The sequence below is a fragment of the Neltuma alba genome, unplaced genomic scaffold (genome assembly GCF_004799145.2).
Source record: "Neltuma alba isolate B1F8T4 unplaced genomic scaffold, ASM479914v2 tig00010134_pilon, whole genome shotgun sequence".
In the NCBI taxonomy this organism is placed as follows: Eukaryota; Viridiplantae; Streptophyta; class Magnoliopsida; order Fabales; family Fabaceae; genus Neltuma; species Neltuma alba.
Genome location: NW_021635082.1, coordinates 688,300 through 760,388, shown reverse-complemented (window position 1 = coordinate 760,388; position 72,089 = coordinate 688,300). Strand labels below are relative to the sequence as shown.

At 33.6% G+C, this 72,089-nt stretch overlaps 4 protein-coding genes, 1 long non-coding RNA gene and 1 pseudogene across 5 annotated transcripts; 1 reads left to right on the top strand and 5 right to left on the bottom strand.

Moving 5' to 3' along the window:
* Positions 1–11,662: 11,662 nt before the first annotated feature.
* On the bottom strand, positions 11,663–12,145 carry LOC114754392 (toll/interleukin-1 receptor-like protein). The gene has a single exon (XM_028943160.1). The coding sequence runs from the start codon at positions 12,143–12,145 to the stop codon at positions 11,663–11,665; it is 483 nt and encodes a 160-aa protein (XP_028798993.1).
* An 18,986-nt stretch (positions 12,146–31,131) lies between these two features.
* LOC114754423 (NADPH:quinone oxidoreductase-like) lies at positions 31,132–37,549 on the bottom strand. Its single transcript, XM_028943190.1, has 2 exons — positions 37,427–37,549; positions 31,132–31,447 (listed from the first exon to the last, which is right to left on the bottom strand). The coding sequence occupies exons 1-2, from the start codon at positions 37,545–37,547 to the stop codon at positions 31,149–31,151; spliced, it is 420 nt and encodes a 139-aa protein (XP_028799023.1). The 5' UTR covers positions 37,548–37,549; the 3' UTR covers positions 31,132–31,148.
* Positions 31,387–37,443, top strand: LOC114754424 (uncharacterized). The gene is made up of 3 exons (XR_003741173.1): positions 31,387–31,444; positions 32,402–32,407; positions 37,366–37,443. It is a non-coding gene; the product is annotated as an uncharacterized LOC114754424 (long non-coding RNA).
* A 4,512-nt stretch (positions 37,550–42,061) lies between the features above and the next one.
* On the bottom strand, positions 42,062–42,942 carry LOC114754391 (NADPH:quinone oxidoreductase-like). The gene is made up of 2 exons (XM_028943159.1): positions 42,853–42,942; positions 42,062–42,379 (listed from the first exon to the last, which is right to left on the bottom strand). Exons 1-2 carry the CDS (start codon positions 42,940–42,942, stop codon positions 42,062–42,064), a joined length of 408 nt encoding a protein of 135 aa, XP_028798992.1.
* A 1,667-nt stretch (positions 42,943–44,609) lies between these two features.
* Positions 44,610–47,764, bottom strand: LOC114754421 (NAD(P)H:quinone oxidoreductase-like; annotated as a pseudogene).
* Positions 47,765–53,855: 6,091 nt separating this feature from the next.
* On the bottom strand, positions 53,856–54,380 carry LOC114754390 (TMV resistance protein N-like). Its single transcript, XM_028943158.1, has one exon. The coding sequence runs from the start codon at positions 54,378–54,380 to the stop codon at positions 53,856–53,858; it is 525 nt and encodes a 174-aa protein (XP_028798991.1).
* Positions 54,381–72,089: the final 17,709 nt, after the last annotated feature.

Genomic DNA, 72,089 nt, shown 5'->3' with positions numbered 1-72,089 from the left:
GGTGAGATTATGAAGAATCCCCGTAGTAGTAATTTTCATCAAACAAATATGCAGATCACATAAAGCATGCAAAACAAGCCATATGAAACATAACCTTGCAAGCTATGCATAAAAAACATTTAACTGCAATGACACATAGTCAGATTGATTAGCTGAATGCGCAATCAACGGCACATAAGGCCGCATACATAATGGCTCATAAGGCTGCGCTTGTAATGGCACATAAGGCCGCGCAAATAGTGGCTCATAATGCCCCATATCTTTCAGCTGCACGTGATCACAGCTATTAACTTATGCAAGGAATTAAGGATTACATGTTCTCATGCTTTTTGAATAGCAATATGGCACAAACAGACATACAGCAATCATACATAAATGTAAGGTAGGAAAGAACTACTACTTGGTCTGCTTCCCTCCAAACCAAACCTTACCGTTCTCCTTTCTTTCTGCTTCTTGGTGGGTTTGAGCAGATATCAAACCTATCATATTCATAAGGATAGATTAACGCTTGATCCAACTGTAATTCATAAATTAAATAACTCTTTAAATCCTAAGTCTTCTTTAATCTCTACCCTTACGTAGCAGTTGATCATCCTGGGCAATTTTTCTTATTCAAACTATTCTCTTTGGAATGCTTCCTTCCTTATCTCAACCGACACAATTATTTTACTTAGTAACTGGTCATCTTAGTCAAATATATTATCTTTAATTATTGTATTTAAGGGTAACGCCATGTCTCCCTATTCCAATTTCAACTCCACTATTAAGTGGTTGGTATCATGGAAAAAGTAAAGATATATATACACACACATATCTATATGTATTACTTTAATCCTCATTTAACTTCATTTTTTCCAAAATAATTCCATAAGCTCTCTTAGCTTTTATTCACAATTAACTTAATACTTATCATTTGATCCCAAGCTAAGAGATTTCAATTTCTAACCATCTATTGATCTTCTTAAATCTTTGGTCTAACATTCCTCCAAATCTTCATTTTCGTTCTCTAACTTGGTCCAAATAACTTGAACAATCACTTGATCTGAGAGAGCATCACTCAACAATTTTAATAAAGTTTTAGATTTCCTAATCTTACACACACATATAAAGAAATATATAGTTTCCCTTACTTCAAATTCAACGCCAAGCATTTACCCATCTATACATACATATATATATATGTATAGTTTCAGTTTCAGATTTTAAAAAAATCTGTCACTAGATTCATATCCCCCAATTCGATCAGCAATTATAGCTATATATGTACTTCCTCTACCATACATAACATTTACTCCAAACCTGGAAATTTTCCAGATTTGTAGCTATATGTTTAAACTCAAGTTTAGCATTCAAATTATGACACTCATTAATCCCTCTAACAATATAACCTCCACACACTTCTAGCTACAACATTTTTTTTTCCAGTTTTTTTTTTATTCCAACCGTAGTTTCAATCCATTTATTTCGGCACTCATTTCCCAGCCACATACACCAATTGGTTCCCACATATATACACTCTCATATCAGGTTTTTGAATAACTCCTCTGGACAGCATAGTGCAGAAACGAAAATCATCATTTAAGCAGCAAAAACTGATAAGCAATCACATCTCCCACTCACACATAAAACATATATACCAGTGCTATACTTTCTATTAATCTCAGCTTCTTCATGAAATCTGGACTTTTAAATTCAATTACACATTTATCTAAAACATGTTTTGCTCTTTCTAATCCTATAAACCGAAACCCCTCATCACCTACTCATTCGTTATTCTTTCTACCCATTAAAATATGTTCTTAAGCCCTTCTATATGTTCATATGTCATTCACGAATCACAACTTCCGCACATGCATGAATCTGACTTCAACTTCTTCAAGTTATATACCTCTGTTCGGAAGTCACTAACAAGTATATATATGTTTATATAAGTATAGCTTTCTAACTCATTTTCCTATCTCCCTTCATGGCAATAACAACACGCACCTACTCCCAATGTCCACGGTCAACATTCACAACAATTGAATTAATATATATTTATTTACACACCCATACCTCTCTTCTAAAGCCTCATTCCAAACAGCGTGGCATCCGTGTGTGCATATATATATATATATATATATATATGTACAGCTCGGTTACTCTGGTATTTAAGAGTTACATTTCTCTCAATTATCCCAAAACTAAACCAGCGGCTTCAAGAAGATAACAGCCCCTGTTTCGGTACCTACAAACCAGAGCAAACAGCACATGCATATATCTACACACACACACACACAACATACGTCCTTCTCCATTTAATTTCAGCAAACACACACACGTATACTGTCATTCATATGACCTCCAAAATCTCAAACCAGCGACCATAACCCACCCCTGTTCAGGAATTCATGAAACAGAGGCACCCAAATATCATCATCAAGATTCTAATCTGCCGAAAACATCAGAAGCCAACACTCACAGCTCCAAAAATTGAGCCCCTGCTTCGGATTCAGAAAACAGAGACGAGGAGAAGCACATTTAGACTGAACAACACACATGCAAGACATATATATGTATACACTTACTTATATTTATCATTTTCGGCCTTCACTTCTTAATTCTGTAAATTCGAAATCCATGAAGCACAACATAGAGATTTCACATCCTTACACCAGATCGCTCACACGCTTCGGAAACCTATACAAGAGCAACAAAAACTCACATGCACACTGTCTGTCAACATGCAGACCCAAAACTACCATCACACGCTTAACCTGATCATAAAACATAAACTGACCGAACCATTCCTTTACTTTCTCTTATTAGCTAGACTTTCTCACTCAATCATTGCAGCCGAATTTAAACGCAGATCGAAAGAAATAAATATGGAAGAGTAATTAGAAGGTTTACCCAAGCTCAGAACAGTGATTGCATGCAGGGTTCTTGATCTCTTGTGGTCTCTCGCCGGTGACACACCACTGCTCCCTCTCACTCGTGCTCTCTGCTACTCACAGGTCGCAAATGAAGAGGGTGAAGAGTAACCGAGGGTCAAATGCTTGGGGCAGACGTGTGGTGCGTGTGTGTGGCTGATTGTCTTGACAATTTTGCCCTTCACAATAAATCTTGTCTTCACTTTGATCCTTTCTATATATATATATATTTTTTTTCTTGAACCTAGAGAATAAATACAAAAATTATTCTACCATGTTTTATATGGATTTTCCTTATCCATTAGCTTTTGTGACCCTTAAAATAATTTCTCTAAAAATTTGAGTCAAAAATTAACTCATAACTATTTTCCTTGAATTTTTCAAGAAAATAATTCTTAATTCCAGAAATTAATCCTTAACTCATTTTAAGGACCTTATGCCTCAGATAACTTCTTTACCTTCACAACTGGTTATCCTAAAATTTTCAAATTAAATATAAATCTCTAAGCATTTTTCCATAATTTTCTGAGAAAATAAGCCATTTTCCTCTCAAAATTATCTATTAAAATTATTTAAGCCATTTTTGGGGAAATACCTTTTCCAAAATGTCTGTAAGCCCTAAAAATCAATATTCCATAATTTTCCCCAATTTATTTGACAAATAAATAATTTTAATGAATTTTCTCTTTTCTGCTTATCCTAAGTCATAAAATTCGGGGTGTTACATGTAGCCTATAATTTTTGTTGTCCATTATCATCCCTACTCTCGCTTTTTTTTTTAAAAAAAAAAAGAGAGAAACAAAAAGAGAATTCACAACCACGTGGGGCCATCAAATGATATTCATGGATAAAGTAACGTTCTTTGACTCTAAATACACTCATAGAGAGTGAGAGAACTAAAGAGTTTGATTGTAAACATCTCCGGTCACAAATTAATGATCCAAAAGGGCCAGTTAAATAATTTAATTGTTTTATAGGTCAACAATTAAAACAATTAAAATATTTCCTAAAGAGAAGTATTTTTTTTTTCTAGTGAATGTAGAAGTCTGTGAAGAGAAGAAAACAAAGAAGTAAACCAAATTTAAGTGAGAAGCACATGGCAATTGCGTACCTGATCCATGCACTGCTTGCATCCTTACTATGATGAAGTTCCCGTTGTTCAAACCACGGTGGGATTTCTTTTTCCTTCCCTTTCAAGTCAAAAACAAGGTGAATGGTATCCTCTGCAACACTATGATACTTTAACAAACGAAATATCAAATTACGTAAGGTGTAAATGGAGGATATTTATGATCTAACTATTCATCATTGTTCTCTTAATTTCATCTTAATTAATACAAAAATGGAAATATTTTAGTAGTTGAAAGGATAGATGACAATGACATAAAAGAAGATAGAGATGACGACCTTAGAGACCGGCGATTCAATGAGATGTTGCAGATCTAATGTGGATGCCAAGGAAAGATCCTTGTTTGCATGAATAATTGAGTTTGGAGGAAGCTCGGGTATTGACTTAAGTTCGCTGCAATCACTCAAGTCCAAATATTTCAGATTTTCTAAATTAATTATGGATAAAGCAGTCTCAGTGATCTCAGTGTTCCTCACATCCAAGAAGCATAGCCTACTCATATTTTCACTAAACTCAGGGAGCTTCTCCAGCTTTGAACATTCACCAAGAATAAACACCTTCAGATTCCTCATATCCAAGCAAGTTGGAAGAGTCTCAAGATTTCTACGATATCTCAAACTTAACTCAACTAGGTTCTTCAGTTTTCCAACAGATTCATGAACCTGAATAAGGTTTTCACAATAATCGAAAAACAACTTTTTAAGGTTTGGAGTTCCACTGAAATCTGGAGTTTCCCTTAGACAATTAGAATTGCTTAGATCAATGACTCTCAGCTTAGGTAATTCCTGACCAACATACAAGATACAAGAACAAAGACGAGTTATTAGTATCTTCAAAGTCTACTGTGTTCAAAGTCTACTGATAAGAGACACACACACACGCAGAGTCTAGTATCCTCATGAAAGGAAAGCATACCGGTGCTCCATCGGTCCATCCCAAAGTCTTGTGATTTTGCTACACGCAATTGAAGGCCTTCAAGGTCACATAGTAGATCAATTGATGGTAGATATTCCAAAGCATAACAATCCCATCTTAGAAATTTCAATGCACCTGGAAGATGATTGAGATTATGGGCAAGCTCAACTCTGCTTAAGTCAAGTAACCTGAGATTCTGCATCTTTGAGAAGCGCTCAGGCTGCCAATTTGCTCTAAAAGAATGATGTTGATCCAAAACTATACTCTGAACATCCTTTGTTCCCTAATAAACATGAATGAAGATGCACTAAACAAGATAGGAGATAATAAGATACCAAGCATATCATGGATATCTTGCAGAAAAAATAAATTAACTTCGGCACGCATATTCAAAGACTTGCCTCATTTTTCCTCCACACATCATTGATGTCCTTTATATTCCACAATCTGCTGCGTCTGCCAGCATCACTTGGAGATTCATGATAAACAATGCTCTTTCCCATCTCTTGAAGAAAATTATGCATATGCAAGAATTCTTGTGAAGCCTCATGAAAGAATTCATGATGCATAAATGTTGGTGAGAAAATATCGCTTCTCATCTTTTGCAGCATATCATGCATATCCTGACCTTCTGCATTATCTCTTGAATTTGGATTTGATTGCATGGATCCTATCAGCAATTATTTTTTAATAAGAAGGTCGATTCCATATGATGGTCCGGCATAGCATGTTTCCAATATATTTGTCACTTCAAATTTTGTCCTCCGATTGAAAAAACATGCAATATCTGAAAATATCGTCTTGCACCATTCTTCTAAGCCATCGTAACTAATGCGAAATGTCCTAAAAATCTTCTTCCTTAAATGTTCCTTGCATTCATCTAAAGTGTCTCTCCATTCAGATGGCGATTCGTTACGAAGATATGACTCCAAGATTTCAAGTGCCAAAGGAACTCCACCGGCGTATTTAATTATTTCTTTTGATAAATCTAAACAACATTGTTCAGGCTTATTCTTTTTAAATGCTATCTGACAGAAGAGCTCAAGAGATTCATCTGGATGTAATGTTACGATTTCATATGTTTCACACTGTCCATCCACTGCAGTCGACAAGCCTTCATCTCTAGTAGTTATTATTATTTTGCTTCCCGGACGAAGCCACTTTTCACTCCCAGTTAAATTTTCTAGTTGGCTTTTATGACTTACATCATCGAGAATAATAAGAACCTTTTTATGGCGTAAAAAGCGTTTTATGACCAATGCTCCTTCAACAGAATCATGTACATTTTGTACTAGTCCAAGATTACAAAGAAGCATCCTTTGCAGGTAAACTAAGCCGTGCGTTTGTTGCTTAGGAAACAACTAGCATCAAATTCGCTATGGACCGCCTGATAAACAGCTTGAGAAAGAGTTGTCTTGCCCAGGCCAGCCATGCCATATATCCCAACGAAACATATATCATTCGAGCCTATTTTTGAAAGGGATATAATCTCATCTACGTTTGATTGAATGTCTGCGACTAGATGATCAAAATCAGATAGCAAATTATAATCTAATGTGTCGAATACAAATTTGACAATGTCTTCAATAATTTTTGCTTCATCCCTGCGTTGATCAAAGGATTAATCTTCTGTTAATTTCTATAGAAATTACTGGGGGAGAAGCAAAATTTTCTCATTCAGAAACTTTAGCCTATCACGATATATGGTCTATATATGAAGCTGACATTTCCAACTCAAACTGCATATATAAAACAGTACACTTGCAATCAATAAGAGACAAATTAAAACAGTACACATGCAATCAATGAGACACATTTATTTATCAGAGAAGGTAAAATCACAAAAGGAGGCTCGATCTAAAACATAATACAATTACAGTATCATTATAGGTGACATTTATCCCACTCTCGTAAGCAAATCGGCCAAACAACTAAAAAGCTAGAATCAGTGAACATTCAAACTGATTTTCATAGTAACTGGAAAGGGAAAAAAAAACCTAGAAGGGGTCATCTTCATAAATTCTTGTTTTAGTTCTACTCAGTTTAATAATTTTTTTTCTAAACCATCAATCAATCAAGTACCTATAATTAAATCACCAAGTCAAATACTAAATCGAAGTTAGAGGAGATCAACTGAAAGCATAAGAGGAAGTCTGAGAAAATCAACCCAAATCTCAATTAGCACAGATCAACACATTTCTGCTGCAAATTACGGCTCGCATGAATATTAAACATGATTCCAGCTGGTCCTTCGCCTTAATCTCCATCTAGTCATGATTGAGATGAAAATATTAATGATAGAGAGGGGGATGAGGAGGTGGACGGCCATTTGTGTATACAATGCCATAATTAATGTGTTGTTGATGATTAGCTGTATATGCAAAATGCCATTTTGCTTATCTGTTTATTTCAAATCAGTTCTATTTTGCAAATATTTGCATATGTTACTAGTTGACTAGCTGTAATTTTGGGTTTGCACGTATTTTGTGTGGACTAGGACTACTAGAAAAACAAATAGCATATGTTCCAGACTTCTCACCCCATAAATATCACCAGTTAAGGTCCCCCGGTTGGGGCGCACATAAGAAATGAATTCTCTCAAACAGACCGAGAGAAATCCAAAAACAAATGCATCTCTCTTATTTCTGCAAGAAAACTTTTCTTGTGGAGAATATCCAAGAGAAATTTCTTTCACAAATATTCAGCAAAAAACTTCGCACAGGAATTTTTTATGGGAAATTCTTGTTCACCTCTTGATATTCATGTCTACTAAGCAATTTTCTGTGATTTTGCTGCATTTTTTTTCTTGATATTCACTTTTGCTGTAGACCTTGCGGTCATGACCCAAACTGGTTCTAAAAAATGCAAGTCTTCACTCTTACTTAGCCTTTGTTCAACTGCTATTTCTCACTATTTCATTGTGTGCCTTATAAATTTTATCCCTTTGTATCTTGCACAATTCTAAATAGGAACTAAAGTGTTTTTCCTCCATTTATCAAACATTTTCTTGAATTGTAAAATCTTATTAAATAAGTTTTATTCCTTAACCTCATCAATTTTGATCCTACAATAGCATGCCAAATTTTGTTTGCTTTCTCAAATTATCAAATCCTCCAAGTCATAAGTCAAATCCCTTCCCCCGTCATTGACTGGCTTGTAACAGTAGGCTTCCCATCTATGTTTCATATATCCATCAGTAACCAAAACTTTCTACATCCTTCATACATCTTACGTAATTAGATCATAGGTGGCGAAATACGAAGCTATGATGGAATGAAAGATGAGTTTTGCTATTAGATCATAAAGGAGGCATTAAAATAATAATATAGGCTAACAATGGCATTAACCCAAAATAAGGGTTAATATCATTGTTGATCGTTATAATTCGATACAATTTTGGTTTTAGTTTTTGGTCAAAAATATTTTGGTGTTAGTCCATGCAGTTTCAAATCTCTATAGTTTCATGAAGACTTAGTCTGAGTTTAAATATAGGGACTAAAACCAAAATTATTAAAAATATTTGGAACTATTTGTTAAATTTAGATAAAAATTTTGAAATTATAAAGATCAAAATCAACTATTTGAATCTATACATAGACCAAAATCAAAGTTGATCAAACTATAAGGACTAACAATGATACTAATCCAAATTATTATATTTTATTTGTGAGAGAGTAAAACCATCTAAAAATCATATCACTTCCTCAAAACCACCATAAGAATCGGCCAAGACCAAAAAAGAAAGAGAAAGCTGTGAGTAGGGAGAGGAAGAGCAAAAGGAAAGAAGTTAGAAAATCAAGCTTTTCAAGATAAAATTTTGTTGTAAATCCATCATCTCATTTAGTTTTTCCATTCAAGATCATCTTTGAATTATAAAACCTCTCTTGATACATATGGTGTGTTTTAGCAAGTGGAGAAGTTGATGCGCAGAGTTTGCTAAAAAGGAGGTTACAAAGAATCAAGTGACGTTGTAAATGATATTGTTGATGGATTGCTTTCTTCTTATTTTGTAATCCTTGGAAGTAAGAAAATTAAGGGGTGGTCCTGCCAAAATTTTCAAGAAATATGGAAAGCTTGATTTTAGATTAAACGATGGTTAAGGAACTGATTAGGACTTGAATTATGATGGTTAATGGATTGAAATGTTGAAAATTCATTTTCTCTTCCCTTTTAGACACCCACTGCCTGAACAGGGCATTAATTTATAACGGGGATTTGATAATTTTGATACTTTCATTGAGTTTAAAATGAAAATAGTGTAAGGTGCAAGTGAGAAAGCAAATTTGAAAATGTTAAAAATCAAAGTGAAAATTTTGTACTTAAACCCCCTATGTTTCGGTTTTGCTAAGATGAAGGGAAGAAAATTTTTATTTTCTTATTTTGAGCTTAAAAATGGAATCTACATGAGAAAATATGAAGAAGAAGCATGTTAGGGTAATGTTTAAGCATAAGGAATGCAAAGTGCAACGTTAGGGATTTAAGTTGGACGGGAAGTTTAGTTTTCTAATGACATAATGCATGTAATATGGCTAGTTCTTGATGTGCATTGAATTACATTGGTATGTTGGCTTTGATATCCAAAAGAGGCCAACAAGAACTCAAGGATCAAGAGAGCAAAAGCTTAAGGAAAACAAAGAACAAGGTAGCAAAGTCACTAATAACTCTAACATTGATGTTGTGATTGTTTGCCATGATTGTTTGAGGTTGTGCATGCATTCTTATTTGAGTTAGTTAGATGTAAGGTATGTTCCCATTCCATGGCATTAATGATTGCAGATTGATTACCAAGCATGTTAATGTGATTGTTTGTGACTATTGATGTTGAGATTTCCATGAAATCTCAATCTTCCCTTACAATGCAACATCGTAGGACCAAGTTCCTCCAAGGGCAAAGACAAAGAAGTTCAAGGATCAAGTTTAAAAGTGCTTACTATTTCATGTTATTGGGTTGGCAATGTTTGTAATTAGCGGTATATGACTTGAAGTATGTTGGGTGTTATCTAAATCACTGTCTAAGCATGCTAATTATGCATGGTCAGGTATATATGCAAGAACGTTAAAGTGTATGCATGCACTAAGTAATTAAACAACGCAAGTTATGGAGTGATAAAAGAATAGAACACCCCCTAATGGCAATAATCTTGAAACGAAGTAAAAGCAGGGAAAATAAACTTGGATGTCCATGAATTCTGGCCCAATAGTACGCATTCCAAGATGTAAAACGAGTTCAAATTTGCTAAATTTGGATGTGTATATTAGAAAATATGAATTTGTCAAGGTACAAAAATCTGAAAAGTACAAAATGACTTAATGAACAATGCTCCTTTTATGGTTTTTTCCGGAATGAATAGTTGAGCAACCACACCAGTTTGTGAGCTACAAATAAAGACTTGAACCACTCTTTTGTTTTTCCAATTAGTCATGATTTTTCAAACTTTGCCTAAAGTTAGGAGGTTACCAAATGAATAGAAATCTTAGATACTAAATTAAACTTTAGAATTGTTTGCTAATTTTAAAATTAAACATGAAAGAGATGAAGTGGTTTGGAAATTGCCGCCGCTGATATTTTAAACAAGGAAAGTGAGGTGTGAGAATTTTGTTATCAGTCAGGCCATGTGTGCGCTCATACTTATATCTGCAAAATATTTTAGTTTTATTTACGGACGACTAGCACCGGTAGTGTATGTTTTTCCACTCTCTATTGCCACTCAATGATATTTATATTTATTCACTTTTGCTCTTCATGCTTCATCATTGTTTGGCACTAATTCGGAATGATTTAAGTATTCTAAAGGAGTCTAAAGATTTTTTTAAAAAAATTAGGATAGACCACAAAATGGGTTGTCTGAAAACCTAGCACTTGCAAGGATGAGATGATGGTTTTGCCAAAGTGGTAGAGATACAATCTTTGGCCTTAGTATTGTTATTCAACTAATCTTGCAAGAGATTTTTTATGACTAGATTGATAGAAAGCTTCTTTGACATAAAGAGATGCTTTGGGGTTCTTTCTGGCGTATCATTAATAAGAATTGGGAGTGGGAAATTTACACGCTTTTAAATAAATTTAGCAACAATAATTCTAGTTTGGCTTTCTAATCTAGAATCATCGCTAATATTTAACTTTAGTGAAAGCTTGTTTTTGTTTTTGTTTTTGTTTTCCTCTCACTCTTGAAATCTGTGCCATGAGCGGAACTTAGATGAAATTTTGAAAATTGATACTTAATCGGGCTGTGGGAACAATTTTTCATGAAAATTACACTTATCATGAGCCATGATCTTGCAATGACATCAGGTAGTGAACATTGACCTCACACATAAGAAATTAATAAACCATAACTTTTTGGAGAATTCAGAAAGCACTTTTAGATAGAAGAGGGGTTTAATATATTTCTTGCAGATTTTTTATGACAAATTATTTTCCTTTGTATGGTCCTCCCTCCTTCCCTTTTTTTCACAGAAGAACCGCAAGACTTGCTTCTCTTAGATATTTCATGCGTTTTATAGTAAGAGTAGTTCATTTTTACCGGTAATATAATAGACATCTTCATTGTCAGCCAAGTTATGATGATCGTTAGTATTTGAAAGTCAGAATAGAAAATCACACACATACAAAATTCTATAATTAAAAGTGTCAAAATAGTTGGAATAGAAAAATACAAAATAGAGGAATGAAAACTTACCTACTATCTCCTGTACGCCAACCGGCCTAATCAGCAATCTTAGCTGAGGCTTCTCGCCATCTTCGAACTGTATCAACTGAACATCTAGCTTCATGTTCCTCAAAAGCTGCCGCTAAGCTTCCTCTTTGACGTCGTATGTGTGATGGATCTATGCCATAAAAAACTGGAACAACTATTATTTGACCCTGGTTGCTTCTGCTTGAATTTATGATAGTCACCAATTCCTCCAAACACCGCCAGGAAGAAAAATAACTTTTAGAGAGCAAAACAATGGCAATCTGAGATTGCACAATAGCTTGGCGGACTTTATCTGGAATAAGTTGTCCCCTCCCAAGATCTTCGTTATCCTTGAAAGTGTGAATTCCTTGTCTGTACAACGCCTCGTACAAGTGAGAGGCAAAATGATTTCCAACGCCTTTCCCTCTGAAACTCAAGAAAACTTCATACTTTGTAATGGCTGAAGTTGAAGGAGAAGAGGGACCAGGAGCAGCGGTGTCTTTCCCAGCCATAGCCATACAAGGACTGGTCGACAAGCTGGTAAAGGGAACAAATTAATCAACGCTTGAACTTTGTGACTGTAACTTGGGATTTCAGTCTATTATATAGGGACGATACTTAAGATGATGATCCAGCTACTCAAATTAATAATTTCTACATGCTATATAACGAAGAAAAATACAAATTTAGCAGAAGCGAAAATTGTTTATTAAATAAATAGAAAAAAATATTTGGATGACAAAACTCTCTATAATGTAATCCTCTCGATCGGCAGTGTTTGATTTAAGATTTATAGGACAGGTACTACACCTTACCTTGGGTTGTCATTTCACTCGTTTGGTCATTTTTAAATTTGGCTAAAATATATTTTTAGTTCTTTAACTCTATATAATATTTCAGTTTGATCCCTTAACTTTAAAAATATATTTTTAGTTTTTAATTCTAAAACCGTTAACAAAAAATTGATAAATGAAGATGATAAAATAATCTTAAATGTTAACGAATTAAGTTTAATTTTTAAAATAATAATAATTGTCATAAAAATACCATCATTTAAGACTAATAATTTCAGAATTAAAAGATTAAAAATATGCTATTTAAAGTTAGAAAATAAATTAGAATTTTATGTAAAATTAAAAAAGGGGAAAATCGCAAATAAAGACCATGAAATTAGAAAAATTACACAAAGGGATTTATGCACAAAAATTATTGTCAAAACCCATACTATTATTATCAAAACCTATACTAATACTATCATGGGTCCCAATTTATAATTTTTCTAATTTTACCATTTTTATTTGCAATTTTTCCTTAAAAAAGCTAAATGTATGTTTTATATTTTAAATTTTTAGTGCACCATGGAATAAACAAAAGAAAGCATTCTCGCATTTTTAAATGTATGGCCGCCAGACTTGTCCCAAGTCAGTCAACAATCCCCAACTAAACCCAAGCCCACTTGATCAGGGCCCGCCCCGTTGTCCCTCCCATCATACTTTTAATGAGAATTAGCTTCTTGATTGTTAATATAAGAATTATATATTTAATTTATAAATATTAAAAAATTAATTAAATAATTTATTTATAATAAATAACTATTGTAAAACTTCTTAACATGTGCAATCACTTTAAAAATTACTTGAGGGAGAAAATTATAAATTTACTAGATAAAATAGATTGAGATCTTATATTTACGATCAAAATGAATTTTTTATACTGTGTGGTATTTTGATTAATTTTATATCCAAGCTAGAAATACCACTTTACATTAAAAACCATCACCGTTTTTTTGTCTATTATTTAAAATTTAAATACATTATTAATTAGTGCTAGTATTTTTTTTAAGTTTCCCTTCATCTCTTTGTCTACTTATTATATTCTCTCCCTATTTTACTATTTTTTATATAAATTACGAGCACTTTAGTAAAATATCATTATATTTATTATACTTTCGTCTATCTAATCATTTCTTTAATGTTTAATCCATATGAGCGCGTGACTATTTCAAATGAACCAACACTGTGAAATGATGGCCTAGTTCATTTTACGAATAAAAACATATAAAAAATATTAAAAGCTGACAAGACATAAAAGTAAGGGGAAATCAGTATTAAATACTAAGAAAAGAATGTAATTATTATAGAAAAATCTCGTAACAAGTGAGCAACATGCAGTAATAGCTTCCAATACAAAAATAGCACATCCATGTTGTTCATTTGTTATAATACTTTTCAATGATTGCATGTTTTCTTAAAAATCTCACAATAATATTTCCTAGAGATATAATTAACCTTTATATCATATATAATGAAGTCTGTGATGACCGTAAATAACTAAATACAGGCTATTGGAACGTAGTGCTAAGACGAGCATAGCTTTTCTTTTGTCATTTCTTTATTGCAAGAAAAGCTGAACGTCCAGTCATCGGCTTTTTCATTTTCTAATGGATCATCATCAAACCCACTATGTATTGGTTTGCTTTAGTGTGGTTTGTTCAAAGAATCAGAGCAAATTTATTATAACTTAATAACAGGTAATATAATACTAACTTAGATCTTTAATATAAGAGTTAATTTGGCTTTTAATTTAGTTTAAAATATAAGATTCCAATCAATTTTATTTATCGGTTTTTTCTATTTTTCTAAAGTAATCCTTGTAATAGTTGAACATGTTGAATATTCTATCAAATAATAGTTATAGTTAATACATATGATTAGCAATATTATTTTAGAAAAATAACACTTATTTATTACAAATAACTAATTTACCAAACTTTCTTAATTTATTCAAATTAGTTAATTAACTCTTAAACACCGCAGGTAGTATAATGAAATGATGACCATGCAGTGTTTGGTATGCCATTAAAAAAACTTTAATTAGAACATATATTTTATCTGAAAACTAAAAATAAATGTAAAATAATCTTTTTATTAAATAAAGAGATAAAGGAATTAGGGTGATGCTCTTAATAATGGAATCCTCCAGAGTCCAGATCGGCCCTGTTTAATTAAGATTTATTGAATACCAGTCCGGTTTTTATTATGAATCACTTATAATTCGTTCTCACATATTAAGAAATAACAATTAAGTCATTAAATAGGCAAAAAAATTTAAATTTGACCTCATTAAAACAAGATTCTTTCTCTACATTTACAAACCATTCTCTCCTCTATCTCCTCTTTCTTTCCAGTAAAAATTAAACAGGCCAGAGTAAAATTAGAAGACCATCCTTCATAACACTCCAAATAACTTATATATCGTTAATAACTCTCCAAATAACTTATACAAGTGACTAATAGAAATTGGAATGGCGGGTACTATAAATTCCCTTTTTTAGAGGGCCATAGAATAAAAGAAAGAAAGCATTTTAAAAATGAAAAGCATTCTCACATCTTTAAAGGTATAATTGAAATCATGGGGCCGAGAACATCAATAATTACGACTCTGTTGGGTTGTTGTGGAATTTCACTTCTCATTTATTTTTCCAACTTTTCCTCCCCTTTCACCAAGGCAATGGGAAAGCCACATGGGGGTTATGATTATCATTCTCAAATTTGCCAGCATTATAAAATTTTTATATAGAGTCTTGTGTACGTACCTAAATCCTAATATGCATGAGAATGCTAAAAAAGTCAAGGCTTGGATCCCTCAGTTAAACTTGAAAAAAGCCTATCAATTAATCTGAAATTTCAAAAAGCATTATAGATTACTATTAACTTTTTACTATTAAATTTCAAAAAGCATTATAGATTAACCTAAATCCTATTATAAATTTCGTTGTGATAATTTTGTTATTTATGTATAAGATCTTTTAATATATAAATGTAAAACATATTAATATTATCACTTTCGAGTTTCGATCCAACCACTGTCATCACTTTCGAACGGCTGCTTCAATTGATTTAGAAGTCCTTCGGTTCAACTTATGTTATTTTTTTGAGAAATAACTTATTTGAAAGGGTACTTTCCGAGAAATCAACTTATCAGGAAGTTCATAAATAATTTGTTTGTTTCTTTTCTCCTAGGAAATCAATTTTTTAAAATAAATAATTAAAAATATCTTAAAATATTTGAAAATAAAACTTAATTAAATTTTACGCACCATGTTACTTCTTTACTTATCCATGAAGTTGTACTTCCGACTAATGACAAATTTTATTTTTTAGTGAATTCTAAGGTCAATTGTTTTTCCTTCAACTTGTTAAGAAGTGCAAATTTTCTTCTCCATTAGTGTACTCCCAAGCAAGTGGCCTTTAGTATGTCAACTTAATCCTTAAAAAGAATACAAAGTTTAAGGAGTATTTCAACTTGAGATAATAGATATAAGTAACTTAAACTAAGTATTTTCCTTTCTATTTAATCCCAAAAAAGGGGCTTGGTTGGTTGGTTATCAATCTACCTATCTACCTTCTACCTATATACTCTATAAATTGTGTGGCTGATCTGTGATTAGTCCACATGGCTTTCATCTATTGCCTCATGTCTTTTAATCATTTGTTGTGGCTGTTCTGTGATTGGTCCATGTGGCCTTTCCTGTGACTTTTTATTGTTCGTTTTACTGGATTTTCACCAAAAGTTGAGGGGTCAGGAATTTAAGATTTCTTTACGGCAATTAATGCTTAGGATTATTAATTTTTTGGGAGTGGAGGAATGAGTTTGTGAGGGATGTTAATCGGTGCAGGAATTTATGTTTTGTTTGAGGTAATTAATTCTTAGGATTATTAATTTTTTGGGAGAGGAAGCATGAGTTTATGGGAGATGTTAAACGGTAAATAAATGTAGGATCTAATGCACGATGCCGATATGACATCCCTTGGATTGTGATGCTATTCATATAAATCAATAAATCCTAAGGGCTATGAAATAGGGGAAAATAATTATTGAGCAAAGTATTACACATAAAGAGACATCATCGTAATCATTGATGGAGGTTCTTCTCATGTATTTGGCCCGTAATATTTAAATGTTAAGGGCCTTGATATTAAAATATTAAGGGGAAAATGTTAAAAGAATTAAAATAATTATTATGTAGATCCAATCTCGCCTTTTTAAAGTGGTTGATTTCGAAGGACTCCTGTTTAAGTGTTGTGACTTTCCCTCTCCAACTTGCTGGACTGAAAGGTGCACGGTTGATCAATGTTGGAGTTCGTAATGGTCGCCTCTAGAGTCGTGTTGTTCCTTATTCTGTAGGTTCAATGAATGATGGGTGAGGTTTCAAATTAATTTGGTGGTTATAAATTCCTGTGTCTTGGCTTGCTGTTCACACCTTCATTGCTTTTTGGTTGATGTTGTTGTTTGGTGATGGAGAATTTAGAAGTCTTCCCTCTTGCTCACGTGAACTCTGATAGCGCTGACTGGAATGTCTATATTTATGTCTTGCATAAGTTATGGCTGTTTGATGAGGATTTTGATTGGCATGTTAAATCTTTGAATGCCATTGTTGCCGACTATGAGGTATCTATCGATTCATGACTTGTCTTTTGCTTCTTTTCATGTTCGTCCTTTATGTATCCTCACGTGTTATTCTTTTTTCTAGTGTAGGGCACTATTACGATTTTTACTTGTGGCACAGAAAATATGTCCTTGATGAATCGCCTCTAGCATTGTTATCTGAGGGTTATTCTTACATCCTCCAGTCTGTCGGTGCAAGGGTTAATGCGGGTCTCTTCCCACTGCATCGTGGAATTTGGTCCTGTTTACACAGACAAGAATTTACTTTCTTGGGTTTGGTATAGATTCATTCCCGATAAATTTTACAGCAGAATTGTAACTATCATTATCTGTGGTAAGTTTTCATTTATGTCCTTCAGATATTGCTGGGTTTATAGAAGATGTACGTAGGCTCACGCTGATTATTGACGGTGATAACAAAAGATGGGAGGTTAGGTTTGGCTTGAGGAATTCTAGGTTGTTAATTTTTTTCATTTCTCATGCATTTTACTTCCAAATTTTAGAGAATATTGCTCTAATAATTTTTTTTGTCATTTTTTTTGGTGATCATTACATTCAGTATTTCATGCAGGATTCACCAAAATGGTATGCATATAATCACTATTTGATGATTGGTGATCATACTCCTATAGTTGTGTTTATTGAGTTTGTTCGGATGGTTGAAATTGAAGGTGATATTTTCGTTCATACTTTGTGCAAAATTTTTGTATCAGCCTTGTGAGTGTTAATTTGATCAGATATGCTTTGTGTATCTAATACTAATTGGCATGGTTCTAGTAGGTATCAAATTCCTGGTAAATTATGAAAATGCAACTCGTGCTCTTCAACCTAGAACATCCAGATTTTAAATCCTTGAGGAATGTATCCTAGCGATGTCGATTGGAGATTATTGCTTCTAAAGCTAGCACACCCCTGTTGCTTAGGAAATTTAGGTCTCATTTTAGGGCATACCAGCTTTTACATTAAAAGTTGATTCTGTATTCCCTTTTGTCGACATTCCTTCATCAGTGTGAATGTTTTTTTGTCATTTTGGCATCTTTCTTCCCATAGACATACACTATAACTAATATGATCTCATTTACTTTTGGATTTAAAATGTTGTCTCTCGTATTGTTATTAATTATAACGTTAGCTTAACTGTGCCATGTATTCTTAAAAAAAAATATATATATATATAATCACCTCCCAACAAATTAAACATTAACAATAATCTTTCTATATTTGAATTTTTAATTTTAAATGAATGGGCTAGGAGTTTGAAATGTACTGCATCATAAATCTTATAGGTTCATTTACATAGTCTTCCTAAATTTGAGTTCTTAATTTTAAATGCATAGACTATTGAGATTGACATGGAAAGATTGTTGATATATAAGTATTAGACTTCCATGGAAATCTTGAACAGGATTGGTCGGTGTCAGTGGCGGGATTTAAAATTTAATAGTGGCATTTAAAATTTTAAATACATTGAAGGCATGGTTAAGATTTAATAGTGGGATTTAAAATTCAAATTTCTGAATTTATCTGCTCTCATTCTCACTGTGGATTTAGTTTACATTGGAATGTCAACAATATCTTTTAATTTTAATAATAAAGAGATAATTCTCTTAATTTATATACTCTATAGACATTGTGGCTGCTATTTTTGAATTTTATTCTAGCACCACGGATTTTCTAGTTATCACTGTCTAATAATTTTTAGGATTTAATAGTGGGGTTGAAGGCATGATTAATATTTAATAGAGGGATTGAAAATTCAAATTTCTAAATCTGCACTCATTCTCACTGCGGACTTAGTTTACATTGGAATGTCAACAATATCTTTTAATTTTAATAATAAAGAGATAATTCTCTTAATTTATCATTGTGGCTGCTATTTTTGGATTTTATTCTAGCACCATGGATCTTCTAGATATCATTATCTAATTATTTAACGAATAAATCAACAAAAATCATCAACAAAAATAAAAAAGAATCAATCAATAAAAAAACATAAAATAGCGGAAGAGATATTTTATCAAGCCTCATTTCATATTAATTAAAAAAGAAAATTTTCCCTTAGGGTACACTCAGTTATTATTTATTTATTTGTTAATTTTCTGATAATGGGAATTAATCTTGCGATACACCAAGAGCCAGTGAAAACCCAAATCTTATCTCCATTCATTTTCAAGAATTCTTTAACTAGCGACAACTCTGATCGTTTGTCATTGCTGTGGCCTATTTCGGATAACAACTCTTATAGTTAACTATGTTTTTGTAGTTTCAATTGTTCAATTTTCTGAATATCGAATATCATAAGCAGACAGGTATATAGATTTCCCAGTTATAAAATCTAACAGTACACTCTTATAGTGATTTAATCAATAATCAATAAATAAAAAGAAAAGGATCTAAATAGATACAAGTAGATATATACATGTGTGTTCATCTACACTTCTTTTCGGTGATAGACTACACATACAGATCATGGTCGTGATGGTGCCGCCAGCAAGAAAAAGAGAGAATGCAATATAAGTACTTTTTCAGGATCAACAATTTACAACTGTAAGTCAATTGGCTTTGGCCTTAACAGACCCCATGATATGGAGTGGTTTCTTCGTGAATTTTCCATCATGCAAACGAACTATTTGATCAGCCTACACCTAACCAACGGACAGATAAGTAAATTGTAGAGTCCAATCGAGCATTAATAGTCATTGAAAACATGGGAACTGAGAAATTTAAAGCCAGGTATTAAAGAGGGACACAAACATCAAAACAAGTTCATGCATAAGTAATTAAATGAGGTTGAAACGGAAAACAAAGCTATGCAAAATGGGAAGAAAAACAATAACATATCTTCGGTACTAATGTGGCATTTAATTGCATAGCCTACACTATTTATATGCTAATAAAACAGTCGGGCCATTTTGTGCAGGCCAAGAGTCGCTGTACATAAACTTGGTGATTGATGATTCTCCAAACTTTTGGTTTCATGCTGATAGCTGATTTTAAAGAATTCCCCTTTAAATGTTGTGATTTTCTCTCCTCAACCTGCTATCAACAGAAGCATCTTTTGATTCATGGTCTTTGAGGATGAGTCATGTTGCGGAACAACGCCTCACGCGTATTTATTTACAGCATGTTTTAGCCGTCTATGTTCTTTACCGTTTGCCTAACCTAAGTTATACTGATTTTTTAGATCTCATCGAATTTATGGAAGACGTTCAACAAATCTGTTTGACTTGTCGTGGAGTGCACCAAAAATGGAAATTGAGATTTACTCTTACAAATCAAAGGTTTCGCCTTGATTTTTACCGTCTTTGTTCCTACTCACTGATCCTGTCAGTTATTTAGATTGATTTATTTGTTTCCCAGTGACTTTGAAGTTCAGTGCTGCATCAAAGATGCTCTAGCGTGGTTTGCATACCACGGATATAATCGGCTCCTAACAAAACCAATGTTCCGGTGTTCCTTAAGTTTGTCCGGGTAATGAGTTGTTATCATTTTAGATTTTTCATTAGATGCTACAGAAAGCATGTGCGTGGAATATTGACGGATTAATTTTTACTGTTTAAACTTGCCCTTTAAAAAATAGGAATTAAGTTCGTCACGGGCTACTAGAATGCGACTAGGGTCGTTTTTGAGTCTGATCATTCGGAATTTCAAGCTCCCCTTGATGGCTTGCATAATGGACAAACTAGCACGGCACTGCATGATTAAAATGCCTTAGCTTACCAATAATTAAGTCCCTGAGCTCTTCTCTACGAGAATATATCCTGAAAAATTTACTCCAGTTATATATATAAAGCGTCTGTATTGCTCCTGTCATTGTTATAGTTATGTTCATCTGTCTTAAATTAAATGTTTTTCTTGCTCAAGAACATTGCCCTAGTTTGTGAATGTATATAGCTGCATATATTCTGATGTGCTAAGGTGTGCATGACAGATAAAATGTAGAATGCGTGACAGTAATATTACAAAAGTATCCAATAAGATATATAAAAAAAAAATCATTAAACAAGAAATGATTACATATAACAAGTCAATGAGTTACGAGAAGTACAGGTGTTGGTGCGTGGTATTTTTTACATTCAAATAGATAATATATTTTCCCCGCCATGGAAATAGTTAATAAATTGATGTCAATTATTACTCAGTGTCCTTATCATATTAATTAAATCTTCTAACTAATGACTTTTATTCATGTTCATTTTAATATTTTATTAGAAATAACTAATCATTAATTTTTAACTAGCTTTATTAATTTATGTGACGTTATTATTGGGTGGTTATCATAAGTTATGGCGGAGATTATCTTTAAAGAACAGAAATATTATTGATGAATCCTTGACAGCCTCTTTTAACATTATTGTATTCAAATTACATTGCAAAAATGTACTAAAAAAATATATTGTTTGCATTTATTGGTCAGACTGGACTGCACAAACTCAGAGTGTGTTGAGATATATTTTACCATGCCGATGAAAGAGAATGCATGACTTTAGAAAGCATCTTGTAACATAAAAAACAATTTATTAATATGAAATATCATGTATTTCATTTGGTTTTTTTCCCACACAAACCAAAGTTACGCTCATGAGCTCATATGTGTAATGCAATCTAAACCATTTAAAATCTAATATAGATAGATGAGATATAGAATGAAATATAAAATTTTTAATGTGCGAATTTTTTTAGTAATACATCTATTTGTTAGAGAACTATTATTTATAAGATTTTTTTGTATTTAATTTGAGTCTTGTGTCTATTAAAATAAAAAATTAATTTGATAGGTTGATTTCATTCATCCGGTTTGCAAAACTACATATAGTTTAATTCCAGCTGTACCTTATAACTGACATTTAAAAAAAAAACGTTTTAGGAAAATATTTTTGATCCGATCAAAGCAATTGTGGATGCTACATATCCAAATTTAATGGAAAATATTTTTGACTCAGAGTATCTTTCAAATAGAGCAATTCTAGAGCCTACAGTGGAAATTGTCGAAAAGTCTAAATGACTATGTTTTGTCCCAGGTATAGGGAGAAGTGGTTGAGTATTACAGCTGAGATTCCATAAATAAAACACAGAAAGAGGATGCTACACAATATGACATATACACAATAGAATTTTTAAACATCGTGAATTGCTCAAGCATTCCAGCACACGTGTTAAGATTATAGCTTGGTGTACCAATAATGCTTCTAAGAAACATTGACCAATCTGCAAGATTGTGTAATGGAACGAGACTGTAAATTACTTTACTTGGAAGGCACTTCATAAAAGCAGTGGCATTAAATAGGACAATCAAGGACGAAGAAGTGCTCATTCACAAAATGAACCTTAACTCATCACAATCCAGGCTTTCGTTCTCAATGAATAGGAGACATTTTTTAGTAATGGTATCATTTGCAATGACAATTAACAAGAGCTAGGGACAATCAATAGAAAGGGTGGACATTATCTACCAATACCAGTATTCTTACATAACTATCAAGGGTGAAAAGTATTCAGGGCTTGAAAGTACTAGTGCTAGACACAGAAAAGAAACCCACCAATTGAAAATAAATGTTGTCTACAATTGAGGTTTCCCAAATAACTGTTAAAACTACTCATGTATAGCATCTTCATAATTAGTTCATCCAATTGAAAAAGACCACGGATCAAATAACCCGTGCAACACACAAGGTACGGCGTCTCGTTCTCATTTGAAATTACCAAAACCCAAAAAAAAAAAACAGTTAGTCGGGATGGTCTCTCTTTTTGGGGAGAATTACCATGAGGTTCCAAAAAGATATTTAATTACCAAAAAATCCCAATGATAAATGAGTGATATAAACTGGTTGTCATTTTATACACTGAAAGTTGCCATTGCATGTTTCTCAGTTATTAATAGACTTTAAGATAATTAAATTTCTTTCTTGAGACTTGATTGCAATTATCCTTTACTTGAGTATGAAAAAGAAAGGCTCGTTTGTAAAAAAGATGGTGAATGATTAATAGATCAACCGGTCTGTCAAAAAGTCTTATTTCAGGTCGCCATAATCAAATTCCCCTCTTTCTCATTCTATCTTTGGGGCCGCGAGTTTAGACATACAAAGTAGCGTAAAAGAGGGAAAAGCAAACAGATGTAAGCCAAGTCAATATTGACGTGAAAGACTAAACCCCCAAAAAAAAAACAAGAAGAAGCAAGTCATGTATGTTTAAAATATCTGAAACACGCGCATATGTTAATGGTCTTTTAATCTAGTAGTGTAATCTAGTAGTATGGAAGTTTTCCTGTGAATGACATTACAAAAAAACAGTTTATTACTTCCGTTGCTAATTTCTAACAAATTACTGATAAAAATTCCGCCACTCAATTTAGTGACTGATTAGGAACGGATCTGTTAGTAAATTTTTAGTGACAAAATTTTTCGTCAAAAGTTTCTATCACTAATCCTTCAGTAATTTCAATTATAAAATTTTTAGCAATGGAATTTAATAGGCTAAAGATGTGACACATTGTTAGCTCTCAGATTAATCTTAATTGCTATAATTTAAAGGCCAAGCAACATAGAGAAAGGGGGCATCGAGAGTATCCTCTTCCTCAAGGACAAACTTAGCAACCACAGTTTGGCCAGATCTCCACTCTTGCTTGGTTTATCTACATAAAAGTCTCTGGCAGCGTCTAGCACAATGCGGGACCTCTTTTTTTTTTTTTTTTATGACAAAAGAGAGAAAGACTCAGCTTATAACAGAACCCTGCTGAGTAGGTTTATTTAAATCCTTTCTCAGAATAGCAGCAAGGTCATCCAGTGGGTTACCAATAGTATAGTATCGAGGAGCAACTGATAATGCACGTTTCTCAAGGAAATCCGCAACATTGTTGGCTTGACGTGGTATGCAAGTGATTTCAACATTCCAAAAGAGATCCAGCAGTTGCTTCGTCTCCAAGATGGTATCCCTGTAATCATGCATCTGAAAATTGTCTTCGCAAGGGCACTCCGCTACTTTAGAGGAATCCGTCTCAAGTACAACTCTTCTAAGGCCTAAACCCCTGGTTGCCTTCAAACCTAATAAGCAAGCCCTCAACTCAGCGGCCAGGTGCTCTCCCATTGACATTCAGTTCATGAAACCATAAATGAATCTGCCTTTAGCATCCCTTACAATCCCTTCACATCCAGTTCTGCCTTGAGATCTCGCAAATGCACTATCGACATTAAGTTTAAACCATCCCTCAGGTGGTGGGTCCCGATAGCTAGTACGATCTAAGGCAATACAGCCTTCCCAGTTAATGCCAGAGATTCGACTTGATGAACGTTGCATGTTACCAAGAGTAGCCCGGTATCGAGCCAAGAGAGTAGGGTTATTAGAATCCTTCCCTTCAAAATCTCTAGCTTTTCGTCTTCCCCAAAGCAGCCAATAGATGGCACTAAAGCCAGATTTCCAATCATCAAAAGTATTGCCAACCTGGGTTCAGAAATTCCATGTTAACCACTCCCACAAATCAAGAGAAAAAAACATGTGGACATGCTTCGGATCTATCAAATCTTGCCACAATTGGGCCGTTGAAGGGCAGTCTCAAAGAACATGGAGGACATCCTCTACCCCTGTGTGGCACCAAGAGCATACATCAGTATCACACATCTTTCGTCACCTCCTTTCTTCATTAGTCATTAGTTGATCGTTACCTGCCAGCCACATGAGAGTTTTAACTCGTTGAGGACTATTAAGGTTCCACGCTTTATTCCAGAAAGTAGTGTTCATCTGAGGGTCATCTCCTCTAACAGCTTCATAGGTTGACTTGACTGAAAACTCCCCACTACTATTCCACTTCCATTTGTAGCTGTGAGTTCCATCTTCCTATTGAATCCCATTAACAACTTCCTTCCATGTTTTCTTAATACCCCGCCACAGATTTGAACCCGGTCTCTTCAGGTTGATCTTTGGTAGAATGTCACAACCACACTTATATTTATCTCTTATAACTTTTGACTAAAGCTCATCCTTTTTCTTAATCAAGTTCCATCTGACCGTTATTAAAAAGCATGGTTTTGCTCTCTTGAATGCCATAGTCCAAGCCCACCCACCCTTTAGGTTTGTGCACCTCATTCCAGGCTAGTAAGTAGACCTTTCTTCTTTATGTATTAGAACCCCAAAGAAAGTTTCTATTACATCTATCCAGCTTATCAATTGTACTTGCCGGGAGAGACATTGTTTGCATTGTATAAGTGGGAATTGCCGAGGTAACAGACGAGACAAGAGCAGTTCGTCCTGCCAAAGATAAAAAGAGTTTGTTTTCCAACTCGTAAGTCTTCCCTTAACTTTATCCACCACTACCTGAAAAGTATCCTTCGTTACTCTTTCATGGTGGAGTGGTACACCAAGATACTTTCCCAGATCGGCTGCCATAGTAAAATTCAAAAAGTCGCTTAATTCACTTCTTCTATTATGGTTAACGTTCTTGGAAAAAAAGACTCTTGTTTTCTGAACATTGACCTTGAGGCTAGAACTCTCGCAAAAAGTATTAAGGCATTCATGTATAACTTCCACCTGATTCAAAGAAGCCTTAGAAAAAATAATTATATCATCTGCAAAGAATAAGTGTGAAATAGGTGGTCCAGTTTTGGTCAGCTTGATAGGATTCCATACTCCTATAGTAATTCTGGCTTGTATAAGATGAGCAAGTTTCTCCATACAAATCACAAAAAAATGAGGAGAGAGAGGATCCCCTTGTCTAACACCCCAGGTGGATTTGAACTTCTCTGCCTTCCTACCATTCCAAAGCAGGTAGAAAGTTGCTATAGACACAGAAATATTAATAATATCCATTAAACTTTGAGGAAGATTTAGTTCCCCAAGACATTTATCCAGAAAATCCCAATTGACTCGATCATAGGCCTTTTCTAAGTCAATCTTAATAGCCATATAACCTTTCTTTCCTCTCATATTCTGCATGGAATGGATCATCTCTTATGCCACAATAATATTATCGGTGCTAAGGCGGCCGGGAGCAAAACTGCACTAGTTAGGAGAAATCACACTTGGCAAAATAACTTTAACACGATTAGAACCAATCTTGATGAGGACTTTAAAAGCCACATTACGAAGACTAATAGGTCATAAGTCTTTGAGAGTTTTAGTTGGATTCTTCTTAGGGATGAGCACAATTAAAGTACTATTCACATGTGCAATCTCAGAAGGATTTAACCACAAGAACTTGATAAATCTTACCACAAACTTTTGAACCTGCTTCCATTGGCTTTGATAAAACAAAGCATTTAAACCATCTGGTCCCGATGCTTTCAATGCTCCCATGCTAAACAAAGTAGAGTGCACCTCCTCTTCAATCCCCATGCGCCCCATTTGTCGCAAGACAGATTCATTAATAATGGGAAAAGTGATTTCGCAGGCCAGCTCACTTCTGTGATCAACTTCTTCAGAGAATAAAGTAGCAAAAAACTCACTTGCCATTTTATGAATTTTGTCGTTATCATAAACCCATTCTCCCCTTTCGTCTTTAATGGCACCTATCCTATTAATTCTTCTTCTACTGCACACATGAAAGTAGCGAGTGTTCTTGTCCCCATACAAGGACCAATTCTGGATTACTTTTTGCGCCCAGGCTAACTTTTCTGTTACCAAAACCTCTTCAAGTTCATTCCAAAGGTCCTGTTGCACCTGTTCAAGCTGTTGTGAATTACAATTGGCGGCCATAGCTCATGATATACCATCCAATCTTCGAATGAGCTTTCCTTTTCGCGTTCCAATATGACCAAAACTTCTTTATTCCACTTTGTACAAGCTGTAGTGAAGGATATAACAGTGGTGTTCCACTCTACTTCTTCCCGCCAATTGTCTTTCACGAAAGTTTCAAACTGATCATGTAAAACCCATGCGGCCAGAAAGCAAAACAGGCAATCTCCTTTATCCGATGTAAAGCCCCGATTAGTCTTCAAAAGAATTAGGACGATGGTCTGACTTGAGCCAAGGAAGGTTTAAGACCGTGGCCAAAGAAAAGGCAGTGAGCCAATCATCATTCTATAGGACACGATCAATATGACTTTCTATATCCGTCCTTTTCCAAGTGAAAGCAGGCCCTTCATAACCAAGATTGTTAACACCAACGCTTTCGACCCAGTTGTAAAAGTCACAATCTATGGGTGTCACATTGATTGCATTGGACCTGCACTCATTTTTATACAAAGTAGCATTAAAGTCCCCTGTTATGCACCACGACCATTGCATTTGATTACCCAAATGCGTCAGGTAATCCCACAAACTGCGACGTCTCACAAGATTCGGACTAGCATAAACCATCATCATATACCAATGCTCATGATTGACACTTTCAACCTTTAAATGGCAAAATTGTGGATTTTTCTCAAGCACCTGAATTCTCAAAAAATCATCATCCCACAGGACCCATATACCACCCCTAAATCCAGCAGCATCAATGATATCAAAGTTCTTGAAACCCAAACTTTTTTGCAATACGACAAGCCCACTCTCCACTCGACCGAGTTTCAAGCAAAGCAATAACATCCACCTTGTAGTGTTTTTTGATTTCGCGTATAAGGTTAGGAAAGGTTTTATTTCCTGTGCCACGCGAGTTCCATATCAGACTATTCGTTGGGAGATGGTTGGGGTTTAACGGGATTCAGTAATCCCGACATGTTGAACCAGGTCAGAATCAACAATACTATCCTCGCGCATGGAAATATCCTTGTCATTATGAACTTCAACGGTCTTGGTACACGAAGTCTCTACTGTACAAGCCTCGGCAGAGACTTGGGCTTCAGTTTCTTGATGAATGATGATGGCCGACGAGCTTTGGGCTCATGCTCCTCAAGCCCATTCGCTAGAATCGCAAAAAATTTAGGGCTTCCATAAAATTGGAGGCCGTTAGCATCTGAGGCCTATATGTGATGCCCACAACGACTTTTCTTGTCCCATCTACTAAATTCCCTTGTGAGACTAACTTCCCTTTTATTTTCCTCTTATTCCCAATTACTGGGACCCACTTGCCAACCTGGATACTCTTGATATCTCTTCCAAATTTCCAAGGAGTCTCTTTTGTGATTTCAGTGTTTACCATGTCCTCATTTACAGCCTTTTTGCTTTCCTCAAGACCAGATCACTCAGTAACTCCTACGTTATCCTTAGCTCCAACCTTTCTATTACATCCTATCGGCCTATTATCCTCTCTATCTCTTGCCTTAATCCTCGCCTCCCTCGCAGCCTTCCTGTTAAATCTGCCCGTGAAATTCTCAAGGCGCTGAAATTGTCGCTGCATGAGCATTAAAGGCCCATACACTGCCACTGTCTTACTCGTCCCACCGTCCGTTTTGATTTTCGACATACTTTTCGGTGAAGCACCATCCGGGTTGATATCCTGCGACTTCGAGCCTTCCGAGCTTTTCCCATTATTCTAATCGGTTATTGCTCGTGATTCACGATTGATTATCTTTGAAGGGTACTGGTCCATTTGATGGCCGTACTTCCCATAATGAAAGCACACCATACGTAGGCCTTCGTATTCGATCCTGTGATCCTCTCCCAATGCGTCAAAAACTGGAAGTAGAGGTTTAGTAAGTTCAAGTTCTATGCATATCCAAGCAAAACCACCTTTATCCGTAATAGATGTTGTTCTGTCAATTTTCAGTGTCTTCCCCACCATATCCCCTTTCATCATCAGAGATTCTACGTCATAAAATTTCACCTGTAGATCCGGTGTTCTTTTCCAAGCTACAATCTTCCTGTGATTATCAGCCTTCCAAGGGTTGAAATTCGGACGCCACCATTGCACCAAGAGATAGTGATCCTCTATCATCCATGGACCCTCTTGGTACACATAATCGAACTCCTCCTTTGTTGAGCAAGAAACAATATAATAACCATTGTTGAGGTACAGAATTTTGATGGGATTCTGCGACCTCCACATCCTGTAAATGCGTCCCTTCATGAAACTAATAGGAAAACTCTTCAGGGACAACACCATCGTTCGTAAGCCTCAGCTGTCACCGGAAGAGTTGGCTTCTTAAACGGCTTCCCTTCCACCCCCTCATCCTCCCCTTCCTTCGACATGGTCTCCTTTATTGCATCCTTATTTACAGTATTACGCCTAGCAAAATAATCTTTCCATCTAGTTATCATGTCGTCAGCATCCTTCTTGTACTCCAAAAAACCATTTTCTGATAGCCCTAGCAATTTCTCCTTATAGGAAAAATTACGAGATCTCACAGCTTCCTCTCCGTCACCCTTTATCTTACCATTCTCCCCATCATGTCAGACCTTCTTTTTGCTTCTTCGCAGTAGATCCACTTCCTCTAAGCTCCTCCCACCTCCAGACTCACTGTTGTTCGTAGGACCCTCTGTGCCCTCGCTCATTCGCCCTTTCTTATGATGCTTGCTTTTAGACCTGTATCCTTTTTGCGATTTTACCTCTTCATTTTTTTTACATCCATTTCCTTCCACTTCTCTAATCTTTACACTTTATTTAATCTGTGGCCGGTATTTAACACCTTCACAATATAAGGCTGTTTGGATATCTCCAGAAATACTTTTTAAAAGCACTTTTTTGTAAATCGAGATAAATTCTTTCACTCATTTACTTCGTATATTATAAAATCATTTCTAAAACAATGATTTGGTTTCTATCCAAATACCCCCCCATACACAATAAAAACTCTCTTCCGGTTTTTTTTCCACGCACTCCCTCTCTACTCTTTTCTCCTTTTTTCCTCCTCTTATTCTCTCTCTACTTTTTCACTCCAGATCTAGAAACAAGGAGGACAATATATAACCCTTTTTTTTAAAAAAAAAAAGAGAGTAGAGGTACTAAATTGCTATCTCCAATCCTTAATATAAGAGCTAGTTTGATTTTTATTTTGGTCTAAATATAAGATCTCAATTTACTATGTCTCTTATATTTATCTATTTTTTTAAGGTAATTCTTATAGTAATGGTAGTTCTAACTAATATACACTTGATTAGTAAAAATATTTTAGGAAAGAGAATACATGTTTATTACAAATAACTAATTTAACTAATCTTTTAATCTACTAAAATTAGTCAACTAGATCTTATATCAAAGATCGGAGGTAGTAAAAATTAAGAGAAATTATAGATACTTGCAAAATGGTTTTCCCAATTTATAAAAGAAAATTCTTGCTAAAGGAGACCGAAAAATGCAAAGAATGTTTAAAAATCAGAATAACAACAATATTACTCAAAAGCGATAAAACTATTAAAAAAAATTGCACGCCATTCAATTAAGATAGTAGAAAAAATGCAGTTAAAAGATGACGTTATAAAATTGTTGTTTTGTTTCTTAAGTTTAGAATAATGACAATTTTTCCAAAATACTCATAATTCTTACTGTTTTTTAATAACATTTTACGGGAGGAATAACAATTGGCCATAATTTTTTATGGCGTTGGCGTTTTGGTCAGGAAAAAAAAAACAGAGTGGATTAATGCAATATTTTCAGAAAGAGATCAATTAATAAGTTCTCCCACACTTTAGACAATTATAGTGTTCAACGGACAAAACCCTGATATAAATATTACTCTTTTTAGTTCGTATTATAAGCCCGTTTTGAGATTTTTTTTTTTTGGGCTCATTTTTATAATTCTTATGATGATTTTAACGAGTATTAAATATTTTTTTGATGTATTAAATATTAAAAAAGCAAAGAAAGAAAGAGCAGAGAGAGTGTGTGAGGGAAGAGAGAGTTTTGTAATGTGTGATGTGAAGACATTAAATGTTCCGTGCCCTTGCTTCTTTTCAGCCATAGAATGAATTAAGGGTCAAGAGTAGGCAAGTGGAGGGAAATCGATGTTAAAAAAAAAAAAAAAATTAGAGACCCCGTGCCGGAATCGGGAGATAGGCAGATAAACCCACTCTGTTGAAAAGGAAAAACAGAAATTTCAAATCCAATAAAGCAAACGATGTGGGAAAGAGCATCTTCATTTCTATATAATTGAAAAATGGTGGATTGCATCCACCATTATTATTCCACCGTTTCTTTAACTTGGTGCTTGAGAAAGTTACTGAGGAACTACCTCCTCTCATGGCAACCTAAAATAATAAAAATTTTCAGCACTTGCCATGAAATCTCAATGTGAAGGTGTGGAGGGAAAGAAGCATTTCCTTGAGCTTGTCCTTGGTCTCGGAATGAACCAAGTCGCCGTCATCGTTGAACTTTCCGGGAGGACGGTGGGCGTTAAGGTAGAACTCAGGCTTATTGATGAAGTGAAGATCAAGAAACACTCCAATTTGCCGGAGATGATACTGTGCTCTTCTCCCACCTCCTACAGCACTTAATGCTGCTGCAGTTTTTCCAGCCCATACATTTGGAGGCCTTGATCCCCAATCCAATGCATTCTTCAATGGTGCTAACAATCCGTTTATATTGTAATTATTAGTGTGTGTATGTTAAAATCATGCTCTCTATTTCTCATGAAATATATGTTTATATAATTTGAATTTTTAAAGCATAGTTTTCTTAATACATTTATTAGAAGGAGTCCCTGATATGATATCTCCATCCACAAAAACAGAGACCAGAAGCAACAATGTTAATAATGAAAATAAGGACAAATTAATTATTTATTTTATATAGTTTTATCTCAATGGTAACTCAATTCCTAAACTCTAATACGAACAGCTTAATCTCTGAATTTTTTACTCAGTGTGACTGAATACTTACAGTTTAACAATCTAAAACATTAGCCCCTGTGTTTTAAAAAAATAACTTTGGTCCATATAATTTTATTTTTTAAAAAAACATTTGAGACCAATATTTTAAATAATTAAAACTATAGGGATCAAGTTCTTTTGATCGCTTCCTCCTTATCATGGATGGTATAAGTTGAATACAGGATAGTGCTAGCAAAGGGAACCAGGGTTGAGTAAGATTTGCCAAGAAAGTGGGTCTCACTGCAGAATTGTGGGAGATCTTAGAGGGATTGCAGATTTGATGGGAGATTGGCTTGAGATGGCTTGTAGTGGAAACAGACCCCAGTACTGCGATGACTCGAGTAGGAGATGGAGGGAAGGAAGAAGAAGAGTGGAGAGTCGTTTGCTCCTGAAGATATGGGACTGACTGGTGAAGGAGAGAAGGGCAATCACTGTGCTGATGCCCCCCTAACTTAGGCCTTACATTGGATGATGGGCTTCAAGTTTGCTTCGAAGTCCACGAGCATGTGAAGTGCCTACTGACTCTAGTATTTAATACAAAAACTAGTTTTCATTATTAAGTGCCTACTGACTCTTGTATTAAATGCAACCTTTGGCTGTGATTGGAGATTTTAATGATATTATTGCTGTGACCGACCGGATTGGTGGAGGCAGAGGTAACGTCCAACGTATGAATTGGTTTCAGCAACAACTTGATCAGTGTGGCCTTTGTGGTCTGGGTTTCAATGGTCCGAAGTATACTTGGAAGGGACCTAAAGTAAATGGGTGCGTTAGGCTGTACGAGAGACTTGACAGAGCTCTAGGCAATTCTCTTTTCTTTACTGCTATGTCTAACTGTGTAGTTAAAGTTTTGCCCCATACACATTTCTCTGATCACAATCCGATTACGATGCAATTTGTTCCTGGGCATTTAAGAAATCCTAAACTGTTTCGTTTTGAGGCCACGTGGCTTGCTCACGAAAACTTTAAAGAGTTCCTAAACTCAAATTGGATTGAAGATGAAGATATAAACTAAGCTTTGCTGTCCCTGCATCAGTCTTTATAATGCTGGAATAAAAATGTGTTTGGTTTTATTGAAAATAAGAAGAAACACATTCTTGCTCGTTTGGGTGGAATTCAAAATTTGACTGCTTATCCCCATTCTCTTTTTCTCTGTAATCTGGAAGTAAACCTTCAAAACGAGCTTGAGAATATCCTTAGATTAGAGGAGATTAAATGGTTTCAAAAATCTAGAACTGATTCGATTGCACAGGGGGATAGGAACACCCGGTATTACCATTTGAAGACAAATTTTAGAAGGAGGAGGAATAGAGTGTTAGCTCTGAAAAATGAGTCTGGGGAATGGATTGATGAGGAGGAATAACTTAGAGCTTTGGTTGGGAATTATTTTAAAGATTTATTTACAGATGAAGGTGGTAGTTCAAAATCTCCGCAAACCACTACTTCATTTCTAATGAATCAGAACTTTAGCCTTGCTTAATTGGATAAACCTCCTACTAATGGGGAAATTAAAGATGCTATCTTCTCTATGGGTCCTTACAAAGCTCCAGGTTATGATGGTTTCTGACCAATTTTTATCAATCAAACCGGAGTAAGGTGAGCTCTTCCATTTGCAGATTTGTTAAAGATGCTTTTGAAGGGAACATTTCTCTCATTGAGGCCAATAAGACTCTTATTTTCCTGATCCCAAAGAAGGATAATCCCAATATGATTAATCACTTTAGACCTATCTCCTTATGCACTATTCACTACAAGTGTATTACTAAAGTGATTTCTAGTACACTGAAGCATTTCTTGGATGATGTAATCTCTCCCAATCAAGCTAGTTTCATCAAAGGGAGACGTATTCAAGACAATATTATTGTGGGGCAAGAAGTAATACATATTATGAAAAGAACTAGAGGAAAAAGAGGTCTCATGGCTTGGAAAATTGATTTAGAAAAAGCTTATGATCGTATTATATGGGACCTTTTAAAGAAGACCTTAATTGAAACTGGGATGGATACTAATTTTATCAATTTGATTAAGTCTTATGTCATCTCTACCTCATAATGTTTTGTGGGATGACTCTCAAACTGAATTTTTCTCTCCTAGAAGGGGTCTTCGACGAGGGGATCCTATTTCTCCCCTGCTCTTTGTTCTATGCATGGATAGATTGTCTCATGTTATCTGTGATGCGGTTAGCAGGAAAGAATGAAACCAGTAATGATAACTAAAAGGGGACCTTCTATCTCTCATCTAATCTTTGCAGATGATCTCCTTTTGTTTGGTGAAGCTTACGAGAGACAAGCTGTTTGTATGATGGAATGCCTTAATAAATTCTGCGAGGCTCCAGGAGGAAAAATTAATAAGAGCAAATCTTCTATCTTCTTTTCTCCGAAGGTCCCTACTACTATTAGAAGGAATGTTTGTGATATTACGGCCATGTCTGTTTCTGCAGAAATTGGAAAGTATCTTCGAATTCCAATCACCAGAGGGAGGAACCCATCCAATACTTTCCACTATATAATTAATAGAATCAAGTCCAAACTTGCTACATGGAAGGAAAATTGTTTGTCAACTACTGGTGGAATTACTCTTGCAAAGTCGGTTATTAATGCTATCCCTCTTTATCCTATGCAGGTTGCAAAAATTCCTCTATCAATTTACACTGAAATTGAAAAAATACAGAGGAATTTTATTCGGGGAAAGAGCCATAAAACGCATGGTTTTCACCCAATTGGGTTGGAACAAATTATTTTGCCCAAGAATTATGGAGGTTTAGGATTCAAGAGATTATCTTCTCTAAATCGAGCTTGCGGGGCAAAAATTGCATGTTAGCTTATATCTAGTTCCAGAGGACTTTGGGTAGACGTGTTATTCAACAAATATATGCTCAGGAATGAGGAGAATTTACTTGATGCCAAGAATGGTGATTCTCCCCTATGGCATTTTATTTCACAACAGCAGGAAATCGTTGAGTTGGGATCTAAATGGAATGTTAGGAATGGAAGATTGGTAAACTTTTTCACTGACAAGTGGCTACTTACTGATAGAACTCATAAAGAAGTGCATATTAGACCTCTCACTCAAGCTGAGGAGGAAAGTAAGGTGTATGAGTGGGTTAATCATGGGTCTTGGGATTTCCAAAGGCTTGCCTCTATTATTCCTAGTGATATTTTCCAGAGGCTCATTACCTTGATGCCGCCTTTGGAAATAGCAGGAAATGATATTTTATCTTGGAATGGTACAACTGAGGGAAGTTTCATGGTTAAGAGTTCCTATTATATGATAGAGGAGACTCCTTCCAACAATTATAGCCATGTCTACAAGGCGTTATGGAAGTGGAGAGGTGTAGAACATATTAAGGTGTTTCTATGGGTAGCCTTTAATAATAGGCTCCCAACAAATGAATGGAGGAGTAGATGGTCTTCATCATCATCGACGTGTCCTCAATGCAATGATCATGTGGAAAGTGCTATGCATATTCTCAGAGATTGCGCCTATGCTGAGCAGTTATGGAGCCAGCTTATCAAACCAAAGTATTGTGTGCAATTCTTCAACTCTCCCTTAAAAAACTAGTTTGCTTTAAATCTGAAAAGAGACTTGGGTATACATGAAGACAGTAATTGGGATTTAAAATGGGCTGTCACTATCTGGAAATTATGGTTATGGAGGAATGAGATGGTGTTTGGCTCTGATGTTCAAAAGCCTCTTGATCCAGCAGTAGTCATTGAAAATAGCTGGAGAAATTATGTCATGATCCAGGATGATGCTAGAACAAACCTGTCCAATATAACTGGGGGTTCCTGGAAACCTCCATTCTCAGGTTGGATAAAAGTTAACGTGGATGGTGCTATGACTTCATCCTTGAGTAAAGCTGGGTGTGGGGGTGTTCTAAGAGACTGTAAAGGCATATGGATAGCAGGTTTCTCCCATTTTCTCGGTAATTGCACTGCCATTGAAGCTGACAGTGGGCTACCTTCAAGGGTCTCAAACTTGCTTGGGATTTTGGATTCAAGAAGGTAATTCTAGAATTTGATTCAAAGAGTTCTATTGATATGTTCAAGAAGGAGCCGCGCACCAACTCAGAGAGCTTACTTTGCCTTCAAATACGTGAATACATGGCTTATGCCTGGGACCTTGAATTAAAATATATTCCAAGAGAGCAAAATCAGCTTGCTGATGCTTTGGCCAAGGGAGGTTTATCCAAATCTTCTCTTTTTGATACCTGTCAGTCTCATTTGAGGACTTTGTTTGATGCTGAGTGTTTGGGCTCAAGTCCCCATTAGTTTGTTTTAGCTTGTATGGGCTCTAGCCCTCTTATTTACCAAAAAAAAAAAAATTTGACATTCAATTTAGTCCTAAATATAATATCCTAATTCACTTTATCTCTCATATAAATCTATTTTTTTAAGTAGTGCAGTTGCACATATTAAAAATTCTGTCAAATAGTACTTCTAGCTAATACACATAATTATTAAGGGTATTTTAGGAAAGATAACGTATATATATTACAAATAACTAAATAACTAACTTAACAAACTTTTTAAATTTACTCAAATTAATCAACTAGCTCTTATATTAAGGACCGGAGCTAGCATTTGATGAACTATTCACACTAGCTTAAATTCAAGGATTGGGTTGCAACTGAATCAAAAATACAATGACCAAATTATTATTTTTAGGAAAAATAATACTCCTGTAGTCTTTAATATAAGACCTAATTATTGAGTTGATCTTAATTCTAAATATAACACTTATTTCTCATATTTATCAAATTTTTTCTAAATTTTCCCTATTAATACTCCCCCAACCATAATTAAAGAGGATATTAAGAAAGATAATTATAGTGTTTTAAGAAAAACATCATATTTCTTATAATTAACTAACTTACCCAAGTTTTAAATCTAATTAAATTAGTTAAATAGGACCAATGGAGTGATATCTACTTAATTTGATATTTTTTTTCAGTTATCTTTAATCTGGGTGAAGTAACTCATGCAAAACTCGGAACTTAATCAAAAATTTTAGTGTATATTGAGCTAAACGACTCCAAGTACATAATTTGATATTTATATAATCTAAAATAAGTAAATAACAGCTAAAGGGATACGCGATTAGCGCATGTGTCAATGAGCACATTAGCAAGTGTTTAAGGGATTGAATTTCTTATTATGGATCAAGGATTATGGATCGAAGAATTCGTTTATATTATCTATATACTCATTAAAAAAACGAAAGCATCAAAAAGCTACCTGTATGACACAGTATTCACTCACTCACTCTGCTCTGTTTCATAATTTTTAAGGCAAATATATAGCATATAAGAAAGACTTAGTTCGCAATTTAGAAAACATTTTCGTCAATCCATAATAATCAAACTAAAAGGAAATAAATCAACTAGAAAACTGCAGCAACTCAGTTAATGATAACCAACATGGGAAGAAACTCATGGATAAAACAATTGCGAAGAAGTTCCGGTGTAGATTTTACTAAGTTTTTAATGCAATTAGGAGTATCGTATTTGAGATTAAATTGACAATGATTCATGTATTATTGTATATGATGATGAGTTAGAGATGACCATCTTGACAGAATTAACTGAAGATGGAGGAAGGAAATGGCTTACAAGTGATGGGAGTAGTTGTAATCAGGAGAAGCGAAGATACAGGAATCGGCTTGAAGAATCTTACGGCAGAAATCCTCCACCTCCGGCGGATATCTGCCGTCGACTTCGAGATCAGGGTTGATCATCGGCAGCGACGAAATCTCAACGTACTCCACCTCCATTCCGTCGATTTCCTCCTTGCTCATCTCAATCAATCCGATCGAAAATCGGCGGAAATAATCGAAGGAGTGAAGGCACGTACCAGCACGAATGAGGCCTCTGTTGTAGGAAGCTTTGCGAAGAGAGCCGCAAATGGCCGCCACATTAATGATCACTACCGGCGGCTCTGCAACTGTTCCCGCCATCTCTCCTTCTTATTCTTCTTCTCTAAAATTGGGGATTTTTTTGATCAAATATCTCAGTCACTAGGATCCGCAGGTTCGTTTCAATTCAAGTTTGGTGAACAAAAATTATTCAACTCACGATGTCCTCTGGTTTATCTTAAGATTTTCGATTTTGACACGTAAATACAGAGCATACGAGATAGCCCAAAGCATGGGAAGACTTGTAAGAGAAAAGACCGGAGCGGCATCAAAAGACCAATACTCCCTGAAAATAATAAAATAGTGTCTCCCATTTAAAACTATGAGTACTAAATAAATAATTTATAAATATTAAAAAAATTAGTTAAATTAGTTATATATATAAAAAAAATATTCTTTCAAAAATAATCATAAAAAGCTAAATCGTGCTGGTTAAAAATGGTTAGACAATAAATATGTAAAAGATATATTTCTATGATCTTAAACATAAGATCCATTTTATTATGTAATTTACATATAAAGTGAGTCCTATATTTAGGACCGGAGGTGTAACTTATTCTCATAAAACACCTTTATTTATGGAGAAGGTAAGTGGCAGGGATAATGAGTAGAAAAATAGATAAGAGAGGACAAGGTGAAAAAAAAAGAAAAAAAGAAAGACATATAATTAATTACAAGTAAAAATAAAAAAATGCATTAAATGATTAGACATACCTAAATTATATGTTATGAAAAAACCCAAACCCCCTCAAAAATTTGATACTTATATTTTGAATGACAAAGACTACATGTTAATCTTCTTAAAGTACACCCTCTAATTATTTATATTGAAAATTATCTTATTACTAGAAATTTCCTTTACATGTGCTATCAATAGAATTATAAATTTTAAAGATAAAATGAATTAAAACTTTATATTAAGAATAAAAACAAACTGCTTATCTAACACACCCAGCTCCTATGTTAGCGTATAATAATTCTCAAATGCATTTCAATTTTTCTGTTTTTTTCCCACGAAAATAACTTTCGGCTCAAGTTCTTTTCTTTTTTTTCCCCTTGTTCAAAATTTTTTAGGCGGTTATTTCCTTGGCCGAAAGATTTTTTTATAGTCCAAATTTCAAAAGAAAAACATTGAAGTTAATCTCTTTCCCGTCAAGGAAAATTTTAGGTACTTATTTAGACTTACGTACATGAGATAACTTTTTTTTGGATACAGATATAAGATAACTTTTAATCAAACTAGAATACGTTCATTTTTTACTAATTTACCTTCTAATTAACTTTCATTATAAAAGTTTTCTGTTTATTTCTCAATAAAATAAATGTTTTGAAGTATTTTAGATTTAAAATCCATTTGTTCTGGTTTAATTAAAAGAAATAATATTATGTTTAGAACAATATTTGTATAACATTCTAGCCATTATATCAAGTGCTCCAATCATACATGATCATGTGTCTTATTTTTAAAATATTAACATTTAATTATAAATTTACATGAAACAACAAAAAGACACATAGCCATATATGATTAGAAAACGTGATATAATAGATAAAAGAAATTTGGTCTAAGTTTTTTCTTAAGTGTATATGCTGAACTACACAAGTTTTCTCCGATTAATTATGTAAATTGCATTACATTTACTATATATTTTTTATATCTTCAACAACAATTGATTAACAGGGAAATTGGAATTTGTTCATTTATTTTTTGTTTTTTTTCCCGCACATCATTCGAATAATGTGAACACAAACCCAGTCAAAGGTTTATGATGGGCAATGGAGGCTCGGAAGCCGGAACACTTTGTGGATATTTTCCAAAGAGATTGTTACATCCACAAACCACAATTTCTTAAACTTTTTTTTTTTTTGCTTTTTGGCTAAAAATATGAGTATCCTTTTTTAAAAAAAAAATTCGATGGGTATCTTAAACTTTTTAATTTGTACAAATAGTCCTACTAATATTATCTTTAGCCACGGCTAACAGAGCATGACCATAGATGTTGGTGACTTTTTAAACATTAGATGAATATCTGAAAACAATTTCTAGATTTTATGTTATATCTCTTTTTAACTTACCCTTCCTTCATTTTGAAATAATTAAACAAAAGAATTTTTTAATACACACTTTAAAGTTTAAGAAACTTACGTGTAATTTAGTCATAAATAAATGTTCGGACATATTTTTAAAACTGAAAATGATCAATTCATTCAATTTAAATATGGAAACTACTACTTACAAAATTCACTAAAAATTAAGACATTTGCTGAAAAATGATTATAACAAGAAAAATTGCAAAAAAAAAAAAGACTATGAAAATTGTAAAATTGCAAATCAAATATTTTGTCAAAAATTTTTTGCTATTTGCTATTCAGTTGCCGTCAAAATTTATATAAGTCTTGTAGTGGGTCATGATTTGCAATTTCATAATTTTTACTGTCTTTTTTTTCCTTATAATAATGCAATAGAAAATATTTAAATTAGGGAAAAAGAATCGCTTTTGTGCCCGTTTGAATTAGCAATAAACAACTGTAATTTTAGATTAACGTGAATTTTATAAGTAACACTGGCTATAAGTAATGCTGGTTAATCGTGATTTTTGTTTAGGTATTTTTTTTAATAAGTGATTTTAAGAATTGTGATTATGTTTAATTTTGATGTATTAAAATCACTTATGGATATATAATTACCAAAAAGAGATGAATTTAACAAATATTATTAAATATAATTATTGGAGAGATATTTTCGGAAGAGTGTGGGAGGGTAGATTAGAAAAAATTTAGTTGATAAAAATTGATCAGGATTCTTCAAATGCATAAGCTCACTTTAGTGCTTATTCTAAAAGTGTGGTAGAAGAGTAAAATCACGATTCATTAAGATTTTGTAAAAATTATTCAAATAGGATAAACATGTTTTTTAATTACTTATTTAGATTCAAACAGGCTTATTTAAGCTTTCACCACTTAACCAAATAGGCACTTTGTCACATTATATTTGACTGAAGAATAGATTTTGTAAAAAAGTGATTCTGAGAAGTAAGAGTGTTTAGATAGTTGTTATCAGAAGCACTTTTTATATATACAAATTACTAAAAAAAAGACATAAGTTAATATGATAATTACAGAAAAAATAGATTTTATGATATATTTTAATTTGAAGGAATAAAATTGTTAATAATATATTTTTTTACCAACATAATTAATAATACATAAGATAATATAATTAATAAATAATTAATATGTATATATATTTATAAAATATAATATTAAATATGTTTATAAAAAAAATAACAAGATACATATCCTATAGGCTCTCACACTCTCCCTTTTTTCTCCAAAAGCAAAATTTTTTTGCTTTTTCCAAAACCATGGTTTTGGAGCCAAAACCATGGTTTTGACCCAAAACCATGGTTTTGGTTTTTGAGTAGGTGTTTGGGTGGCTTAATCTTCAAACCATGGTTTGGGGTGTCACCCAAACACACCCTAAATATGTGCAGCACATTCCATTGCATGCTCATCATCTTGATGAGCATTTCAATTTAAATTTTTTATATTTTAAATAATTTTAATTTTAATAGATCTAAAAATCAAAATAAAGAGAATTCATAATTAATAGTTTTTGAAAGAATAAAGTTATCATTACAAAATTAAAAATTTTAAATCTAAATTTTCTAAATTAAATTTTGAATGTTTCTAATTTTATTATAGGAACGAATATATAATACTCATTATTGTGATGAGTACTAAATGAAGAAAGTTGAATATTCCACTGCTTAAACAAAGCAGATGAAGATTGTCCTTGGTGGCAGGCAGCGACCAGCACATTCCCTTCAAATGTTAGTTTTAATTATTGTCTAAGAAAATGATAACTCAGTCAGATCATAAGACCAATTTAAAGTTATTTAAGTCCATATAAAATCATACAAAATCAGTTTCAAAGAAAACTATATTTGAATCTCACAAAAACTATAGATTTTCATCTCTCAAATTTCTTTCTATTTGAAATAGTAGTCCTTATAATTTAATAAAAATCTAGATCATTTGGACCAAAACCTATAATTTAAAATCTCATGAGCAAAAATGAAAATGATTGCAAACTTAGAGACTAATTAAAAATTGTATTAACATTCTTTAAATATTTAAATGTTTAGGTGTAATTTCAAAAGAGCTAAACACAGGCTGTCAACCACATGAATTAGACTCCTATGATCATCCTTCACAATGTTAATCGATCAGTATTATTCAACAGAAACTTTTTTTTTTTTTTAAATTATCGCAACAGAAACATTTCACTGATCATGGCGAATAAACCTTACACAAAAATTGCACAGCAATAAAGGGGGAAAAAATTCCAAACATACAAACAATAATATGATGGAGAATCTGAAACCCACAGCTTATTATCCCATAATCTTCAGTATTTGTGAGGGTTGAAGTTGATCCAGCTTTGCCTTGAGGTCTGAGAGTAAATTCCTGCGAGAAAGAAGAAGCTTCTTGAGCTTAATTTTGGCTTCTTCATCAATCAGATCGCCGTCGGCATTGAACTTTGCAGGAGGCTGGAAAGCACTGAGGAAGAAATCAGGCTTGTTGAGGAAATGAAGATCAATGAACACTCCCACTTGGTGAAGATGATGCTGTGCTTTTGCTTCTCCACTACTTCCTCCTGTGCTTACAACGGCCGCAGCTTTTCCTGCCCACACATTTGGTGTTCTTGATGCCTAGTCAATTGCATTCTTCAATGGAGCTGATACAGAAACACAAGTTGAAACGGTTGAAATTTCTCAAAGAAAGCATTCATGTGAAAGTTCATATCTAGTGATGTTTAACATAACGATAGCATTGATTAAGTTAGCACAACCTCCTATCAGCTAAATTATGCGTTTAACAAGTTTTTTTTCCTTTTGCGTGAGCGCCAGGTATGCTGGCCGACTCCTTAGGAATTACAAACTAAATTAATCTGGCTATGATAAGACTCATATAGGTGGTGACCCTACCACTTATACCAATGCGTTCTCAACGTATCAAATCTGTATTTTTGGTTAAGATGGAACAACTCTTACTAGTTAATTAAAACTCTCGATGGTTTTACCAAGTTAATTTAAGTACTAGGAAGTAGCAAATTTCTTTATTTCATTCTCAAAATAACATAAACATGTGGGACTTACTTTTTTTCTTTTCCTAATCTGCACACGCAATCCTCCTCCATACGAAGGGCCACTCTCACCCCAGCACATGATACATCCTGTGACTTCCTCAAAGATGAGGAAAACAGCGGTGCCATTTAGACCAAGGAGCTTTGGTTCTTGCAAGAGACATTAGGCAGTGTTTGGCACGAGGGAAATGAAAGGGAGGAGAGGGGAGAAAAAAATTTAATGAGCTGATTTGAAAAATTAGAAAATTGTGGTTTTAAAATTTTAACAAAGGAAAGAAGTAATATAAAAGAGTAATAAAAATTAATTGAAAGTTTTTAACCCTACTTCGCCAATTTTTCAAACTGACCTCATTAAAATTTTTTCTCCCTTCCCCTCGCTTCTATTTTCCTCATGGACTTTATGTGAAAAGACACTTTTGCTATGATTAGTAAAATTATTGTCATACTGTAATTTTGGGATTGAGGATACATATTGAGTTGTCAGCGTGGAAGAAATAATTGCAGTAATTCAAGTACCAATATCAGAACTCCTTGTATACAGAGGTAACATGAAACAACAAATTATTTAAAAGAAAGCATTTATGTCAGCTTGTGCTGTGAATAGTAAATTTATGATCTCAGTCCACAGTCATAATTTTGGTTTTGTGCATGCTTATTTATTGTGGCAACAGCAGCAACAACAGTGTACTTTAACATTTGAAAATAATTATTTTTTGTCGAAAAAATAATTATATTTTAAAGATCCATTGGCATATATAAATTGTATATAAAATATGAATGGTCAGATGTAATTTTTCTCTCAAATTGCATGAATCATTACATTTTGTTCTTTTGTTTTAAGATAACTTATTAAATTCAAAATTTTAAACTACTTCTGCCCAAGTCCTATTAAGACAAAATTACCATATCTCAACATTATCACATGCCAAAAGAAACCCAGACAAAGACAAACATATAATTTATATTACTTTAAGTCCTTAATATAAGAGCTCATTTGACTTTTAGTTTGATTCTAAATATAAGATCCCAATCAATTTTGTCTCTCATATGTATCTATTTTTTTTCCTAATCCTTATAATAATGATAATTCTAGTCAATACACTTCATTAGCAAAGATATTTTAGGAAATATAACACCTATTTACTACAAATAACTAACTTAACTAATTTTTTTAATTTATTCAAATTAGTTTACTGGGTCTTATATTAAAAAATCGAGGTGGTATTTTTTTTAAACGAATTCTTTATTCCCCGGTCCCAGAAATGCATGTGGGAACCACTTCTAATTTATGGTACCATAGTATTTTTAAAAATAAAGAGTACGGATGCAAATATACGTACCAATCCTTTAATTTTTGGAAAAAATTGGTACACTGTAGAAAGGAAAAAATTAATTTGTAGGTTCTATAATTTATCTTAATTTTAAATTAAGTCTTTATGATTTTTTTTCTGAATTGGATTCTTATAATTTAGTTTATTATTGGCATTCATTTTTTTTAATATAAAATCCAGTAATTTTAATTTATAGAATTTGTGAGACCATTAAATTTGTTTTGTTTTGCTTAACACTGTTTTAATACACATATTCATTTAAACATCATAAAATCTATAAATTAAAATTATGGGATTAAATAATAAAGACCCATTTTAAACAAAATAAACTTTAGGATATGATTCAAAATTGAAGTAGTAGATCAATTTTCATTTGTAGAAAGGAGGACACTACTGTAGAATCTCAGCATATCGTTTTAACAATTTTTCTTTAAAAAATATTTAATTTTAAGAATAAAAATGTGCAGCAATATTACATTGATTTTGAAAGTTTATGTGTTATATTATTCCACAATCTCTTTAAAGTATCAATTGCTTAAAACACACTTTAACAGCTTGATGCTTAAAAAAGTTACTAAGGAACTTCCTCTCTCATGGCAAACTAAAATGATAAAAATTTTCAGCACTTGCCACGAAGTCTCAATGTGAAGGTGTGGAGGGAAAGAAGCATTTCCTTGAGCTTGTCCTTCGTCTCAGAATCAACCAAGCCGCCGTCGTCATTGAACTTTACAGGAGGACGGCGAGCATTAAGGTAGAACTCAGGCTTATTGATGAAGTGAAGATCAAGAAACACTCCAATTTGCCGGAGATGATACTGTGCTCTTCTCCCACCTCTTACAGCACTTAATGCTGCTGCAGTTTTTCCAGCCCATACATTTGGAGGCCTTGATCCCCAATCCAATGCATTCTTCAATGGTGCTAACAATCCGTTTATATTGTAATTATTAGTGTGTATATTAAAATCATGCTCTCTATTTCTCATTAAATATATGATTATATAATTTTAATTTTTACTGCATACTCTCTTTAATACCGTTGTTAGAAGGAGCCCCTGAGATATATATCAATATATATATAAATATATATATATATATATATATCGGATACAAGGAGCCCCTGATAACAGTAGTAGTAATAAAAATAAGAGAAAATTAATTATTTGGTCCCTCTAATTGTCTCAATTGTGACTCAACCGCTTAATGTAACTTAGACCCTATTGTCCCGATTGGTAGAAAGTATTGAAAAATGAGGGATTGGGATTGGGATTGTCATTAGGAAAAAAAATTATTAAACTAGTATTTAACATGACTAATTGCTTATTGCATGGGATTAGACAAACCTATAGAGGTGGGATTGGAGAATACCACTTCCCCCTATGGTATTCTCCAATCCCACATATATGGGTTTGGCTAATCCCATATAACAAGTAATCTTTTATGCTAAACACTCTTTTAATAGATTTTTTCCAATCCCAATCCTAATCCCTATCCCTAATTTCCAATGCTTCCTACCAAACGCAACCTATAGTTTCCACTCTATGCAATTTAATACCTATCATTCAGCCATAAAACAAATCACTCCCCAAGGCCATGTTTGGCATGAAGGAGTTGGAGAGTACGGAAAGAAAGGAAAAATTTTAATGAATTTGATTTAAAAATTGAAGAAGGGAGGTTTTTAAATTTTGATAAAGAAAAGATGTAAGATAAAAAAGAAAGAAATTTAACTTAAAAATTTTTAGTCCTATTATTTTAATTTTTCAAATCCAGCTTATTAAAATTTTTCTTCCCCTCTGCTCCCTTGTATTTTCCTTATACCAAACAGACCCTAAGTTTTAAAAAATAACTTTAGTCCTTGTAATTATATTTTTATTAAATGTATGGACCAACATTTTAAATATTTAAAATAGTTAAAACTATAGGATTTTAGTTATAGCAACTTAAAGTTTAAGTTACAGCCAAATAAAAATGGGTTAATTAATCTGCAAGTCCTTATAGTTTCAACGAATTTTGAATCAGGTCCCTATAGTTTTTTTTCTTTTTATCAAGTCCTTATACTTTTATTTTTTTTAATTAGGTCCTTGTATTTATTTTTCTTTTAATTAAGTCCTTATAATTTCACTAAATTTTTAATCAGGTCCATGTAGTTTTAATTTTTATTTATTAATTAAATATAAGATTAATTAAATAGATTAATAGTGAAATATAAAATATTAATAATTAAATTAATTTAATAATTATGTAATAAAAAAGTAATAGAATTAATTAATTCAGAAAAAAATTTTAGAACACTTAATTTTTTTGCTGTAAAAATTAAAATCATTATAATAATTCAATATCTTTAGAATATTATTGTTTATAAACTAATATTAAATAATATATACTATTTTATGTTTATATAATAGTACTATTAGAATTTATAAAATAAAGAATAAAAAATTCAGGGACTTAATTAAAAATAAGGTAAACTTATAAGGACTTGATAAAAAGAAAAATAAATACAAGGACCTAATTAAAAACAGGTGAAAGTATAAGGACCTGATAAAAAAAAATTATAAGGATCTGATTCAAAATTAGTTGAAACTATAAAGAGTTATGGATTAATTATCCCAATAAAAATTACAAGGACCAAATTATTAATTTTTCCTAAAAATAATAATATGTACTCTACATAGTTTTACAGAGAGAGAGATTAGCGCGCGTGCGTGTGAATGAGCACCTCAGTAAGTGTTTCAAGTGATTGTACTTGTCTATACACTCACAAACTACTCTCGCTGCCCCCATCGGAATCATAAATCACGATTTACTAATTGATTATTTTAAGGGGGAAAAGCATTAAAATGCTACTTGTATGCCCAGTATTCACTCACTCTGCTCTGGAGCCTCTGTTTCATACATTTTAGGTTTGTACATGTATATGACTTTGCGTTTTAGAGACCATTTTCCTCAATCCATAATAATTAAACTAAGAAAAATAAGTCTAGCTAGAAAAACTGCAGCAACTCGGCAAACGATAACCAGAATGAGACGAAATTGAAGGAGATAATAATTGAAATAACTTCTGATACAGATTTTACTTCAGTGTTCAAGGCAATCAGAAGTACGTGTTTGAGATTAAATTGACAGTGATACATGTATTATTGGAAACGATGATGAGTTAGAAATGCATATCTTGAAAAAAATTAATTGAAGATTATTGAAGATGGATGCAGTCAAAAGCTTACGAGTGATGGGGTAGTTGTAATCCGGGAATCAGCTTGAATAACCTTGCGGCGGTAATCCTCCACCTCCGGCGGATATGTGCCGTCGACTTCGAGGTCGGGGTTCATCATCGGCAGCGACGAAATCTCTATGTACTCCACCTCCATGCTGTCGATTTCCTCTTTGCTCATCTCAATCGCTGCGAACTCCGAATCAGACATCAAATCCGATCGAAAATCGGCAGATCAAAATCGGTGGAAATAATCGAAGCAGTGAAAGGTACGTACCAGCACGAATGAGGCCTCTGTTGTAGGAAGCTTTGCGAAGAGAGCTGCAAATGGCCGCCACTTTGATCATTACCGGCGGCTCTGCAACTGTTCCCGCCATCTCTCTCTCTTCTTATTCGTCTTCTTTAAACTAATAAAATCGGGATATACACAGGATCGATCTTTTCTCACCATTATTGTATTATTTGTCATGATTTAGCATTATCAAGCCTAACTAAGGGACTTCTAGCATTATCAAGCCTAACTAAGGGACTTCTAATATGATTTGTTTTCACAATGTCAAATAGAAACACCCCCCCCCCCACACAAGAACACACACAGAGAGAGAGAGAGGGGGGGGTATGCGTTTAAGAAAAAGAATTATATATCCTAAAAATATGCAATTTTTGCAGTAGCAAAAAGTTTCCCAAAAAAAGAAGTGCGTGAATGGGTTTGATCAGTTTTCTTTCTGGTTGAAGTATATGTTATGTTTGGTTTTCTAATTACAAAAATGACAAAAAAGAAATATGAAAATTATGAAATTTTAAATTAAGTATTATCAAAACCTGTTAAAATGTGAGAAACAATCCTAATTTAGGATTTAATAATTTTCAAGTTTTTTTCCTGTCATTTTCCTTTCTAATTTTACATGAAATTTTAATTTATTCCTTTAAATTTATAAAGTGAAATTGTTTCAGTTTTTTTTTTAAATTTTAATACCCTTAACCCTATTTAGTGAAAAATGCTGCCTTAATAAAATCAAATTATAACTCAATAATTAAATGTTGACAAAGCATGTTCAAACTTCAATTTTTTTTTTTAATATAATCAAATGAAAGCAAATGTTGTTGCAAAGTTTCCGATACTCACAAATTATATTAAAATATAAAAATAATTATATTAAAGGATCATATAAATTTTCAGTTGTTAGATATGTTTTTTTTTTTAATACACCGGAAAGTAAACAAACTAAACAAAAATAAGGCCCTAGTTATTGCCCCATAAACCAGTTAAAAGCATCAAGTCCTAGATTCTGAGGACCATAGGATTCGCTGGTGAGTGCACACGTCGCTAGTGAATCAGCCTGGCTATTCTTCTCTGGAAGTATAACTTCAAGTTCCACACGCCAGTTCCGACTCATCATTGTTTTGATCTCCCTGACCACGTCCCCGTCCTTGGGCGTTTCAAGTTCTTCATGATTATGGATCAAATCCACAGCCTTCTTCGAGTCACTTCTCACAATGACATCCTTGACATCCAAATCCCAGGCTCGCCTAAGACCCATTAAGCAACCCCAGAGCTCCGCCGTCAGAGCATCTCCAGAGATAGGCTTGAGAATGAAAGCCTCAACAAAACAATAATTCTGACCATCCTTGATGATCCCCCCGCAAGCTGCTATACCTTTGAAGGGGGAATAAGCTGCACCCACTTCAATGATCTTTCTGCCATTGGAGCCAATCAGCTGGAACTCACTTTCTGCCGTTGAAGGTGATGTTTCTCTCTCTGTCAACCATTCATCAAAATAGTGTTTCCTTGTCCAACGCCACCGACATCCCATTATTGCCCAGTCACGGTGATCCGCAGTAGCAGTGCCGGTTTTTAGAATTGATACAGTTAAATCCTTGCGTTTCTTATCTTTCCTTCTGGGGGACAACTTGAAAGGGTAAAATCCTACATAAACCACCCAGTCATCATCCGGCGTCAGGTTTTCATCCATTTGATTAGTTTTATTGGTATGGCAATAATCTTCGAACCTCCGAACTATATAACTCCTTTGCGATGCCAGAGATGGGGGTTTAAGGAAAAGGCATATAGCAATTCCCCAGCATTCTTCATTAGAGTCTGCTTCGGAAGGTATGTCTGCTGTTATGGTTACAAATTCAGCTGAGGGATCCTTACCCCAATAGTATTCCGTACAGTCAAACCATTCTAAGATTGCGGCCCCAGCTCGGAACTCACCAAGGATGTGAACGGGACCCTGCAGATCCACAGGACGCTGGAACCAAAAAGATAAAAAGAAAAAGATGTTGATAGCTTTAGGGGGGGAATTTGCAAATCAATATACATGAGCCGTTCAAACTCTGTATTGTTTCTCTAATACGAAAAAGGGGCCGTTTAAATCTCACCAAGTCTTTTTTATCAGTTGATGATCTCATGTAAAATCTCCATTTGACCTACTGGAACAACCGTTTTGACTTGACACAAATATTTAGGAGACCAAAAGCTAAGAAGTTACTCCCTCAAATCCTAAATTTGAGATGTTAGCTTTAGTCTTAAATCACTTTATCTTCCTCTCACCAAAAAAAAAAATTATATTCCAAATTAATTTGTTTTACTAAACTATCTATATTAATTATACTTAGAATTTTCATGGAGGAGTAATTTCCAATGTAAGATTAAATGAGGTATTTTAAATAAAACGACACATTTTTTTTAACAAATAACTAACTAAATTATTTTTTTTAATCTACAAATTAAATTAGTTCTGTAACCTGAAGAAAGTTATTTCTCTAACTCCTATTTAGGTGGGGGAAGTATATTAAGAAAACCATGACAAAAATATTACATAATGGCATAATGATTTTTTAAAAATAATAAATTTGTTCTTAATTTAAAATTGTGAAAACATGTAAAATAATATGAAGAACAGAGAGAGGTATGAAGATGAGTACCTCTAGAACATGCGACGCAGGAAGATCATTAGATTCAGATATTGTAAATATGTTGGTAGATGATTTGTGTCCACATACAATTAAACCACTTGGAAGATCTTCAGATAGAGCTGTTGGAGGGATCTTTAGGTTGCAATCCCACAAGTTTAAAATCCGGAGATTTTTTAAATATTTGATGGATGCAGGAATTTCAGTGATGCCAGTGTAGCTCACATCAAAGAAGTATAGACTTCCCATATTTTCACTAAACTCAGGGAGCTTCGCAAGGTTGAAACATCCCTTGAGAATGAACTCTTGCAGATTGTCCGTTTCCAATGTAGTGGGAAGACTTTCAAGGCTTCTACACTCTTCCAAACTCAACTTAACGAGATTCTTCAGTTTTCCAACAGACTCATCAACCTGGACTAGCTTTCTGCATCTATTAAGCCACAGCTCTTCAAGGTTTGGTGTTCCCCCGAAATCTGGGGTTTCCCTTAGAGATTCAGAACCACTCATGTCAATGATCCTCAGCTTATTCAAGACCTGATCGACAAATAAGACATGACAAGGAGGACGAGTTAGTATTTCCAGTGTATGATAACATTTGCGTGTATTATTCAAAATTGTTGCATGGGAGGAAAATATACCGGACTTTGTTCCCACAGTTTTCTGATTTTGCTCTTGCATAATTGAAGGCTTTCCAGATTCCTTAGTGTTTCAATTGATGGCAGAGAATCCCAGGCATACCCATCCCATCTCAGAAATTTCAATGCAGTTGGAAGAGACTCTGGCTTTCTCAAAAGCTGATCCTTCCTCAAGTCCAGCAATCTAAGATTTGTCATCTTTGAAAAGCAGTTAGCGTCCCAATACGCGTCAATAACATTTTGCTGTGTCTCCAAAACATTTTGCTGTGTATCCAAAACTATACTTTGAACGTGTTTTGTTCCCTAAAATGTACATGTATGAAGATAATTAGACATGGTGAAAGATAATAAGATAGGAAGCAAATAATACGTTGCATAAAGTAACATCAACACACTCGGAAAGGAAAATTTACCTTATTTTCTTTCAATACAAGATCGATATCCTCTGATGACCACAATCTGCTGCGTCTACCAGCATTAATTGGGGATTCTTGAAGGACAATGTTCCTTCCCATCTCTTGAAGCAAATCATGCATATACAGGTATTCTTTTGAAGCTTCTTCTTCCAACGCCATGTATGAAAATGCTGCCATTCCAGTGTTTCCTCTCTTCTTTTGAAGACTATCATACATGTTCTGAGGTTCTCTTGCATGCGCCCCAAATATCAAATTTGATTGGGAGGAACTTAGCAATGATCTTTCAGTAAGAACTTTAATTCCAACTATCTCATCGAGACCGCATATTTTCAACACATTTTTCACCTTATATTTGGCCTCCTTGTTATAGAAACAAGCAATATCCAAAAATATTGCCTTGTATTCTTCTTCCAGTTCATCATAACAAATGCGAAGTCGGCTTAAAATTTCTTTACGTAAATTTTGCTTTAACCTATCTATTGTGCGTGTCCATTCATAGTGTTTTCTTGCACAAAGAAATGATCCTAAGACTTCAAGTGCCATAGGATGTCCACCAGCATATCCAACTACTTTGTTTGATAAACTTGTAAAAGCTTCTCCTGACTGATCCTTCTTGAATGCTTTCTGGCGTAAGAGCTTAAGGGATTCATCATCACGTAACATGTCAACTTTATGCTCATAAGAATGTTCATATTGTGTCAGCAAGTGTTTGTCTCTTGTAGTAATTATTAGTTTGCTTCCTGCACCAAACCACTCCTCGTTTCTAGCCAAATAGTCTAGTTGACTTCTATGGCTCACATCATCCAAAACAATAAGAACTTTTTTATGGCATAAAAAACTTCTTATTGTGTCTGCTCCATCAAAGAAATCTTTTATATTTGGTTCTTTTATTTTCAGAAGATCAGAAAGAAGCTTCTTTTGTAAGTGAACTAAGCCAAACTTTTTTGACTCCCCCCTTATATCGGCAAGAAAACAACTAGCGTCGAAGTTTTTACGGACAGCATCATAAACAACACGACCCAGGGTTGTTTTGCCTACGCCACCCATTCCCCATATTCCTATAAAGCGTTTATGATCCAATCCTATCCCCAGATGGGAGATTATCCTTTCTACTTTTGATTGAATGTCTCCAACTAAATGTTCCAAATTATATGGCAGTTGATCGCATACTTTGTTCCATATGCATGTGGCAATTTCTTCGACTAGTTTCGCTTCATGCCTGTGGAGCTCAAATTATTAATACTCTAATAAGTTAAAAAGAAATTGCAATACAAATATAGGGAAAGACATAAAAGTAGTCAAGAACCATATTAGAATAAATCTTTTTTACTAATTTACACCCTATCACACTAAATCTCTAATTTATCTTTTAACATTGATATGAATTAATGATCTGTTTAATATTTTTATTAAATTTAAATAAAGTTTAAGTAACCTAAAATATTAACGTGATTGAAAATTTGAGTAAATTTTTTTTTTAAACAAAGATATGTCTCAAGACACACATTTAAAATTTTTGAATTATAACATATTAATACATGGATCTCAATATTATACTTTTTAAAATTTATAATTTAACTAATACATATATACGATTGCCAAACATGTTTAACCAAAATATATATTTAAAAGACAAGATTAATCATTTAAATTTATTGAAAAATTAAATTTATATTGATAAAATTAATTAAATTTTTAATATAATAATTGATTCAATAGTCTAACAAAAAAAATTAAAATTATTTTTGGCTTAAACATATGACATATGTGATTAAATGATAATTATTAAGTAATATTTGTCTTAAGAAAGGGTGCTTTGGTCAAAATAACGAGTCACGTTATGATTTAATGATAAATTAACAATTGGATGAATGAAAGTAAAATGTCAAAAGTTGAAGGAAAGTTTTAAAAACATATATTTTGATTTTAAAAGTGCTCCATATAGGTTTTCAAAATAAAAAGTATGCCACTTTAATTTAGGTTAAATAAAGGCAATGTTGATGTATTTTACACAAACGCTAAATGACTAACTATTTGCATTCCTCATTCACACACACTATATATATGCATATATTATAGATCTAATGTTTAACATAAGAGTTAGTTAGAGATTAGATTTGATTATAAACATAAGATTCTAATTGATCCACTTTTCTCTCAAATTTATAATTTTTTTTTCAAAATATCCCTATTAATTATAAGAAACTTCCACCAAAAAGTAGTTTTAATGCACATAATTAAATATAATAGTTTATGAAAGTCAATTTATATTTATTATAAATAACTAACTTAGTTAATTTTTTTTAATCTCTTTAAATTAGTTATCTAAACTCTTATATTATGGACTGAATGTAACGTGTGTATATAACACAAACTTCATCTTTGAAAAAGAGAAAGTAAATTATACTAACGCAAATTAGACCACCATTCTATTTTTATAACTAAGAAGCTCATCTATACATTTTGAAGAATAAGTCCAAGTAGTGTTTAGATCTGAACGCAGCGTGAAAGAAAGAATGATTAGCAGAGAATAAATCTTACTTATCTTTAGTGGGCCAACCACCGAATTTGGAAACCCTAGACAAAGCTTCTTTCCATCGTCCTGTTATCTCCCCTGAAGCTGTGTTTTCAAGTACAGCTAAAGCTTGTCCAATGTCACCCGGTTCTACATCATAAAAAACCGGGAAGACTGTTTGCTCTGGTTTGGTTTCCACGATCTGCTGCAGTTCATCCAAACACCACCGGGAAGAAGCAAAATTTTTAGAGAGGACAATAACGAAATACCAAGACTGCCGAATAGCTTTACGGAGTTTCTTCGGAACAAATTCTCCTTTCTCAATTTCTCTGTCATCTCTAAAAGTTACAAGCCCTTTCCTGTCTAACGCAGCATATAAATGATCAGTGAAAGTTTTGCGACTATCTGGGCCTCTAAAACTCAGGAAAACCTGATAACGCATCGACTGAGTTGGAATTGGATGCGTAGAGGGACCAGCAGCAGCACCGGAAACTGCCATTGACGGAGCAGAGGGACCAGAAGCTGCAGCGATGCCTGCACCAGCCATAGCCATATGAGAACTGTTTGAAAAGTAGGTGAACTCTGTGACCCTAACTTGGCATTTCAGTCTATTATATATTGACGATACTTAGATGATAATACAGCTATTCAAATTAAATTAGTAAAAGGGAATCTTTCGGCGACAAAACTCTCAATAATAAAACCCTCTCGGTAGTGCCTAATTAACATCTATAGCATACCCGTGGTCGTCTTTTGTTTAGTTCTACACTTTCAGTGCGCCACAGAATGAAAGAAAACAAAGCATTTTGAAAACAGAATGGTGCTTGATTAACATTTAGAGCATACCCTTGCTCGTCGGATAGCAGTTATTCATGTCGATTCCTATTGGAAGAAGCCAGAAAAAGGGTGGTTCAAAGCGAACTCCGATGGTGCTTGTAGAGATAATCCTGGTTATTCAGGTTGCGGAGGCTTGATTCGTAATGATGAAGGACGTTGGGTTGGCGGATTTGCAGAGCAAGTGGGATTCTGCGGTGTGACAGAGGCCTGGGGTGTGAAGAAAATCCTGAAAATTGCCTGAGATCTGAGAGTTAAAAAATTGGTGATTGAAGTGGATTCGGAAGATTTAGGAAGGAAGTTGGAAGGCAAGCAAAGAGAAAGATTTTCAGGTAGTCTTGTTCAGAGCATCTTCAAGTCGCTGGAGAGACGCTGGGCGGTTAGGGTTCGTGTAGTGAGACGGTGGGTTGTCAAAACTCAGTTTTGACTTTTGATAAGCAGGAGGATGGAACCACGTGGAGGGACGGATGAGGCTGTCGGCAGTTTGGATCATAATGTCCTAGGATGACTTTTCCAACCAAAAGGGCAAAAAAGAGTTTGAAAACAGAAACCACCCTCACACTTTTAGATGTATAGCCGCCAGACGTGTCCCAAGTCAGTCAATGGTCACTAGCTAATCCAAGCCCACTTGATCAGGGGACGCGCCCAGGGGTAGAGCTGGGAATCAGGGCCGGCCCGGCCCTCCAGGACCGGCCTTTCAGGGCTGGCGGGTTTAAAAGGACCGGCCCTCCAGGGCTGAAATTTTAAAAATATCCCAATTTGCTAAGTCCGGCCCTTAAGCTACAGGGTCAGGGCCGGCCCGCGGGCTTTTGGCCCGTTTAAGAAAAAATACTATTTTTTATATTTATCATGTTTTTTTATAAAAATATAAAAATAAACCAATGAAATTATTAATAAAAGACATAAATATGAATAAAATTAAGTCACAAATATAAAATGTCATCATATATAAATATTCATCAATATCTAAGAACATTTAAAACATTCATTAATAAGATAACAACATCTAAAAGTTTTATCTATAATGTAATTGTGTAATAAATAAACATTATCATTAATCTTTTGAAACTTCATCATCACTATAATTAATTACTTTTCTTCATAAGTATACTTTTCTTTCGTAACAAAAATATCTAGTTTTTCTTCTTTATAAGAATTTTATTTTTAAATTTTGCAATCTAACTATTATTTTACTTTAATGTGAGAAACATTGTTGTTGAAACTCATGAATTTCTAATTCAAATTATAGAATCAAAAGTTATATAAGTATAAAAATATTCTATTATCAAATATATATATAGTTTAAAAATATCAACGCATATAATATAAATCAAATTATTATTAAAGTCCAAATTAACCCATTTTTTAAAAATTTAATTGGATAAATTATTGTCTAAAACTAAATTTAATTTTAAAATGATAATAATAACTAAATATTTGAAATATTATTAACAATATAAAAAATTAATAGCATTAATATTATATAAAAAAATTTAAAAAATAAAAAAAATTATAAAAGGGCTTAAAAGGGCCGGCCCGCGGCCCTCCAGGGCTTATTTCTTATTTTAAGAGAAAAATATCAAGCCCGGCCCTCATAATTTCAGGGCCTAAAAGAGCCGGCCCGACGGGCTCGGCCCGTTTTCCCGGCTCTACCCAGGGGCCCTCCCATCCCCTTTTTAATGGGAATTAGCTATACTACACCTCCAATTCTTAATCATACATCTAAATATAAAATATTTTTTATAGTATAAATTATACTATAAAATGAGTTTTATATTTAACAGAAGGAATATAAGATTTATTTAACTACATATATTGAGTTTGTTGAGAAGACTAATTGAATATCTCTTAAAAATATGTGTTAGTAGGGGTGTGCATGGACTAGACTGGACCGGGTTTGTTATCAACCCGAAGTCTGGTCCAGTAAAGACCTCGGGCTGAAAAAAACAGCCCGAGGTCTAGTCCAGTCCAGTGCCAACCCGAGGTCGAGTTGGACTAGACTTGGTCCTCTGGATTGCCTGGATCAGTCCAGGCAGTCCAGAGCTAATTTTAATTTTTAAAAAAAAAAATTTTTCTTCAATAGGAGGCAAGATTGTAACTCACTATATAAAATTTTACACATATTTTAATTCAAAATTTATCAAATTTGATCATTCCTTTTCAATTTCCCAATGAAGTCATGTTTTATTAATTAATTCTCATCAATATAGATCTTAAATTGTAGAAAATATATATGCATGCTCATTACTTCGAAAGTTAATAGATAAATCTTAATTATTTGAATAGATAAAAAATTTATATAGAAAAATTAAATCAAATTAAAATTATATAAATAATAATTTAAAAAAATTGGGCTAGACTGGACTGGACCAACTGGTCTGAGGGGTCAGTCCCTAGTCCAGTCCAACCCGATGAGACCAGTCCGGTCCAGTCTGGTCCAGTCTTGTTTCAGGCCAATTTTTTCTGGATTGGACTGGACCGGGTTTGTTCGGGTTGGACCGGACCATACCGGACCACCGGGTTTTTGCACAGCCCTATGTGTTAGTTTCCTTAATATTCTTTTAAATTATTTGCATTAAAACTACGTGCAAACTTTCTTAACATATGTAATCAGTAGAGATGATTAGGAAGAAAAAATATGGAAGACAAAATAAATTAAGATTTTATATTCAGGACCAAACTCAATTCTCAAATTAGCTCTTATATTAAAGATCAATGGTATAATATAAGAATTAGATAACTAATTTATGAATATATATTAAGAAAATTTGTTAAATTAACTATTTGTAATAAATGAATATTATTTTTTCTAAAATATGATTGTTAATCATGATATAGAAATCCCTTAACATATGCAATTTTCATAAGAATTATTTTAAGGAGAAAATTGTAAATTTACAGAAAAAAAATATATTGAAGTCTTATATCCAGAGTAAAAATAAATTTCTTGTCCAACTCTTATACTAAAGATTGGATGTAGCTAATATTTTGATTAAGTTCATATTCATACTAGAAATACCTCTTTAAATTAAAAGGCATCAGAATTTTTTATGTAATAAAATAATAATACCCTCGTTTAAAAGGATGATTTGCTAATGTTAGTTGGATTTACCGGCCTCCTGTATTCTCATAATATTTATCCATGGTTTCTTTTTGTGCTGTTACTCAATATATATTTGTCTTTTTAAAATTTAAGTAAATAATTAATTAATACTCGTATTTTTTTATTCTCCCTTCACTACTTTTCTATTTATTATATTTTTTACTACTTTATTTAATTACGAGTACTCAAGTCAAATATTGATTATATTTATTATATTTTAGGCTATCTAATTTCTTTAATGGTCAATCCACATGATCACATGACTATTTCAAATGAACCAACACTATGAAATGATGGCCTAGTTCATTTTACGAATAAAAATAAATGAAGAATCGCAAGGCATAAAAATGAGAAAAATCAATATTAAATTCTAAGAAAATAATGTAATCATAAAAAAGTCTCACAACATATGGGCAATACGTAATTCAATACAAAAAAATAATAACATGTCCATACTGTTTATTATATTATTTCTTTCAATTCTCATAATAAGATTACCGAAAAATATAACAATATGATGAGACATAATTGACCTTTATATGTATATATTATATAATGAACTCTGTGATGACTGCAGACACCAGCTATTAGCACGTAGGGCTAGGATGGCAGAGCTTTTCTTTTGTTATTTCTTTATTGCAAAAAAAGCTAAACTTTTGGCCTCTGGCCTTCTGAGGAGTCATCATCAAACCCACTATTGAAGTATTGGTTGCTTTTTTAGTGTGGTTTGTTCGAAGAATCAGGGCAAATTTAACAGAATATAATAATAGGTAATAGACTATGATGAGATGTCAATCACACAGAATTTGTTTGGTATGTCATAAAAAAAAACTTTAAATAAAACTTATATTTTATCTTAAAAGAATAAAAATAATTGTAAACTAATCTTTTTAACTTTATTAAGACTAAATGGAGAATATAAAGGCCTAAATACTAATCCATATACGGAGTAAGTTTGAAGTTGGAATTCAGATTATACGGCTGAAACTTTGTAATGGAAATTATATAATTTGTTGTAATACATTATGATTAGAATTATACTAAAATGTATCATGATTATAAATAATCTTATTGCATGAAATTGAACTAAAACTTATCTCCTTCTCAAATGAAATTATTTTCCATTTCATATTTTTAAATGTAAGTGTTAAAATATAGATGAATGTGTGTTTATAATATTAATCTCCCTTTTTCATTTAGGGAGAATTTAATTAAAGAATCACTGATGTGACTTTATTTCAATTCTGTTTTAAAAAATCCTAAAATTTTACTAATGAAATTAAGTTTTGATTGTGAATGATCAAAACGCTCTTCATTCATTATTTTACAAATGCAAATCCACATTTTACAACTAATAATAACAAAATTTACAACTCCTAATTTACAAAATCACATGTTATCTTCAAAGTTTACAAGTAATCATGAGCAAGTTTACACGTGCACAAATGCATTTCAACAACAAATAATAGTAAAATTTACAAGCGTATACATGGAAGTTTACAACTCTCATTTTGCATAATTATTTTTTTTGTTAAAAAAAATTAATAGGTAAGTTTAAAATGCACATACCCATTTTAATACGTATCAATAATAAAATTTACAAGTGTCCAAGTGAAGAGGACATTTTAGTCATCTACCATCAAAACATAATTTCCTTTTAGCCCTTTGGTACTGCAGTAAAATTTTAAAATTTTCTAAAGGGAAATGGAAATAAAATCACATTAGTGGTCCTTTAATGAAATTTTTATTTATTTATATAATGGCTATATATATGTGTGTGCGTGCACACACATGCTAGATAAAATATTTGGCTAAAGACAGCATTGGATACCAATACAGTCACTTTTGTTAGGGTTGTTCAGGGGATGGAATTAAAACAGGCTGTCAATTTTAGTATATAGAGATGGAATGGCTTCTTTGTCATGTGTCCCCTCTCATCCTATAATGTGTTCTAATCCTAAACAAGGGTAGGACGCAATTGGCCGGTTGTTCCATCAAGATGTTTTTTGAGTGAAAAAATAACTACGAAAGCAAACTTTAATTTAAAAAAAAAAAATTCTACTCAAGTAACTATTGTGCATAAAATTACTTTTACTTAAAAAATCTCCATTCATACACCATTCTTACACGTCCAGTCTTTCCATAAGAACCAACTTCAAACTCGTGAAAATAAATTTTCCCCCTACTGATGCAAAATATGCAAGTAAATGATGAGTAGAAACAATAGATTAAAAGCAAGAGTTCTTCTTCAAATGTTCTTTTCTATGGATGTGATTAAAATCTCAGTAGTTTCTTCCCTCGCTATGTTTTTCTTTCAAAAAATCACTATGCGATAGGATGACAAAGGAAACGTGAGCTAATGGGAGGATGGCTTTGGTAACGACAATGCTGGTGACCAAGACAATTGCAAGCACAAAGCATGGAGAGTAGGGAGCGGTTGCGAGCGTCTAGGTCAACCGAGACTCTCCTATCAAACAACATCTGAGTGAAGAATGCTGAATCGAAGCCATGACTTTGAAACTCGAGAGAATCTGCTCTCTAACTAGCAAACCATTACTTTGAGAGGCGAGTCAAGGGAGCCAAAGCCATGAGCCTGAGGGCCTGTTTGGTAAGCTAAAAATCCTGTAAAGGAAAGGAAAAGAAAAATCCAGATTTTTCATCAATTAAACATGTTTCATAGCTCAATCTTCCTGGAAGTCATTTTCTGGTGGCGGCACATTTTCCTTTAAAGATGGGAAGATATTGGTGGGAACCCATTTTCTATTGTGCTGACAAAATCTTTAGGACAAATTTACCCCTAAAAGAGAAAGGGATAGGTGACGGAGACAATGAAGGAGGAGAGAGCGAGCTAGATGGAACACTAAAATTATACCGCTGAAGGCAAAAATGAGAGGAAACACATTTAAATACTCTCCAAATTAAACCACTGAACAATGAATGGACATTTTTAACTGAAGCAATCTGATCTTTCCTATTCAATGCTCGAAAAACGTGTTCAATAACAGCGACAAGTTGTTCAATGTTGCGTTACCCAACTTTTTATAAGTTTTCATTGACATATACCTCAATAAAAATGTTCTCATATGAAATATATATGAATTTTCAAATCTGGTTCAAAATCTGGAGAAAAACATTTCTAACCCTTACTCACTATTTTGATCATAACATTAAAATTACAAATCATTTTTAAATGGGTCTTATTGCATTAAAAACTAGACTTAGAGAGGCTTTCAATTATAGTTTATTTGCCCAAATTGAATTTAAATTGAGAAAATTATATCTAATTGAAAATTTTTCTAATCAATGTGTCCAAAGCAGACACTACTGCAAAAAAAAAAAACATTTTATGGTGGTCAAAATGAGCTTTTTACAGTGATTTTAAGGGTGAAGTCTCTGTCACTGACGTAAAATGTAAAGGATTTCATGGCGGTTTAAGAACCACCATAGTATGTGACTTTTCAGGGTGCTTATATGAAAAACTGGCATGAAATTTTTTTTTTAGTTTCTCTTTCATCTGTTTTATCCTATTGATTAGGATGGAAGAGAGGAACAAAGCACTAAGGGAAGGGGTTTGAGAATCAACGGACTAATAATCTGCCACCAGTCAAAACCATTCTGATGGAGCAAAAGTAGACCCTCCCCCGCCATAATAGCACTACTTAAGCTTTCGCCTTCAACCACCAGATCGAAACCACACTAAGATTGAATGAAGATAAAATCAAAAATCCAGATCTGATAAAATTCATGAATTTTATGCTGTCAAACTTTGATCTACAAAATAAGGGGAACAGAAATCGAATCTATTCAACCTTTCAAGTATCAAAGTATGTTTAAGTAAGGAAAGAAACAAAAATAAGATCTATTTAAAATCAGAACAAACATCATATTTTTAAACAAAGAAAACAATCAAACAACAAAAACTATGAAACCCACAGAAAGAATGAAGAAGAAAGGGTAAAAAACTCACAAATAAGGGTGAAGAAGATGATGTGACGACAACGGCGACGGAAGAATATGGAGGATACGGTAGAAGCAAGGGATAAATGCTGACAAAGGTAGGAGGAGGGAGAAAATCAAGTGGGAACGGTAGTGAAGGACCATGAGCTTTAACTATGAAAAGTTAAAAACTGTTATGTGATGGATAGGGTCTTAAAATTCTGATAAACTTTTTAAGGCGGTTTTTTTTTAAAAAAAAAAAGCTGTAAAAAATACTTTTTATAGCAGTTTTTAAAAAAAACCTACAATGGTTTTCTGGATAACCATTGTGAAAAGTAAAATTTACTTCTATATAATTACAAAAATACCATCGTCATTTTTTTCACAACATTTTACCTAATGACTGCCATAAATTAGTATCTTGAAAGTAGTGAAGTGCAATAGAGTATTTGAGTAAGACTTGATGAAATTCAAATTTTGTACGGAAGTTGGAATGTATAGTGTATGAACTGGAATTTGTTTATATAAATTTCAATTTACATCAATAAACCCATGATTGAGTTTTAAGCTACAACAACAAAATGAGTACATTCAAATTCAATGCAAGTAAATTCAAATTTTTTTGTGTAGATTTGAGTTTTGTGTAAAAGTTGGAATCGTGCATGAATTGGAATTTGTTTGTACAAATTCCAATTCAGATCAATAAGCCCACGGTTGACTTTTAAGCTACAACAATGAAATGAGTACATTCAAATTTGATACAAGCAAATTCAAATTTTCTTGTGTAGATTCAAATTTGATACAAGAAAATTTAAATTTTCAGCTTCAAATTCGGTTTTGTTTACTCTTTTTCTTGTCATATTAAAGCTTAAATTTAATAGGACATAACTTTACCAATTTAAATATAAACTAGGCAAATGACCTATGACTAAAAAGCTATTTAAATCTAGTTTTTAATTAAATAAAATCTTTTCAAAAATTTGAATTTGATCCACCATATGGCTTGGAAACCAGAAGTTTTGAGTAGAAAGTGAAAATCTGAATTGATGGAGGCAACGAGAAGTATAATGACAAAAAATAAACGCTATTTTTGTATTTATATTTATATTATTTTTTTAAAAAAATTATATTTATAGTATTTTTTATGAAAATCTATGATATTTTTATATTTATAGAGTATTTATATTTATTTATTTATTTAAATTATATTTTTAATTCATTTAACTTGTTGGATTATTGAATTTTTTTAATAATATTATTATTCTTTAATGTTAAAAAGCATTTTTTACTTAATAATGTTATATTCTTTCATTAAGGGTAACATCATAAAATTACACAATTTTCCAACCCATTTTTCATCCAACCAAACATAAAATTTTTTATCAACTCTTGTTTTATTCTAGTGCTTACCAAATATGTCATCACTCGACAAATTTTCATTCTATTCAATGAAAAAAAAAAATGAACTGGACCAGCCAGTTCAACCGAAAAATCGGTGAACCGGCCTCCAGTCCGGTATGGTTTGAAGAAGGAACCGGCTTCAAGTCAAACCAGAACAGACCGAAAAAAACCGGCGAAACTGGAAAAATCGTTAGGTTGGTGGGTCACTAGTTTTCCTTTTTTTTTTTACCCCTTACTTCTTTTTTACTCTTACCGTCTCACCATTCACCGGAGAAGATATGGATATTGTTGAGAGAAGTGGTAAAAGCAAAAAAAATCATAGAAAGAAAGACCCATTTGAAAGTCTCGTGTGCTGCTTCGAACCCATGTTTGTGGAAGAGTGGAAGGCAAGGAGGAAGACAAGTAATAGAGTAAGGATGTACAGGGGAAAAAAGATTACTGTTTATCATCTCTGTTTGAGAAAGAAAGAAACGAAGAGGGAGGAACAAAATTGAATGAGAAAGAGAAGAAGTATAGGTGTTTCAACTTTCAAGAAGTAAATTTGAATCTGCCATTCAAGGAGGAGAGAGGTATAAAAAAGTGACCTCGTGGTGTGTTGTGGAGAAGAAAAAGTCAAGTATTTACGTGAGAGAGAAAAGGAAGAGATAAAAGTATAAAATAATAAGAAAAAAAATTGTATTAGGCCATGTGAGGAAAAAGAAGGGAAAAGAGAAAAAAAAAAATTATATACATAAATATTTTGTAATATCCTAAAAAAATATTTTGTAATATGAGTAGCAATTCAAAAATATTTTTTTTATAACCAAAATATCAATATTTTTACTTATTTTAATTATTATCGGTTTAATCCAGTCCCGATATGACCCATTGACTCTTAACCCATTATTTCGACTGGTTTAGTACCCGATCTGGTTTTTTGTTCCTTGATTCTATTTCATTTTATTCTTTTCATTCCTCTTTATTCCAGCAAATTTTTCGTATCAAACGGCCATGACTATTCTAAAGGCAAGGTTGAGTGAGACTTGCAAAATGGTGAAAGGAATTGCAGGGTAAAGGTAGAACTAAAACCTAAAGGGCAAAATGGGGTGAAAAAAAATAAAGGACACAATGAGGTCGGGACGTGACACATCACTTAGGGCCCATTTGGTTCAATTGCAAACTCTTTTGGGAATGCAATGGGGTGCAATGCAATAATGATTACCATCACTATGTTTGGTTTGTTATTAACAAGATGTGCATAAATTATTTTTCATATTTAATCAGAACTATAAAAGGTCCAAAATGTCCAAAAACTCTCAATTTCCAATCATCTTCTTCCTCAAACAAAGCACCAGCATCAATACAAAACCCAAATAAGAATCAGTATATTTAAAAGAAAAAATCTTAAGCAGATCATGAGCATAATGAATTAAAAGGAAAACAAAATATATGAATCAAGTTTTAAACATGGTTTCAAATCTTGCGGAGGGAACAAAATAAAAACCAAGATCTAAACCACGGAAGCATGAAAATCTCATATTTTTCCCAATAAACACTGATTTGAACAGTAATGGAGATTCATGGGGGGAGGTATGAATGGGCATTACCAATTTTTTGGTAATAATCATTACCATGATAAACCCCATTACTAAACTAAAGAGCAACCAAACATATTTTTTTTGGTTATACAATTTTAATTACCATTGCAATCATGTAATGGGATTGAACCAAATGTGTTCTTAGTTTCTTTTGGTTTGTCCCATGCCTTTCGGTTTGGAATAGCGGGGATTGGGACCAGGATCAGTTCAGTTGGGATGGGGGGCTTTGAACATCCCTAATTCTCGGCATAGAATGGAATGTGATGACGCGAGCACACGTGAAAATTGTTTATTAAATAAATAGATAAAAATTCAGGCAAAAAAAAAAAAGAAGATAAAAACGCGGGGCCGGCGAAACTCTCAATATTTACTACAGCTTACCCTTTTTAGCACACCATTGAATAAAAGAAAACAAGCATTTTAAAATTAAAAAGCATGCTCAGATTTTCAAGTATAATTGAAATCACGAAGCACGTGAAGAATCTTATTATGAGAACATAAGATTGTGTACTACTGATAATAGGGACCACGAGATTCTTTTTTTTTGGGGTCAAAAAGTCAATTTTATTAATAGTCAAAACAAGAATACAAACACCAATAGCCTAATCCAATAAGAAAAATTCTCAAAAAACCTAAGATACAACCGACCACATCCAAAAAAACTCAAAAAAAAAAAAAAACTAACTAACATAAGACTAAGAAGAAGTAAAAGACAAAAAAACATTAACCAACACCTATCCTATTCTCCTCTACAGGCTCCAACATCTCCAAATCTTTCCTTAGCAACTCGATTAGAGAGGTTGGTGGTCTTGAAAACCATCCTTGTGGTACCAATCCCCCCATAGTTTGAGCTGCAAGCCAATTAGCAGCACAATTCTCATTTCTAGCTATTAAAGCAATCTCCACATCTTTATGCTGTGAAGTCTTTAACAAATTGATACACTTCATCACAACATCTTCACAATACCACTCGCAACCCTTTATTTCCTCCCTTTTCACCTTATAGAATAATTCATGACAGTCTATCTCAATTATCAATCTTCCTCCCCACCACAAATCTCTATTTTCCAAAGCTTCAAGTAAGCCCAGACTTTCTGCCATAAAAGCAGAATTGGCATCCACCATCTTCCCCACTCCTCCCAAAAACCTACCTGCCCAATCCCTGCCAATCATGCCAATAGCAACCCTTCTTGTTCTTGCACAGTAGGCAGCATCTATATTTACTTTTATCGCCCCTATCATTGGTTTTCTCTATCTTAATTGGCGGTCCAAGCATTGATCTGCAATTATTATTCCTCTCTCTTTTTTTTTTTCCTGCTGCTTCCCAGTGGTCTCTAATCAATCTCAATGCTCCTGCAACACACAAATAAGCATCAACATCCACATGTTCAAATATAAATTTGCACCTAGCTTTCCAAATTGCCCAACAGATGCTACTAAACATAGCTCTTTCATAATCCTGATCTTTATCTCCTTTTTTAAACCAATCTTTTAACCATCTATCAGTTCTGAAGTCCCCCAAGGCTTCAAACTTCAGAGTCAAAGGGGATCCAAACCAACATTGCACTGCCCAAGGACAAAGAAAAAGAGCATGCTCAACAGTTTTCACACTCACCTTGCAAATTTCACACTTTGGATCCAAAGAACATTTCTTCTTGAAGAAGGAGTCCTTTGTTGCTAAAGCTCCATTCATTGCCCTCCAGAGAAAATGCAGAACTTTAGGAGGCATTTTAATCTGCCATATTCCATTCCACAAAATTTTTGAAGGTTTATATGAGCCATTTGCGTCAGAACTCTTTTTAACCTCATCCTGCTGCAAAGCCACCTCATATCCCCATTTAACAACATAAGTCCCATCTCTACTATTTTTCCAAATGATCTTATTAACAACATCGATCACTGGCATTCTGATTTTACTGATTTTATTCCTGTCTTCAGTTGTAAACCAGCCATCAAAACCATCAAAGCACCACTCCCCATCCTTAATCAGATCCCTCATGTATAACTTCTTCATTTCTTCAGACAAAACTCTATTTTCAACTTTCCCTCCATTGATTCATGCAGCCAACTATCAGTGAACACTTTAATACGTTCACTATTCCCTAACTTCCAAATGAGATCTTTTCTCAATAGTTCTCTTCCCTCTAAAATACTCGCCCATCCCCAGGATGCCTTGCTCCCTTTTTTAGCTTGCAAAAAAATCAGTTTCAGCAAGGAATAGTCCCTTCAAGATCCTATACCAAAGATCATTAGGAATTTGAGTAATTTGACAAGCAGTCTTGGGCAATAAAACTTTGTTAAAAGCTTCTAGACTTCTAAATCCCATACCTCCCTCACTCTTCATCTTACTCATAACCTTCCAAGCTTTCCAGTGTATTCTACCCTCTTGCTCTTTCTATCCCCACCAGAATTAGAGACCATGCTGTCCAATTCACTGCAAACCTTCTTTAAAAATATGAAGCAGGTCATAGGGTAGATTGGAATAGCACTAGCTACAACTTTTATAAGCACTTCTCTTCCTGCAATACTTAAAAGCTTTTGCTTCCATTCATGTAACTTCTTACCCATTTTACACTTTACAAAAGATAAGGCTTCAACCTTTGACTTACCCCAAATCATAGGGAGTCCGAGATACTTGCCAGGGTCCACACAATCATTAATCCCTAACTCATACACATCCAATCTCACTGCATCACAGATGTTTTTTGAGAAGAGAATACAAGATTTCTCCAAATTTATTGCTTGACCAGAAGCTTCAAAATAGCAAGCTAGAACTCTTTTCAACGTTCTACAATTTTGCCTTTTCACATTAATAAAGAAAAGGGCATCATCACGAAAAAAAAACAGTGTGATAGCACCAGAGATCTACTAGCTAATTTGATCCCTTTAAACCTTCCACTCTCCACATGTCTCTGAATCATTATAGATAAAATATCAGCTACGATTATGAAAAGATAAGGTGATAAAGGGTCACCTTGTCTGATTCCCCTTCCTATTCTAATTCTTGCCATCCTCTTCCCTGAAACTACCAAGTTTAAGCTAGGAAAAGTCACACACTGCGTTATCCAGCCAATCCACTTTTCTCCAAACCCCATTCTTCTTATTACTTCTTCGATAAAACATCACTCTAGCCTGTCATAGGCTTTCTTCATATCAATCTTCACCGCCATCTCAATCTTCTTTTCCTTTTTCTTATTCTTTAAATAGTGGAAAGCTTCATGAGCACTTATTAGATTATCTTGTATCAAACAACCAACTACAAAAGCTGTCTGATTTTCTATTGTAGTTCTCATCAAAACTACCTTCAATCTATTGGACAGAATCTTTGAAGTTATTTTGTAAGCAAAGTTACAAAGTCCAATTGGTCTAAATTGTCCCACATTATCAGCATTATCAACTTTTGGTATTAGAACCATATTGGTTTTATTTAATGGCTCTAGACTAGCATTATTTGCAAAGAAATCTCACACCATCTCTACTACTACTTGATTCACCTCACCCCATGCTGCATGAAAAAATAAACCTGAATATCCATTAGGTCCAGGTGCCTTGAAGCCATTCAACTAAAAAACTGCCCCTTACCCTTTCATCGTGACTTGTCTTGCCAAAATTGCATTATCTTCTTCTGTCACGTGCTTCTGAATCTACTGTAATGCTTTCTCCATGTTCCTTTTACCTTTTGAATCAAACAACTTAGAGTAAAACTGAGCAAAAGCTGTGTTAATTTCCTCCTCTTTTTCAATCCACTCACCATCTTCTCTTTTCAATCTGACCACTTTATTTCTGGCTTTTCTTTGCAAAGTACTAGTGTGAAAGAACCTTGTGTTCCTGTCTCCAAACTACAACCAATTGACATGAGAATGCTGCCACCAGAACTTCTCTTCCCTATCCTAGGCACATTCAATCATTTAAATGATTTCTTCAGCCTCTGCCCTACCAGCTTCAGTCAGAAAACCTCTCTGGCAAGCCTCCGACTTCTTAGTCAATAGTTTCACAGTTTTCTTGGCATTAGGAAAGACCTCTCTTCCCCATTTAATAAGCACAGGATTAAGTTTATCCAATCTATACACTATTTCTTCCACTTTTGTATCTTCATTCCTCTGTCTCCATTCCTATCCTTTTCTAACCACATCGAGAAAATTTTCATGTCCTGCCCAAATCGCCTCAAATCTGAACACCTTTGGGACAAAACTCTACTTGTAATCACAATCCACAAAGATTAAATGATGATCAGATCCAACAGGGTCCACAATGGTAACCAAAGGCATTTTGAAAATTTTCTCTAAATTCACAATTCGCTACTGCTTTATCAAGCCTCTCCTTCACATGCTCATCCCCAAGCCTCTTATTATTCCAGGTAAATTTAGATCCTTGGTAACCCAGATCTAGCAGCTCACAATCTGCCAACATGTACTAAAAATTTAAAACTCTCCTAACATTGATAGGCAGCTTTCCTAGTTTTTCAGTCGCTGCTTTGACATCATTAAAATCCCTCAAACAAAGCCAGCTATTACTCATGTTCACAGTAAAGTTCCTCATCTTGTTCTATACCAACATTTTTCTCTCATCAATTGGTGCACCGTAAACAAAGGTAATATAATTAGGAACTTTAAACACATTAGACCTTTCAGACACATGAATAAGGTTCTCTGAGCTAAACCAGATGTTTAGCTCCACTTCTCTTGTCCACCATAAAGCCAATCCACCCCCTGTACCCCTCTTTTTTACATAAAAATCCTCCTCCATACCACACTGTCTCTTTAATCTCCTTAATCTTCCACCACTTCTTCTTGTTTCCATTAGGAATATCACTGAGGGTTGTAGCTTTAAACTCTCCTCCCTTAGCTTTTTAACTGTCAAGGCCCTCCTAAGGCCATGACAGTTCAAAGAAAGTAGCTTTATGGCCCCTTGGTGGTTGTTTGAGGCTAGCCACTAAGACCTTCAGCAAACACTTCATTCACATTGTCTACATTCTAAACTCAATCTTTAGAACACTCGGCTTTCTCCTTTACTATTGCCCTTCTTTGCACTCTTAAGTTCGCATTCCCCTTGCCACCTCTTCTTATTAGCTTCTGAATAGCTTTGATACTCCTCTTTCCCTCATTTCTCAAAGTCTCAACCCTTTGCAGATCATTTGTCACAGTCATCTCATCAAAACAGAACTTTCTTCTCTTAATCATCTGGTTCTTAATAGTCTTCTCAAAAGATCTTTTCAATTTCACCTTTTTTTGGACCAGTTGTTACTTCTGACATTGGTGAATTAGAGCCATAAACTACTATCGCCTTAGATAAATCAACTTTTTCCTCCTTTATAATATTCACCTTTTTTTTCATTTAAATTCTCATGCAAAATCTTTCCACTAGCGTCTACTTCGTACTTTGAATCCCCTCCTACCTTTACTCCACCTTGTATCCCCCTTGTATCCCCCTTCCCTCACTGCTTTCATTTTGATCCACCACCCATTCCCTACCTTCAACAGAAACATCTAAGGCAATCTTTGGTAACTCATTACCTATTGATATTGTATCAAAACGATCTTTATTATTACCCTTGCTACTCTTTCCACTATCTTGTAACAGCTTTTCACTTCCAACAGCCCTGTTTCTTTCTTGCTTTGAGACCTCATATTCTTCCTATTCTCCCGTACAATAAATCATTCCTTCCTCCAAGGTTTTAATTCTGGAGTACTTAACCATCCACCAAATTTTCTTTCTACGTCTTCCTCATCTGCCTCTCTTGTAGGACACATTCTCATATCATGTCCAATCCTTCCACAGACAAAGCAAAAATTCCGTAATCGCTCATATTTTGCTTTGATCCAAACTGGATCCTTATCTGGTCTCGACGTCCACATACCACATATAAGAGGCTTTTGAATATGTACAACCACTCTAGTATGCAGAAAACTCTTAACAAGCAAATCCTTCTTTCTCATATTTTCTATTAATTTTACTTTACCAATCATCAATCCAATAATCTCAGCATTCTCAACATCCATTACTTTTAGGCCACGTTTGGTAGGAGGGATTGAGGGGGAGGGAATGGGATTGGAGGACGGATTGGGTGATTTTGTCATGTTTGGTAGGAGGGATTAAAGATTACCAGGATTGAGCAATGCCACATTAGTGGGATTATACAATCCCACCTTCCCCCCGGTAATGCGTTTGAATCCTAGGACTAAAATGTATAAAAGACAAAAATACCCATATTACAATAATGTTAAGACAAAATGTATATTTTGTTACAGGCTTGAAATATTTTATTTCAGACAGGAATATTTTGTTACAGACTTAAAATATTTTGTTTTAGATAGGAATATTTTAATAACTATTTAAAGTAAGATGTGGATTATCTTACTTGAACTTATATTACAGAAAATTACAGTAAGAACTGTCATTTGTTTCTTCTTCTTTTTTTTTATCTTACATATTATTAATTTCAAAGCGCATTACTAAATTTTAACAAAATTATAATTTTAAAGACCTAGTGATAACTTTTTCTAATAAAAATTTTATAATTTTAAGAAATTATTAATAATTCATCAGGATAAATTTTAAGGAAGTATTATTTTTTTTATTACTTTTTTTTTGTATATAAATTTGTTGAGATACGATAGAAAGCCATTTCTGATTTTTAAAACATTTAATCTATTCTCATTGTAAAATGAGTAAAAATTTAATGTATTTATTTTTAAAACAATATATATGATCGGGCGGTTTTCTTTTTATTACAAGAGGAGTGTATAAGGTTGGAGTCCCAAGCTCTAAAATACCGGGGGTATTATAATCTTTTAATTTTGTATATCTTATTATAAATAAAATAAATGCATATATTCCTTCACACATTACCTCCTACCAAACATAAAATAAAAGTGCCATTCCCAATCCCATTACCATTGCCATTCCCAATCCCATTACCATTCCCATTCCATCAAAACCAATCCCTCCTACCAAACATGGCCTTAAGGGCAAGTCATGAAATTGAATCCAGAAAAGACATTTACTGAAATCAATCCATTAAAAATCATAGAATCCTTCCATAATTGTATGTTCAACAAAATACCTTGTATTGACCAAGGACGACCGTGTAATACACGATCACGTTTCTCCTTTCTTCGAAATTCAAAGATGAAGGCATTGCGATCTACTTCAAAAATCTCTAATCCCCTACTTGGATGAGAAGAAAAGTTGGCAGGAAAGAAAATGGAGAGAAGAGAAAACTGAAAAGAAATATTATCACTCATCCTACCTAGATTAGTGAGAGAAAATAGGAAGGAAAGAAAATATATAAATGTCAGAATGACTAAAATCCCCTTATTATAATCAATTGGCAAGGAAACTAAATAATTTAGCAAAAAAATTATTTTTCTATGTAAAAATAAAAAGGGAATAATTTTTGAACTTT

Coding starts and splice junctions, on each gene's coding strand:
- LOC114754392 (XM_028943160.1), bottom strand. CDS start 12,145: ATGGCTGGGAAAGACACCGCTGCTCCTGGTCCCTCTTCTCCTTCAACT.
- LOC114754423 (XM_028943190.1), bottom strand. CDS start 37,547: ATGAGCAAGGAGGAAATCGACGGAATGGAGGTGGAGTACGTTGAGATT. Junction 31,448..37,426: donor GGAGGTGGAGGATTTCTGCC/GTAAGATTCTTC, acceptor ACGGATTGTTAG/CACCATTGAAGAATGCATTG.
- LOC114754391 (XM_028943159.1), bottom strand. CDS start 42,942: ATGGCACCGCTGTTTTCCTCATCTTTGAGGAAGTCACAGGATGTATCA. Junction 42,380..42,852: donor TTCGTATGGAGGAGGATTGC/GTGTGCAGATTA, acceptor GCAATTGACTAG/GCATCAAGAACACCAAATGT.
- LOC114754390 (XM_028943158.1), bottom strand. CDS start 54,380: ATGGCTGGTGCAGGCATCGCTGCAGCTTCTGGTCCCTCTGCTCCGTCA.